The following is a 72089-nucleotide window of genomic DNA, read 5'->3' on the forward strand; positions in this document are numbered from 1 at the left end:
CTCACTGAGAATGTTTTTTCATGGTTTTTCTCACTGTTTGATGGATGTCAACATAAGTTCACATCAACAATTGCTGGATGTAGACATCTGGTTATTCGATGTTTCTTGATTTACATAAACGGAGGGGAGAGGATTTCCGAGAAATTGATTTACATAAACGAAGGGGAGAGGATTTCTGAGAAATTGATTTACATAATCGACTGGGAACAAGAAACATGTGGGGATTTCATTTTTAAATATGGCTTCTCAGGTCTTTAGGTCTGAGAGATAAAATTAATATTCTATCGAAGCCATAATAGTGTAAGTAGGAACACCTTAGATATTTTTCAGAAATTCAAGACAGATTAAATATATTTTATGCGGGAAATAGTTTCCTGGGAATTTCAAATGTGACAGCGCAGGGATGCCAAAACAAAGAAACATGTTGAAATTATTTTTAGGGGATTATTTGGGCGAAACAGTTTGAGACATTTTAGAAGATTATTTGGGCCATTCTCGACTGTGTTCCGTATAATACACAACTACCATTTTAACAATGTTGTAAGGTCCTCTTACCCCAACCCCAAAGAGCCCCAAGGGCCCCCAAATATAATTTGATGGAGTGGTAGAAACTTTTTTCCACAAAAGATATTTTTCAACTAAAAGTAAGGAGCTGCTACATTAGATCAAAGATGAGCAGAAATAAAGTTGAATAATTGTTCAAACGTAAATTTCTGTAAACTTACTTCTATTGTTGATACTCTTATGCCGCAATTCACTTGAAAACCTCATGTACTAAACAGACACACTCTTTTTGGCTAAAATAAATGTCTGTTATCAGTTTTTTCACTCCATTAACGGTACCTTTTAATGGGGTTGGCTCAAAGATTCCTAAATTAGATTTTTATTCTTTAAATGTGAAGGGGAGGGAAAAATTATTAATTACATATACATAAGATGGGACAATACAGATTCGGTATACTATTGAATTTTAATATTAAATATAAGTTTCAAAAATTATGCTCTAGTTAGGTTAATGTATTTCACTTCCTTGACGAAAATAACATCTTGATTAATATCTTCGGTAAAAGTTACGACTCGCTCCATCTCGACAGGTACACTGTTGGTTTTCTTTTCTTCTTGAATTGCTGGGGTTCTTAACACAACAGTCCTCTCCGACTCTAATGGGTCCAAGAGTGATTTTAAGCCACGTCGAATAGCTGGGATATCAGCCATGGTGACAATAAGCCGTTCTTTACTCTTTAATTAACGATTATGGATAAATCAATGAATTCAAAGAATTGATATTTGAAAAAAAAACAATTCACAAATCGTTTGTTAAATAATTGGAATCTCAAACGAACAAAAATTACAAAAAAAGAATATTGTGTACGCAAAATTTGCTCGCTTTCATTTCAAATTTGATATTGTCGAGGATTGAAAAAAGACACAGAATAGTTGCCTTACTCCTTTCTAAACAATTTTAAAGGTCATTTCTCATTCTTGTGAAAACTTTTTAAATGCTGCTTAACTTAGTGTTTTAATTATTTAATTTTTCCTTACCGATGATAAAGCCTTTCGGCTTTATCAAGCCAAAATCATAATCGAAATATGATGCAATTCGAACGCTACAGTATTTTACTAAATTTATTTTGATATAATTTGATTTTTCAACAATTTTACATTCCATACAGTCTCAACTTGAATATTTAACTGGGTCAAAGGCGAATGGTATCCAATTTGCTTGTTATAGCATTCCATAAAATTTATCTCGACACCATTTTTTTTTCCTTAAAAATTTATATGGGATACTTGAAATATCCCTGGGAGATGGGGGATTCGACTTCTCCTCTGTAAGTAGGTATCATTACCTTATCTCTTTCGAATACCCCTAGAATCATAAGGTTTTCAAACTATGTTAGCAAGAAATCTAAAGAGGTAAAAGGAAAATATAAGCTAGAACTACGTTTTCTATGCAAATACATCCCCGCTAGCAGGGGAATCCAAAACTGGACTTTTGTCTAACCAAAATTTCACATTTGAGTCAAATAAATGTATTTTCCATAATTTCTTTACAAAATAAAACTAGAGTTTACGGTCAAAAACCTTTATTAGTTCAGATTTTACGGAGTTTCACGTTTGAGCCAGAGAAATATATTTTCCATAATTTTCTTACAAAAAAAACTAGTTTACGGTCAAAAACGTTTATTAGTTCAGATTTAAGGGAAATAGTTTATTTTCGAACGAAAACTGGACTTTTTTTCTAACCAAAGTCCCACATTTGAGCCAGAGAAATGTATTTTCCATAATTTTCTTTAAAAAAAACTAGAGTTTACGGTCAAGAACATTTATTAGTTCAGATTTTCCGAAAACAGTTTATTTTCGAATCAAAACTGGACTTTTTTCTAGCCAAAGTTTTACATTTGAGTCAAAGAAACGTATTTTCCATAATTTTCTTACAAAAAACTAGAGTTTGCGGTTGAAACCTTTATTAGTTCAGATTTTACGGAAATAGTTTAATGTCGAACCAAAACTGGACTTTTTTCTAACCAAAGTTTCACATTTCAGTCAAAAAATGTATTTTCCATAATTTTCTTACAAAAAACTAGAGTTTACGGTCAAAACCTTTATTAGTTCAGATTTTACCGAAAAGTTTATTGTCGAACCAAAACTAGACTTTTTTCTTCTAACCAAAGTTTCAAATTTGAGTCAAAGAAATATATTTTCCATAATTTTATTACAAAAACCGAGAGTTTACGGTCAAAAACATTTATTAGTTCAGATTTTACGGAAATAGTTTATTTTCGAACCAAAACTGGACTTTTTTTCTAACCAAGTTTCACATTTGAGTCAAAGAAATGTATTTTCCATAATTTTCTTACAAAAAACTAGAGTTTACGGTCAAAAACCTTTATTAGTTCAGATGTTACGGAAATAGTTTAGTTTTCGAAAAAAACACACAAAAACACACACAAACAAAAACACACACACACACACACAAAGACACAAAATTCACACACAAAAACGCACACACACAAACAAAAGCACGCACACAAAAACACAAAAACAAAAACACACACACACACAGACACAAAAAAAACACACACAAAAAACAAAAACACAGAAATACACACACACATAAAAACACAAACACACAAACAAAAACAAACACACACAAACAAAAGCACGAACACAAAAACAGACACACACAAAAACAGACAAAACAAAACACACACACACACACACACAAAAACACACACGCACAAAAACACACATATAAAAAACACACACACACAAACACACAACACACATGAAAATTTACACAAAAACAACACACATGCACACATGCACACAGAAAAAAACAAACACAAACAAAAAAAAAAAAAAAAAAAAACACACACAAAAACAAAAAAAACAAAAAAAAAGACAAACACACGCAAAAACACACACACAAAAACACACGCACAAACAAAAGCACGCACACAAAAACAGACACAAAAAACACACACACACACAAAACACACACAAAAACGCATACGCACAAAAACACACACACACACACACACACAAAAACACACACACACACAAAAAAAAAACACACACACAAAAACACACACAAACACAAACAAAAACACACATACACAAAACAAAAACAAAAAAACGACACACACACACAAAAAAAAAAACACAAACACACAAACACACAAACACGCAAAAACACGCACACACACACAAACAAAAGTATGCACATAAAAACAAACACACAAAAAACATACACACAAAAACACCCACACACACATAAACACACACACACACAAAAACAGACACCCAAAAACACACACACACACAAAACACACACACATAAAAACATGCAAAAACACAAAAAAACACACAAACACCTACCCACATTTGCGAGAAATAAACCCGAAAAGCATAGGAATCCTATTTTTACCATTTAGAAAAAAATAAAAAAAACTATCATTATTCTTTAGGGCCAACAGCTGCATCAAATCCAATGATTTAAAATCTAGATCTCAAAATAGCCAGCCATAAATATGCTATAACAAAAAGCTAACCAAACACTAAACTTCAGGGTTATATATATATAGGAAAGGCTACATTAGTTTTCTTGTCAAAGGGTGTACATATCTACACAATGAATCTATCCCCTTAAAGTTCACGGGGGGAAACAGTTTGTTTTCACCTTACAACGAAGCTATTCGGATCGAGGCATTGCCCCTCCTCCCCCTCTTCCCATATAAACACTGAGTACTCAAAATGGAAGATAAATTTTCTATATTAAAATATTTATCGTAACTGTCACCTCTCCCCCTTGGAATTCTTAAGATTTACTGTATCGCTAATTCGACTGGAAAAAAGTGTCTTTTTCGTGAAAACTTCTTAAATGCTGCTTAACTTAGTGTTTTAATTATTTCATTTTTCCTTACCGATGATAAAGCCTTTCGGTTGTGGAATTGAAATATGATGCAATTCGAATACACATAAAATCGTAAGGTCTTCAATCTATGTTAGCAAGAAATCTAAAGTGGTAAAAGAAAAATATAGCCTAGAACAACGTTTTTTATGCAATTACATCCCCCCTAGCAGGGGAATCTTCCACCAAAAATTTAATTTTATGCTAATAACCTTTTGAAAATCGAATTCACGTTTGAGCTTGGTATTGAGTTATTGTTTGAAATTAATTCATATAAACTATATCATTAGCTTAGAGCAGATCTTCATTGAAGGAAATTAAATGTTCTAGTGTCTTTTTAAGTACTCGAAAGATTGGAGGTTACCCCTTACTTAAACCTCGTTTTTTATACACTAATTTTTGACTTTTTGTCATAATTCTTCAAAAGCTACTTCCAAAGGCCGTCGAATTTGAACGAGAAGCATTTTTAAAAGTTTTTAATACTATAGCGTAAAGAGAGAGAGGGCTGAGAAAGGGGCAGTCCTCCTAAAATACAGAATAATTACTTTTTGTTTTTAATTTCTATGTTGATCATTACTTACAGTTGAAAAAAAATGCTGTTGTTTTGAAAATTTAGATGATCAGAAATAGAGTTCTAAAATGATTTAAACTTAAAACGGTGTCTCGATTAACGTTTAGGCTTCGGATCTTTCTTTATTGACAAACCAGGAAAAGAAGAGAGCAAACGAAGCAACTAATCTTTGTGTTTTATTAAATTAAAAAACAGATTTTTGTAAGTGAAAGTATGGAGCAACATTTTAAAAAAAAATGATACTATCAAACAAAAAATCTTACAATGTTTGAGTTACTCATAGCAATTCTTTGTTTAACGAATCTTCACTTCAATACAGACTGCTCTAACAAACAATAAACATGAACTTATATTGCAAAAGAAAGTAACGGTCCAACAACTAGATTAGTCTATGTTATTAAACAATTTGAAAAACATGCAAATGTCCCCCTCACTATCATATAGAACTCTTCAGGATGAAACCATTATAATAATCAGATAAAATATTATCTTTAATTCCCAGCGCAACTTATTTTTCGATCCAAAACTAAGAGCCTGAGAAAATTTGTCTGATTTTCGAAAAAAAGGGGGAAAGACATCATTAAGATAATAGAATTTTAATGAAAATCATAGCATTGAATTCAACATATCTAAGAACCCTACTGTAGAGGTTTCAAACTCTTATCAGTAAAAATAAGGGATTTTGCATTTTTGACAGAATGGGGGGATTTTGGTACGGGGAATTAATTTTACATGAGGAGGGGGGTTTCCAAGGGTGTAATTTTCAGGGGGAATTTTCAAGGGTGAATTTTACCAATTTTTCCCAAGGAGACGGAACGGACAGAGTTCGAACTTTAACGTAAAATTCCATATTATTACATAGAAATATCAGGAGGGAATTTTACCAATTTTTCCCAAGGAGACAGAACGGACAGAATTCGAACTTTAACGTAAAATTCCATGTTATTACATAGAAATATCAGGGGCGAATTTTACCAATTTTTCCCAAGGAGACGGAACGGACAGAATTCGAACTTTAACGTAAAATTCCATATTATTACAAGGAAATAGCAAAATCATATGTTAGATTAGGTTAGGTAAGGCTAGATTAGCTTACTTGTGCGCACCTAAAATTTTTAGGTTAACTTACACTAGGTTAAGTGGCCCGCCATTGTAAGATTTTTTGTTTCATACTATAATTTTTTTAAATGTTGCTCCTTACTTTCACTTACAAAAATCTGTTTTTTTAATTTAATAAAACACAAAGATTAGTTGCTTCGTTGGCTCTCTTCTTTGCCTGGTTTGTCAATAAAGAAAGATCAGAAGCCTAAACGTTAATCAGACACCGTTTTAAGTTTAAATCATTGTAGAACTCTATTTCTGATCATCTAAGTTTTAAAAACAACAGCATTTTTTTCAACTGTAAGTAATGATCAACATAGAAATTAAAAACAAAAAGTAATTATTCTGTATTTTAGGGGAACTGCCCCTTTCTCAACCCTCGCTCTTTATGCTATAGTATTAAATACTTTTTAAAAAATGCTTCTCGTTCAAATTCGACGGCCTTTGGAAGTAGCTTTTGAAAAATTGTGACAAAAAGTCAAAAATTAGTGTATAAAAAACGAGGTTTAAGTAATGGATAACCTCCAATCTTTCGAGTACTTAAAAAAGGCCCTAGAACATTTAATTTCCTTCTATGAAGATCTGCTCTAAGCTAATGATATAGTTTATATGAGTTAATTTCAAACAATAACTCAATACCAAGCTCAAACGCGAATTCAATTTTCAAAAGGTTATTAGCATAAAATAAAATTTTTGGTGGAAGATTCCTTTGCTAGTGGGGATGTAATTGCATATAAACGTTGTTCTAGCTTATATTTTGCTTTTACCACTTTAGATTTCTTGCTAACATAGTTTGAAGACCTTATGATTTTATGTGTATTCGAATTGCATCATATTTCGATTCCACAACCGAAAGGATTTATCATCGGTAAGGAAAAATTAAATAATTAAAACACTAAGTTAAGATTTACATCCTTTGTCCTCTTGGGCCAATGGTGAGCCAGTCCTCATGGCGCAGGACTGAAAAGCTATGTTTTGATAGTGGAGCAGATTTGCTTTTTGAGATTATTCGTAAGTCAGATTTGGAGGGATTCGTAGGTCAGATTTGGTATTATTCGTATATCAGATTGGGGAGGATTCAGACGAAATTCTTATATTCTTGTCACCGTTATTGTCATTGAAGTGACCCATTGCTGTGCACCTAAGTATGTAAGTTCAATAAATCTATTGTCCTTTTTATCTGTGTTTATTTCGTTTTATATGTCTGCATCTAGTCTGATAATAGGTAATTAGTTCGTATGTCTCCAATGTAAATGCTTCTAAGGGAATCGGATTCCCAGACAACTCGAAAAAAGAGGTAACATTTACATGGCTGTGCATTTCATTTTCACCCAATAGTTGAGCGTGGTGCAGGCCTTGTTGCCACAATCTCCAGTGCTATGAGTGGCACTATTGGAGAATTTTCTATCACCACAAATATCAATTTTTTCTATTGCTACAAATGGCGCGAGTCGGAAATTGGAGGAAAACTGCGAACTAATTAGGCTATCAAAACTTTATAATTTAAATTTAATTATTGGAGATACAGACATATAAGTAAATTGATTAGGCCTATAACCACTAGGCTACGACAGGAAACCCCTTAATCTCATAGGAGATAACAGCCTACCCCAAAATAGGTTAAGTAAAATAATAAATTTATTCTAAGTTGATATAAACGCAAAAAAAAATGGAAGAACTTAGTGAGTTATTAATAGTGCAAAAGTTAGCCGCAAAAAATATAGAGATAGCAAAACCTATACCAGAGTACAATGGTCAATCGGATATTGACGAATTTAATATCCAATTGACCCAGTTTGAACAACTAATACAAACAGACGTTGGAGCGCTTAAAGATATGCTACTACTACGATTAAAAGGCAAGGACTTAACCTTTCTAAAACATATCGAACATACCATAGGCAATAACGCCAACTTGCCAATAAATACGGTTGATAACTTGTTAAAAGCATTTAAAGATAGGTTTATAGACACCAGTTCCATAAATAAATTAAAACACGGAGTAGTGAGCTTTGACTTTTCACAAAATATAAGAGAATATCTTGATAATATACGCATTTCTGTAGAGGCAAAATACGGAAGTGGTTCAGGGCAACTGTATGAAAAAGTCATAATAAATAACATTTTGCAAGGGCTGCCCCCAAAACTATATAGAGTGGTAATATCCAAAAATATTCAGACGTTGGATCTCGCAGTTCAGGAGGTAAAGCGATTGATCGAAGTGGATACGATGGTCGCTAATCATTGTAAAGCAAAAATAAATAGCCTAGGCGATTCAAACGCGAACCTAATCTTCAAGGGTGATCAGGCATCCCCCAATTTCTTTTCAAGGGATAAGTCCCTAGTGCCACAAAGAAATAAAACGCCAGAACCCGCTAGGCAGAAAACAGTACGTTTTCAGCCTATTAAACAATCTAATTATGGAAATAACCCTACAATAATAAGGTGCTAAAATTGTAATCGTGCTGGCCATATCGCCAGAGAGTGCCACTATGTCCCCAATCGCATACCAAGAATTGCTATCGGTAATACGCAAAATTACGGCAACCATTTGTTCGGAAGAACAAATTTTAGGCAGAAAACAGTACGTTTTCAGCCTATTAAACAATCTAATTATGGAAATAACCCTACAATAATAAGGTGCTATAATTGTAATCGTGTTGGCCATATCGCCAGAGAGTGCCACTATGTCCCCAATCGCATACCAAGAATTGCTATCGGTAATACGCAAAATTACGGCAACCATTTGTTCGGAAGAACAAATTTTAGCACCGGTCGTGCAATAGGCTATAGCCAGGGGGGATTGCACCAATCAGCACCTTATAATGCGTACCAACCAAATTTGTATAACCCTCCCCCCAACAGACAAATTGATTACCGATTTGAAAACCCAAATATTCGCCAAAGCCAATATAATGCAAGAAAGCCATATAGAAATCACGAAAATTTGCCGATGGGAAATGCAAATTTTGCAAGCCAAAGGAATTGGCGGTCAACGCCAGCAAGCGGCACTGACACGAGACATCCACGTTACCATAATAATACATGGCGAAAACAGACAGACGTAAATCAATTAAATATGCCTACGGAACCTAATACGTCTGAATATCTATTACAGGCACCGACAAATGAAATAAATCTTAAGGGAAACGTTTCAGGTCCCTCAGAAATATAAATTGGACCCAGAGGGTGCCAGAAATATTTAATAGGTCCAAAACAATATTGGTGCCTTCTTGTAGTGATATCAATAACAAATTACCTATATTTAATGATTTTTGTGTAGAAAATTTTTATTTTAAGGCTTTGATTGACTCAGGTGCAACAATTAGTATCATAAACTCTTGCGTATTTAATATGTTGTCTCTGCAAATTGGGCGACAGAGGAACCCTAATAATCCCAATTTAACGAGCGTGACAGGTCATAAATTAAATGCAAAAGGTTCAATTTGCCTAAACGTAAAAAGAGACAATAGAACCTTTATGACAAATTTTATTATATGCGATAACTTTCCATATGAAGCTATTATAGGCGCAAATTTTCTAAGGTCTAATAGAATACTATTAGACGTAGCCAATGAGAGGCTTGTCTACCCAGCTAGGGTAGAGGAAGAAATATCTACCTTAAGAAATCATAACAGAGGTTACAAAGATAACGTAACAGTAAACAGAATTTCTAGTGGTATAATGTCGAAGCATTATGATCCTCTTGTCTCACAAACACATTGCATGACTGTAAATGTGTTCAATTACCCTAAGAGATACTGCAGATTTTAAATAAATTTAAATAATCCAAGTATTAACTCTACGAAAATAAAATAGGAGATATGCGACAGAACTGATGCAATGAAATTAAGAAAATAGCGGACTTATGGGAAAAGATAGTACAACCCAACTTGACGCCACAAGATGGCGCAATGGCGCAGCACACCGCCAGTATGAATCTAATAAACAATGAAAATGAAAAGAAATATTACGGATTCGCGATAAGGAAAACAAAAGTCCCTCCCAAAACCATGAAAAAATTCAAATATCACAGATAATAGAACCAGTGATTAGCAAATCAGAAATATGGTTTGCGACACCGTCTGTAATACCCGAAAATCTGCTATGCGAGGAACAGATTATATCTTATGACAAAGGAGAAGGTTTCATTTGGGTAACTAATAATCACGAAAATGATACAATTACAATTAAAAAGGGGACATGTCTAGTTCAAATCCAGGTTTTAACGGAGAATGATTTAAATTGATGGGAACTCAATTCTCAAAATTCTAAAAGAAACCTAGTTAACGGTATTAAAACTTCAAATAACAAATATCCTTTAACTAAATCGCAATTTTTAAAAAAAATTAATATGGATCATATTACGGACTTGGAACTTAAGAAAAAATTATGCGAATTATTATGGAATTTTAAGGATGTATTCTCTGCATCTGAAGATGACATCGGGCTTATACCATATTATGAACATTCAATTTTAACGACTGGTAATTCCGTAGCAAAACAGCCATATCGTGTGCCATATAAGCACAAAGAGTGGTTAAAAAATAAAATCCATGAATAAGAAAAAAACGAAATTATACGCCCAATTATAAGTCCGTATAGTGCACCAGTGATCTTAGTACCAAAAAAGAATGGAGATCTTAGACTTGTAGTAGATTATAGAGCCCTCAACAAGCAGGTTGTTAGCGATAAATTTCCTCTACCAAGAATAGATGAAATTCTTGACTCAGTTTCAAGCAAAAACAAAATATTTACTTCTTTGGACCTCACCCAAGGCTACCACCAAGTGAAAATAGCCAAAAAGGATGGCCATAAAACTGCATTTTCAGCATCTCAATATGATTCATATGAGTACTTAAGAGTACTATTCGGGATTAAAACAAGTTCAAGCACAGTATGTAGAGCCCTAGTGTACCTTTTAAGAACATTAAAGAATATGATTCATTTTGTTGATGATATTATAAGTGTGGGGGAAAAAACTGAGCAGCACTTAGCAACATTAGCTAAGGCGTTCGAGAGGTTCAGACAAGGCAATTTAAAATGCCAGCCTGAGAAAGTAAATTTATTTCAACCTAACATTACATTTTTAGGAGTAGTAGTAACCCAGGAAGAGATATCCCCAGACCCTGATAAAATAAAATGTGTTGAAAACCTCAAGCCCCCCAGAACTATGAAAGAATTAAGGGGAATTTTAGGACTTACTGGCTACTTTAGAAAATTCGTACGCAATTATGCCCAAATTGCAAAACCCCTCACGAAATTAACTAAAGGGAACTCCCATAATATTACCTGGTCCCAGGAAGCTCAAACGTCCTTAGACCGTCTCAAAAAGGCACTCACTTCTGAACCAATATTGTCACTCTCTAATTTCGAAAACAGAAGATTTGTGGTTACAACAGATGCTAGTTCAAAAGGCATTGGCACAATTCTTTCGCAAATAATCCCAGTAGAAAACCCTAATCCTCTAGAGGGAACGGAAAACAAATAGAAAAAGTTATATGCTATTCGAGTAAAACTTTATCAAAAGGCGAAAGTAGTTATTCCGCCACAAATTTAGAATTATTATCTATTATCCACCACTTGGACAAATTTAGACATTATTTAATTGGTAGAAAATTTATACTACGATCTGACCATGAAAGCTTGCAGTACCTGCGCACATTTAAAAAACCCACGGGCATTCTAGCTAGATGGATTATGAAAATCCAAGACCTAGATTACAAATTTGAACATTTAAAAGGCAAAAAAAAATGCAGCTTGTGACTTTTTGAATAGATACCTAGAAAATAGTCCGTCGGAAACTAAAGAAAATGCAGCTAATGCTATTAATGCTAAAAGCAAACACAAATGTAAGAAAAACAAAGTCAAAGACACAGTAAAAGAAAATAAGATTAACTATTGTCTCTTGTCCTTGGAAAATATAAAAAGAAAGCAAAAAAAGGACGAAATGTGTGTAGCACTAATTGATTATTTTGTGAATGATGAGGCGTTACCGGATAAATTCAAAACTCTTAGAAAAGAGATAGATAATTTTTACTATGATCTGGATGAAGAAATACTGTGTAGAATTGTGACTGGTGACACAAATAGAAACCAAACCTCGATAATACCTGTGTTACCACAAAACTTAATAAGGCCTGCATTTGAATATTTTCATTCAGACACAGGTGGACATTTAGGGGTAATGAAAACGATCCATAAATTGAAACATTATTTTTACGTACAATCTGCACTGACAAAACTTAAAGAATTTGTAAGTACATGCGAAGCATGTAACTTGAGAAAAATCCCCCCAGCTTATCCAAATCCTCCAATGGGAAGGGTCCCGATAGCAAATTACCCCTTCGATATTATCTCATTTGACCTATACGGGACAAGTGGACGCTTACCTGTTTCTAGCAGAGGCCATACTTGTATTCTTTCGGTTATAGATCATTTTTCCGGATTTACCTTTGCAAAAGCATTAAAAAATCAAGGTGTTTATGCCACAAGTAAGGCGTTAGCAAAAATTGTTTTTACAATTTGGCATTCCTAATAAAATTTTGAGTGACAACGGGAGCAATTTTGTTTCAAAAGTAACAAAAGATTTAATGAGTTTTCTTAATATAGAGAAAACGGTGACAGCACCGTACCACCCACAAGCTGATGGTAAAATAGAAAACAGACATAAAATATTTTCGAACGTATTAAGTATTTATACGAAAGACAATAGGAGCGACTGGGATAAATTCTTACCTTATTTAACTAACGTAATCAACACTGCTTATTCCGAAACAACCAAAGACAATCCATTTTATTTGCTTTTTGGTCGTGATTTTAAAATCCCGTATAATGAGATTATTGAATCTCGGCAGTATTATAACAACTCAGAAGATTATAAACATGAATTCATAAATAGGATGAGAAAAACTTATAAAATAGTTAGGCAAGAGCTGGAAAAATGTAAAATAAACCAAGAGCTAAGAAACCAACCCAAAGTCAAGGGTAGTATAGATTTCAAAGTAGGAGACTTCGTTTACCTAAAGAACGAGGAACAAAAGGAAGGAAAAAAACTTTCCAACAAATATTCTGGACCGTACAGAATAGTCAAAAAGTACGATAACGAATATACTTTTAAAATGGAAAACCCCGATAGAGGAAGAACTTACAAAGCGCATTTTAGCCGAATAAAAAGAGCCAAATTTTCAGAGAGATGGATACCACATCCCTACTTCACTAATTCGTCAGATGCGGATAATAAGCCCCCTAGATCAATATTGGCAGAGCTCAAACCCTTTAATTTCAAACAAGATTATTTTGAAGGTGACAATGATGAGGAAAATTTTGAAGAATTTTGAGCTATGAAAAACCTAGTTATCCCAGAGAAAAAATCCCTAATACCAGTAAGAATAAAAACGCCAAAAAGTCCAAAAAGTATATTCATCGGCGAGCGCAGGATATTTAGATTATACAGTATCTCCAAAAACCCAATTTTTCCCCGATAGAATTTCGACCCCATGTCCCCCCAAAATATTTCCAGACGATATGGTTTCCCCTGCAACACCGATAGAAAGGCCCCTGTCCTTACAGGAAGAATTAAACAGAGCGGTAGAAACCCCCGGCATTACGGTAAAGAAAACTCCCCCCAAAGATTTAACTAAAACAAACCTACGAGAGGCTATGGATTTAATAAAGTTTCCCATAAAAACAAGTCAAAGTACATTACCCAAGAAAAAAACTCCCAAGGATGACCAGCAAGGTCAAAATCAGGATATAACTGTGTCCAAGGTCAAACCTAAACAGTTGACTTCACGGAGGGACTCCCGGGTGCAAAAAATTCCCCATGCCCCTGAAGACATGGCCTTCAAACAATGGAGGAACCCCGCAAAACTCTTGATTCCTCCCAAAGCTCTCAAGAATCTTTCAAATCTCCCGAGTTCAGGACTCAAGACGAGGACTTAGGGAACAAACCTTCTACTTCCAGGGGAGTAGAAATTTACGAAGGAAGGGCAGGTGATACTTCAAAAAGTGGCACCTCTAAAAGTTCCAATCCAGATTCGTCGTAAACCAGTTCCGAAGAGTCTGACGGCGAATCAGATCATATAGTAGTTAAAGAAATAGGGAAATCAAAACCGAATTCAGCGGCTGCACACGCGAAGGAAACAAGATTAAAACCGCGAGAATTTTGGAAAAAACAATACAAAAAGTTTGACCTTATTTCGTTAGAAAAACCGAAAAAGAAAAAACCGCAAGAAACAGAGGAGAAATAACGACACAGTCAGGTAGAACGGTTAAAAAACCTGACAGATGGAAATATCCCTAATTAATGTAAAGACAAATTTCAAATATAATAAATTTAATACCATAGTAAATTTAACAGTATGCAAGTAAAGCTAACCAAGTCAATATTAATGAAAAAAAATAATACGAGTGATGTCAAAACACTGGGGATCAGAGAGAAAGGTTGGAACAGAAAATAACCAAAGGTAGGAAGATCGTGGTCGACTGAAAACGACAACTGGCGTTGGACCACGTCTTGTGGGAAGCCCGGGGAGGAAGCCAAGTCCCATGATTGTTTTTTGTAGTTTTTTTTTTGTGTAAACGACCGTAGGAAGGGATATTTCTCAGTCCTTCAAGTGTAAGAAATTAGTATTTTTATGCCAATCAGGGTTAGTCAAAACAATACTTAAAGGTTGAATAGAAACTTCTGAGAGCTAGTTAAGTTTTCGTTTTTTGGATCTGAATGCTTTGAAAGAAAAACAGAGAGTTTGCTTTCTTATAGCTCCGAGGCGAAAAAAAAAGAAAAGCTTTTTAGTTTCATTAGTTTATATCTATGACGTATACAATAACAGAGAGATCACTGTTCTATAGTTCTGTGACAAAATGTTCTTTAATGTCATTAGTTTATCTATGACATTTATTGTGCTCTAATTTTTGTGACATATTTTCGCAAGTCAGTCGTGTTATATCTTATCTATACTGACTCAGGTCCCCTCGAATTTTCTATGAAAAATCGACCAATGTCCTAACTAAGATGGATATTATCCAAAAAAAGAAATTATCAGTACATAAGCGTCTATTTATATGAAATATTTTGTCTAAGTGCAGATTGTAATTATTTTAGACCTACACATATAAAAAGGATACCAGTGTAATTACATGCTGCACGCTTGCTTATTCATGTGTTTCTTACTCGAGAAATATAATGTTTCTTACTCGAGAAATATAATGAAAAATTAAATTTATAACGATTACTAGCTACGCTTTAAAGTTATATCTCAACCAGTCATAAGGGTATATCACGACCAGAATAAAGCTCAAAAGTGATGCTTAAACTTTGAAATCATTTGATTGGTTGAAGTTAGCGGAAGAAAACCCCATATACATCAAATGTTAACTAAGTATGACTCACTACGGTACAAATTATAAGCTGGAGAATGTATAAAGGCAGTCCTAATGTATGGGCCATCAGTCAATATTAGGGGCAAAAAATACTTTTAAACGGAGGGATACAAAAAATCCGATCCGAACTTTATCTATAGTTGGCTATTGGTACGTTTATATGTAGAATTTCACGGCGGATGTGGAATTATATCTCAATAATAATATGTAAAATTTTAAAACCATTTGATCAGTTAAGATATATATATTGAAACCCTGTGTATGTCCAATGGCGACTAGGTAAAACCCACAAGGAATTCCCTATTAAGGTGAAGGTGTTTTTCGCTTAACGGATTCTAATAAGACTTGAATATCATATTTATTTATATAGTGCTGAAGGGTTGGATCGAGCAACAGCCTCCTAAAAAGATGTTGGTGTCAATTTTTCTTTGTACTTACATTTTGTAACAAGCATTTACCGAACTAAAAACGAACAGATCTGAAAATTCCACTTCTAATTAACTTATCTGTAAAATAAATGTCCTGAACCGACGTTGAATTGCCATTACGGAAAAATTCCAAGACTAACAAAGCGAAAACCAAAAAGAGACCACGGAGACACAAATGAAATGCAGAGGCCAAACTCAAAGCCCAATTAGAACGTCTAAGACAAGAAATAGGGAAGACATTAAAAAACGAGTGGGTATTGAGGTCATCACTCGTCCTTGTTATGTCTTGTTCCATCATTGTAGTATCGTTTACGTAACACCGTGTGGTTATGACGCTGCAACATGTGTTTCTTAAACAGCACGGCCTTGCGTGAACAATGCAGGCATGAAATATGTCGTGAAATTAGACCTAAAAAATTAACCACGTAACATAAACTTTATTTCAATGATTACCTTAAATATAATGTAAAATTAACTAAGCGCTAAAAGAAGTAAAAATTAAGCGTATGTATTAGTATATTTTAGACAGTAGAACAAGAGACCACACTTAAGGTGAAGGACTAATATCTGATGATGTCGTTAGGCTATAACAACTTAGAAGAAACTTCTATGTATTGATTTTCCCAATGGGAACTATATTGTTTTATTATAACCCGATTAATGCGTGAATTATTGTATGAGTATTTACTTCAAAGAACGTGTGATTCTGCCTCACTATTTTTATTACAGGAAGTAAATGGCGAATTGGTTATCGAGCATTACAATGAGCTGCCCAGTACAGATACAACCAAGTAGCATCTATTTTCATCATATCTCAACCAACGAAGAGTACTCACCATAGACTGCAGGCAATTTTCATCCCAACTTCGTCTACGAAAACAACAGTTACCTTTGATCGTTGTTTCTTCAAACATGAACCATATTACGTATCAGGTAACACTACATTTGAATCTCAGGATCAAACGCTTTAACGAACTATGTAATCACATAAAATGCTGAGAAACCCATCGGTCAATACAAGATATAAATACATAGATATCGCCTTTGATACTCACTATGGACCCCAGAATCATTTGACAGTATAGTGATGATATTTGAAGCTAAAGGGTATTTTACAATATTTGAAGTTAAAAAATATTTAAAGACATTCGAAGATATTTGAAGTTAAAGTTAAAGACAATTTGAAGTTTAATTCTGAGAACCCCATCAAGTAGTAAAAGATAAACGATATTTAACGATATTTGAAGTTAAATGATATTTGAAGATGTTTGAAGTTGAACTTAAAGACAATATGTTTAAAGAGTCACTATAGTATGATGACAACCCGTTTCAAATCAAAACTTCAATTACCCCGTTATTAACCTAGGAATCACCGCAAAGGCTAATCGACGCAAGATATAAGCTAACAATTTTAAAAAAGGCACAAATGAACAATTTGACGCCAAAATACATTCTTTGTGTGCCTCAAGGTGTCCTAAAAAAGGATATCCTGAGAAGAAATACGCCAGCACCTGTAGTGGGACACATCATTTCTCAGTTGACTCTTAGAGAAAACTTGTCGTGTAAAGACAACCAGGCTCGAACTGTTCCATGAAGAAACCATAACGTAAATGCTTCAAAGTTTTTGCCAAGACAAAAAGAGTGAAAGACAATAATTACAACAGAAGGATTGAGTACAATAAAGACTCGAAGCTGATGATTATATGTGAATATGTATATGCTAATTCCTATTTACTTTAATAATTCCAGAATCTCAATAGTGAAGGTGTATTAAAGTTACCAGTGAAAATGGTAAATACAATATTGTGTGTTTTAAATCATTTTTGTATTTAGTGTTAGATATCTAGATAGTTATGAGGTAGCGTTGTCAAGCTATTCATTTATTGTAGCATAGATAGAAATTAGTGTGCCATATAGACAAAAAAAAGTTAATTAAAAAAAAAACTAATATAAAGGTAGAATAGCCCTAAATTTGTTGGAAATACAAGATTAATCAGAGCTAGATATAGAAAAAAAAATTATTAGTTTAGTAATAAACCTAGAACTATGAATAATCTTAGCCCATGAAATGAATTTTAGAAAGGGATGTAAAACAAAATAAGAAAAATAATAGAAAAACATTTTAGCGCCCCTAACGAGCATTTACTTATGACGGGACATCATTAATTGATGGGAAGGGTGATATGTACCATGAGTAAGATGCGATGTATTTAAAATACCAAAATAAAGTTCCTTCTTTCTAAAGATAATTCCGATTTTCTATAATTAAGTTAAACCTAGTTTCAAAAATGAAGTCCTTAATCAGCAAAGAAAAAAAGTGCAGTCACCTCAGACAAAGAACAACACTATCCAGGCTTAAGATTTCGCTAAGAGAGTGAGAAATAAAAAATATGCTACGTACGATATTTCTAAGGAAGTTTACATGGCAGAAAACCGTGTGAACGCCTGAATCATCAGAAATATCTAAAAGGAATTATTGGACGAAAGATTTAAATCCTTGGTCCTCTTGGGCCAATGGTGAGCCAGTTCTTATGGCGCAGGACTGAAGAGCTATGTTTGGTAGTGGGGTAAAAGTGCTTTTTTAGATTATTCGTAAGTCAGATTTGGGGGGATTCGTAAGTCAGATTTGGTATTATTCGTATATCAGATTGGGGAGGATTCAGACGAAATTCTTATATTCTTGTCACCGTTATTGTCATCGAAGTGACACATTGCTGTGCCCCTAAGTATGTAAGTTCAATAAGTCTATTGTCCTTTTTATCTGTTTGTTTCATTTTCTATGTCTGAATCCAGTCTAATGATAGATAATTAGTTCGTACGTCTCCAAGGTAAACGCTCCTAGAGGAAATCGGATTACCAGACAACCCGGGAAAAAGAGGTCACGTTTACATAGCTGTACATTTCATTTTCATCCAATAATTGAGCCTGGCGCAGGCCTTGTTTGCACAATCTACAGTGCTATGAGTGGCACTATTGGAGAATTTTCTATCACCACAAATATCAATCTTTTCGATCGCTACACTCAGTATTTTTAAAAGTAACTCATAAAACCCTTAAATAGCAACTTTGGTTGAAATCCGACATTATTTGGAAAATATTTATTTACATTGTTTTGATTTTGGAGGGTCATTTAAGACCCCTCATCCAATATCAGCTGCCTAAACTAAAATTGCTTGTAAGTGACATATATAAAAAAATTGCCTCGTGAACTGATATAAAGATGTTCCTGCTTTCTCAGTTATGATGAATGCCATGTTGAAAAAACGATTTATCAACCATTCCTTCATTATAGATATGACTTTTTGGGTTGAACTAAATAAACTGTCAATGAATAACTGGAACCCAAAACGAACAGAAACTAAAAGGAATAATCAAGTCAAACTTAAAATGAAGAGAAATCACTCAAAAATGAGTAGGACAGTCCCACTCTAAAACTTCTAAGTGCCCAAGTGCAATTTGCGCTTTACTGAAAACAAATGTATTTTAGGAACTCGCTTATTTATAGTTATAGTATAGAAAAATCGTTGAAGCTTCCAGTACAAAGCGGCACTGTAGTAGACAATCGACGATCATTGGTTACTTCCAGTAATCTTGATTATTATGTTGAACTTTTTCTTTTTTTGTTATTATTTTGTCCAGTAAGAACCACGCTGTTCGAATTATATACTGCTTTGAATGAAATAAAAATGACACTCAAGTCATTTAGAGGGATTGAATAGAAGAGGAGGGGCTGGGGGATTGTCACTCAATTCTTTGAATATCTTGATTAGCCTTGAGACCCATGTTTTTTATGTGATGATGTTGATGGTATGACAAACAAAAATACACCCCTCTAAAGACAAACTATCATCATTAAAGCGCAATTGACACCCACAATGACACAAAGGCCAGAGGGTTTTTGCCCTTTCGGTTTTCTTTGGCTAACATAGCTCTTAATTTTTCTTTGAAAACTTCCTTTTACGAAAAGTTTAAAAACTAATTTCTGGTTGTTTTAATTAACTTTGTTTTTCTTTATTGGTCAATAAAAAAATAATCGTAAAGTTCCTTTAGTTTTTCTTATTAAGAATTAAGATTTCGGCTTGATTTTTCTCTTTTGGAAGAAAATTGCAACGAACTTTAATAACAGTTTGATCGGTATTGACGGTATTGATCTCCCTTTCATGGACCTTCAGCCAGAAAGTACAATGGAGGGTATGCTGTCACACACTCTTCAAGCTTCACCGTCAGTAACCTGGACAAAGAATCTAAAACATGAGATAGCCTATTTTAAATCTAAATTTTCCAGAAAAATTTATTAGAATGTTAAAATCAGAACGGAACGCATATTTTGGTGTACATAATTGTAGGGCGCTGGGCTTGAGCCACTAGGATACTCTCTATACACTACAATAAGACATATTACGCCTACTTCAACTCAAACATGACCAAGAATAACTCTGGGAGTGGTGTTAAATCATAACGAAACTGCTCCAGACATAAACACGATAAGTCCCAGTTCCTCACAACATGTCATCGAACTTAAGAAATAACATTTTCTAACAAATTTAATTCTATAAAATCAATCGTAAACAAGTGAACAACCTCAAACCAGACTCATATCACAGCACCAACCAAAGTGTTTCTCCCAAGGCTTTCTAGTTATCTCCCTCAATCATAGCCACTATGTTACTGGTGATTTGTCTTCGCCTTTTATAAGAGCACACGACTAGTGTCGTCTTCTACCTAGCAGTCTTCAAGCTCAACCGGCGAAGCATCTAAAAAAAAAAATATTCCATAAAGAAAAATACTTACATGAATGGAAATGGGAATACAGAACTACTCACATCAAATCAGACGTTTGGAGCCGTCCAGATGCAAAGTATAGAAAAGTTAGACTGATTCAAAGCTAAAACAAATTTTAAATTCAATCAGGGTTGCCAGCTGGACACATTTTATGTTAAAAGGACACATTCTTGTGTGCCAGGACACAATGACATAAAAGGGCAAAAACGTGACATATTTTAGAAATTTGGGACATAATAGGGCAAAAAGGGCAAAAACATTATTTTTAAATGTATGACATAGAAAGAAACGTTTCTCAACTGGATATATATTTTGCTTTAAAAAAAAGTCACATTTCCCCAAAGTAGTGCTTTTTCTCGTTTTTTTTTCTGAGCTTCCAGATTTTGCCAAATATGTCGTAAGGATTTTCTCAAAGTAAGGGATTTGCATGTTTATATGAGTTTCGTGCTTTCACACTATGTCATTTTGGATGAATGTTTTATTATAGATTTTTTTCGTTTTCATTATATTTGATGCTAACTGGCCGCTTTCGAAGAGATTTACAAAGCGTCTTTTGGTCAATGATACAACTGTAAAACAAATTATCTCTAGTTTTGAGATTTCAAGATAGACACATTTTAACTAAAAATTACACATTTTTGAATAATCAGGGGACACACTCATAGATCAAGAGGTCAGCAATCCTGCATTCAATATGCAACAGAAGTAAAATATGGCTCTTATACCTAATGTTTTGCGTAATTTGAATTAGTCATACAAATTTAATGCTTCGAGGCTTGATAATTCTCATAAGTGGAGTCAGCTTTCAGTTTTTAGCATAAATAAGCATAGTTCTTTTTCACATACATTTTTGAAACATTTCAACGAATTTGTTAGCAACAAAACAGAAAAGTAGCGACCCATATAAGTAACTGAAACACGCTGTAAGGAAAGCCATACGTCGTGCACACTACGCCTTTATTAAGGAAAAATACAGGCAGTGCGCTAAAGCTTTCAAAAAAGGTGATTGTGGTGGGATTGGCCCAAAAGGAGGATCTCAAGGCAAGCTTCCTCCCTGACGAACAAGGCAATCAGACACAACCCACAGATGGAATCCGTCATCGAGCTGTATCATCCTTCCTGACCCAACAGTACTATCTAGTTTCTCCATAATTATTACAAATCAGAAACCATCCTCTTTCGCTCGATATCTTAAATCAAAAAAAGCTCCTGGCACTGATGGAATTCAGCTGAACATCTGAAAGTCAATTGCGAACTCTTAGTTAACATATATAAATAAAATCCCAACAGCTGCCTGGGAAATAGGTCACTTCTTCTAACTATGATTAGAAGGAAAAAAACAAGTCTTTTCAACAGAAAGTAAGGAGCAATATTAAAACTTAAAACGAACAAAAATTATTACGTATATGAGGGGGTTCACTCCCTCGTTAACACTTCGCTCTTTACGCAAGAGTTTTTATTAGTACTTTCAAAAGAGCTATTTATTCCAATTAAACGGCCTTTATGATTCAGAGGTCATTCTTAAAGAATTGGAACACAATTTGAACTTTAGCGTAAGGAGCGAGGTATTGACGAGGGGGCAAACCCCTTCATATACGTAATAATTTCTGTTCCTTTTAAGTTGTAATGTTGCTCCTTACTTTCAGTTGAAAAAACTTGTTTTTTCTTTTTATTTAATCCTACATGAGCTACTCTAATTGCTTGTCATGTGTGAAGCCAAACAGGTTAGGTGTTATTTCGATATGTCCTTTTTGTTACCCATGGATGTGTCAAGTCTTTGTCTTCAAGTATAGACTGTAGCATATTCGTTAAGGAAGTGGCTCTTTCCTAGCAATAGAGACTTTACTATAATGGCTAATTTGATGGTTCTTTAAACTCAAGTAGAGAATAGTATAACGTTTAAGTGGCTCTTCGGTCTCAAGTGGAGAACGTAGCGCAGTGGCTTGCATTGAAATATTTTATTCTTGTCAAATTAAATAACTTTCGAATTGCCAAACTTCCACTAATTTAAAAAAATGCGAGCAAGATATTTAGTTATTGAGACAGAAAGATTCGTTTTAGACAAATACAAATTGCAGGAAAAAAACATTTATTTGTGAGAGGACAGTAGAAAAACCAAGAAAAAAGAAGAAATGAGACAAAATGATGAAAGCGGTAACTTTGAAAAGAACTGTTAGAAGATAAAACTAGAGTAGGAGAAACACCTTCCGATTCTTTTGAGAAGTGATAGTGATAGTCACAAAAGATTAAAATAAGTTACGAAGTAGAATGGAAAGATCACCTCTTCATACAAGCTCCAAGATAATGCAGCCATGAGCGTCCGGCGCAGCATTCTGGGAACAAATCCTTGGAAAAAACCGAATAGTCCATATTCCTTATAAAAATAAGATTTATATCAATAAAAGAAAGGAAAAAAAAATTATTCTCTAGACAATTTAGAACCAATAATAATTAAATAATAATACTTATTTATTATCCACATGCATCAAAAGACAAATAGGAGAGCAAAATGTGAAAGAAAGAGAAAACTGAAAAGAACACAAAACAAGAGAAATCTTCAAAAACATTAATAAGACAAACAGGTCAAACCGCGATGATGCTAGAAGAACCGATATAGCCCCCCCCCCCCCACTTGATCATGAAAATATCTTTTTAGTATTTTTCATTTTCTTTTGAATTGAAAAAAATCCCCCTCTAAATTTAAAAAATTTTCGCCCCCTTCCCCCTGAATTTCCATCGACATCCCCGGTCTTTCTTTTAAATAAAATGGACTAACCGAGCCATTTACCTTTTCCCCTTTTTTAATCTGATACCAAAGGGTAAGACGAAGGAGGTAATTACAATAACAGAAATAGAACGATTGAATATGCGGTATAATTTTTTTCTCAGATATAGGATAAATGCCAGAGAAAGAAAAAAAAATGCGAAAAGGAAAAATAAAATAAAGAAAAAAAATGTTTGGGAAGACAGAATAAAGTTTACTGAGGACAATATGATTTTATTTACTTACGCTGGCAAGAACTGTAGAGCAACCAATCCGAATTTAAATACGCTCAAGAGGCTCTTTTATATCTTTTTAGTTTTAAGTTTTTGTTTATAGAACTTCTAAGTTTTTAAGTTTTTTAAGTTTTACGTTTAAGTTTAATTTTTAAGGCATCGTTTGATGGAGTTTTAAATTTTGGAGATTATTTGTTTAAGTTTTATTTTAGTTTTTAAAGTTTTAATTTTTTCTAAGTCTAATTTTAAGACATTTTTCTGATTAGCTTTGGTTTTTAGCTTTGGTTTTAGTATTAATTTTTTAAGTTTTATTTTAGTTTAAGTTTTTAAAGTTTTTTAAGTTGTAGTTTTTTAAGTTTTACGTTTTAATTTTAGTTTTTAAGACATTTTTTGATGAGCTTTAGTTCTTAGTTCTTAAACTAAGTTTTTAAGTTTGGCTGTTTAGGTTTTATTTTAGTTTTTATACCTTTAAGTTTTTTGCTTGTTTTAAGAATAGTTTCTAAGACATTTCTTTGATGAGCTTTAATTTTTAGTTGTTTTTTTTTAAGGCTATCAAACTAAGTCTACCTTAAGGACAGAGAAATTTGGAGAGCTTAGAGGTCTCGTAGAAGAATAAAAGTTGAAAGAAAGATACTCAGATTTAGCAATATAAAACAGAAGAAAAATTTCGTAGAAAGAAGTACAAGTACAAGGATCTCCAGCTTCCACAAGCCTTACCTTCATATGTGACTATCTAGCTATTGAGCGCAGAGCCACAAGCTGAAAATTTTACATTTCTTCATGGAATAAGAAGCTTTTTAAAGTACTAAAGAACGTTAGCCTAATGACCAAGAGACTGAAGAGGCCCCCCCCTCATATACGAAGTAATATCTGTTCGTTTGAAGTTTTAATGTTTGTCCTTACTTTCAGTCGAAAAAACTTGTTTGTTTAATTTAATCAAACTAAGAACTGCCGAGAAGTCTGATAAATTGACCTGAAAGCATTAAGAGACGAACTAAGCAGGTCGGAAGTGGAGGATAAAATTGTCAAAAATCTGGAAGATGCAGATAGACGGCATAACAGTAGAATATTGTATTGGCATGTTAATAAATAGAGAGAAAGTAGTCAATCTGGACTTGTCCCAATTAAAGACATGAACAGGACCACGATTAGTGGAAAGGAAAGAGTTAAAGAGAGACTGGCAGAACACTTTGAGAATTTGCTAAACCATGCTAGAGTTACAAAAAAATATACAGAGGAGAATGAAAAAGTGCACTCTTAAAAAGAGCACTATAAATTCCAACTTTCAATCAAATAAGCCCTATCCAAAGTTTACAAGACCACCCATTATATAAAAGCCTTTTATGCCTTCGGGGCATAGATTACAACCTTTGCCTCAAGGTTCTGAGGGGCTAGTTCGATCCCGAAGGCCTTTTTATGTGATCTTTAGACTATTTTGAACAAAAATCCTATTTCAAAATTTCTATCGGATACATTTGGGGAAAAGAAGACATGGGAGGGGGGCTAGTTGCCCTCCTATCACTTTTGACCTATCACTTTAAAAAGGATAAAAAGGACACTAAAACTTCTGACTTCCAATTGAACGAGCAACATCCGAAGTTAAAACGACAACCATTTCCATAAAAACCTTAAATTTTAGCAATGGGCAACTAGTATAAGTTATAACCCTTGCCATGAGGGCCGTGGGGGGTTGGTGTCATCCCCAAAGACATAATTACTAAACCTTTCAAATATGCTTAACAAAATGACTATCTCAAATTTTTTATTGGATATGTTTGGGGAAATGTAGGGGGAGAGCGGGGCGGGAGGCTGGATGCCCTCCGATCTCTTTCGACAATTAAAAGCGAACTAGAACGTTCAATTTACAACTCAATGAGCCCCTTCCGAAGTTTTTACGACAACTCTTTCAATACGATGTGCCCTGGTCTGAAAAAAAAACAAATGATACACTGTGCCCACGTCACTCTTTACTTAGGCAGCGCTATTGCGCTGCATATGATAATGATTTATGTTCGTTTTTTACGTACTTTATTTCTCCTTATCTTAGGCTTAATATAAGCTCTTGACTTTTCTTTGAAAAACATCTTTTGTGTAAAAAGTTTTGTTTTATTAATGATACAAGAAATTATTGGAACTAAAGCATTTCTTTCGTGTCTATATGAGACATAAATGAGATATCTGCTAAGATTAATGATGTCTATTAATTAGGTTAATAATTGATTTGATTGGTAATGAGAAGAATTCGATCAATTATAAATGATACTAGAAGGATAATTTTTTTTTCCTTAGTGAGAAATCTGAATATGAATTTATGCTTTAATTCTACCAGTGAAAAATTTACTGACATCTTTCATAAGCCAATTATCAACTGCACTCCAAAGAATCTTTCAGGAATGGGCAATATTTGCCCAATTTTTTTATGATTATTCTATACTACATAAGAAGGACAAACAATCCTTATCAAACTGAACCAAATTTAAATCAACAAGCGACAGATAAACTACACATATTCTACAATGATTTGATTAAAAAAAAAACTTGAATATCTTTAAACAAGGACAGAGGGCGAAAGTTCAATAACAGTGGCGTCAATTCTCGGTAATTAGGGGGGGGGAGAAATATCTTTAAAAATCTAGCAAGGATAGGCTAGTCAATTTTGCTGATGTTTGAATTTTCGTAGAGAAAATGTCAAATAAATGCCATTTCTCAATGAAAATTTCGAAGTGAGGGTATTTTGAAAATGTAAGTGGTTGACAAATCTTGAACGGAAGGGGGCAGGGGTCCATTATCATAAAAACAATAAAATTACTTCTAATATCATTGTTCAACAATAAAAACGATTACCTTATATATAACTGGGATAGCAAGCTTCATGCTAGGATATTTTTTAGGTTCCAACTGTAAATAGGTTTTAAGTACATCTGGAGGATGCGTGATAGTTGAAGCGGTAAGTCCTGCAACCATTCCACACAAAAAGTTCCCAGATATATTTTTCGAAGTACTGTGGCTTTCACCTGCAAAACAATATTTTCGAAAATGGAATGTTGGATGCCAAACCAGGTAGTAACATACCAAATTTAATAGCTGAATAGATGCTAGACAATATACAAGCAGCAAAGGCAGATAATGGAAGAAGGAGCAAAAAATAAAATGTCGGGAGGCAAACCCTTGTAGTAAGACCACGGATTTAATACCTGAATAGATACTAGACAATATCCAAGCTGCAAAGGCAGATAATGGAAGAAAGATCAGAAAGTAAAATGTCGGGAGGCAAACCCTTGTAGTAAGACCACGGATTTAATACCTGAATAGATTCTAGACAATATACAAGAAGCAAAGGCAGATAATGGAAGAAGGAGCAGAAATTAAAATGTCGGGAGGCAAACCCTTGTAGTAAGACCATGGATTTAATACCTGAATAGATGCTAGACAATATGGAAGAAGAAAAGGCAGATCATGGAAGAAGGAGCAGAAAATAAAATGTCGGAAGGCAAACCCTTGTAGTAAGAACATGGATTTAATACCTGAATAGATACTAGACAATATACAAGATGCAAAGGCAGATAATGGAAGAAGGAGCAAAAAATAAAATGTCGGGAGGCAAACCCTTGTAGTAAGACCACGGATTTAATACCTGAATAGATACTAGACAATATAGAAGAAGCAAAGGCAGATAATGGAAGAAGGAGCAAAAAATAAAATGTCGGAAGTCAAACCCTTGTAGTAAGATCACGGATTTAATACCTGTATAGATGCTAGACAATATACAAGAAGCAAAGGCAGATAATGGAAGAAAGATCAGAAAATAAAATGTCGGGAGGCCAACCGTTGTTGTAAGATCATGGATTTTATACCAGAAAATATGCTAGACAATTTAGCATATTCATATTCATATAAGTGAAGAAGTAGCAAAAAGCTATCTGACGGGAGTCAAACAATTTGATTAATACAATTTAGTTAAATAGATTATAGAGGAATGACAATAAACATGCTTCTCAGTCCTATACGGTACGAAGGATCAAAAAATAAAAAGTCGGAAGTCAAACCATTGTAGTAAGACCATAGATTTATTACCTGTATAGATGCTAGACAATATACAAGCTGCACAGGCAGATAATGGAAGAAGGATCAAAAAATAAATTGTCGGAAGGCAAACCCTTGTTGTACGATCATGGATATAATACCAGAATAGATTCTAGACAATATACAATAAGCACAGGAATATAATGGAATAAGTAGCAAAAAACAAAATGTCGGTAGTCAAACCCTTGTATTAAGAACATTGATTTAATACCTGAAAAGATGATATACAATATACAAGCTGCTCAGGCAGATCATGGAAGAAGGATCATAAAGTAAAATGTCGGAAGGCAAACCCTTGTAGTAAGATCATGGATTTAATACCTGTATAGATTCTAGACAATATACAAGATGCAAAGGCAGATAATGGAAGAAGGAGCAGAAAGTAAAATGTCGGGAGGCAAACCCTTGTAGTAAGACCATGGATTTAATACCTGAATAGATACTAGACAATATAGAAGAAGCAAAGGCAGATAATGGAAGAAGGAGCAGAAAGTAAAATGTCGGAAGTCAAACCCTTGTAGTAAGACCATGGATTTAATACCTGTATAGATACTTGACAACATACAAGAAGCAAAGGACAGATAATGGAAGAAGGAGCAGAAAGTATAAATGTCGGGAGGCAAACCCTTATAGTAAGAGCAAGGATTTAATAACTGAATAGATACTAGACAATATACAAGAGGCAAAGGCAGATAATGGAAGAAGGAGCAGAAAGTAAAATGTCGGGAGGCAAACCCTTGTAGTACAGACCATGGATTTAATACCTGAATAGATACTAGACAATATAGAAGAAGCAAAGGCAGATAATGGAAGAAGGAGCAGAAAATAAAATGTCGGGAGTCAAACCCTTGTAGAAGACCATAGATTTAATACCTGTATAGATACTTGACAACATACAAGAAGCAAAGGAAGATAATGGAAGAAGGAGCAGAGTTAAATGTCGGGAGGCAAACCCTTGTAGTAAGAGCAAGGATTTAATAAATGAATAGATACTAGACAATATAGAAGAGGCAAAGGCAGATAATGGAAGATGGAGCAGAAAGTAAAATGTTGAGAGGCAAACCCTTGTAGTATAGATAGTATAGATACCAGATAATATAGAAGAAGCGACGGCATGAATTAGAAGAAGGCAAGCCCTTGTAGCAAGATCATAGATTTAATCCCTTGGTAGATACCGGATAATACAGAAAAAACAGCGCTATTTATTAGCTTCTGTCAAAGAGTAATTTCGGGTGGCAAAGCCTTGTATCAAGATCATACATTTAATCCCTTAGCAGATACCGCATAATATAGAATAAAGAAAGGCAGAAGATGAAAGCAGCAGAAAATGAAATGTTGGGTGGCAAACTCTTATAGTAAGATCATAGATTTACTACCTGAATAGACACCAGATAATATAGAGGAAGCGATGGCAGAAAATCGAAGCAAGAGCAGAAAATAAAATGTCGGGTGGCAAACCCTTGTAGTAAGATCTTGGATTTAATACCTGAATAGATACCAGATAATATAGAAGAAGCGATGGCAGAAAATCGAAGAAGGGGCATAAAATATAATGTCGGGTGGCAAACCCTTGTAATAAGATCAAAGATTTAATCCCTTAGTAGATATCGGATAATATAGAAGACACAAAGGCAGAAGATGGAAGCAGCAGGAAATGAAATGTTGGGTGGCAAACTCTTGTAGTAAGGTCACAGATTTAACAGCTGAACAGACATCAGATAATATAGAAGAAGCGGTGGCAGAAAATCGAAGAAGGAGCAGAAGATAAAATGTCGGGTGGCAAACCCTTGTAGTAAGATCTTGGATTTAATACCTGAATAGATACCAGATAACACAGAAGAAGCGATGGCAGGAAATGGAAGAAGGCGATGAAAAATAAAATGTCGGGTGGCAAACCCTTGTAGTAAGATCATACATTTAATGCCTGAAAAGATGTCAGATAATAAAGAAGAAGCAAAGGCAGAAAACAGAAGAAGGAGAAGAAACTAAAATTTCGAGTGGCAAACCCTTGTAGTAAGATTGTAGATGAAATAACTAAATAGACATCAGATAACATAGAAGAATCAAAACCAAGTAAGCATTAGGCATATATGCTAACAATAAACCATGCAAAAGAGCAGTAATAAATGAATCAAAATTGAACGCTGAAAGAATTGTAAATCTGAACAGACCTAAATCTAGGTTTTGACATTAAAGAAATTTTCCTTTAGTAGCCGGATTTCGTCTAGTCCGACGAAGAGAAGTCTCCGTGTTGCCAGATATTCAAAAGATTATTTTTCCGACTGGCAAAGTTTGGTGAAGATAAATAAAATTTCCCCTTAAAGCAGTGGTAAAAATATTTTGCTGATATCATTGTTTATAAATGTATTTAGTGCTTTTTTTATATTTCAATATTCTAGCATTTTTCTTTTGTATTTAGCATTCAACCAGACACAATCTTAATCCAAATAGCGGCGTCGCTTGGTCATTATCGCCTAACAAAATTGACTACCTTATATTAGAAATTGCACATGAGGACAAAGAACATAGAATAAACAAAAAAAACAAAAAAACAAAGAAGAAAGAATAACGACCACTTGTAGAAATACGAGCTGGTATTCTTTTTTTTTTTTTTTTTTTTTTTTTTTTTTTTTTTTTTTTTTTTGGTATGTTGCACAACTGGTCTCTGGTCCGTAATCAACTAGCTGAAAATCCTTCAATATAAACTATAGTGGTTGCAGAATCAATTTGTGAGGCGTTTAGGCTACGTAACGTTCCCGTATATATTTAAACTAGATTTTATCATTGGTGCCTTCAAAACCCTTAAAGACTGATGAAAATCAAAACTCCTCCAGATATACCTACTTATCGTATTTTGATTTCGGATTTTAGATCACTATATTCCCCACGCAGTTAACAAGCTCTGAAATGCACGGACACAGAATGTAATGGAGGTTCAAAGGCATTCCAAAATTATCTATTAAAAAAAAAAAAAAAAAAAATCCACTTAATTTATACTACAAGTTTCTTTGACCTGTTGCCATACATAGTTCAAATGTTTTTAACCTGGTAAATTTAATCAGGGGTGGTGACCTGGGTTTTATGACTTTTCTTTCAAATAAATATATTCCTAATTTTCATTCGATCTCATTTTTCCATCCGATTGTAAAGAGGAGAATTATCTGTTGTGTATTATAGACATTCGCTTGTCTTGTCAGTGATCATAGTAATTGCAGTTCTGAAGTGTTTAAAATATGAGTTACATTAACATTTTTTTTTTATTTGTTCTTTTTTTTTCTTTCTTACTTGTGTGTTAGTTATTGTTTTTAGACGACTTATTTAAAAAAAAAATTATTTCTTTTTTCTTAAAGTTTTTTTTCCGTTGAAAAAGGCTCCCGGACGTGGAGCCGAAATATTCAGATTTTTTTTATTTAAAGTTTCGTTGTTGTTTTTTTTTTTGTACTTTTGTTCCAAGGCTTCATTTACATTAAATCTGTTTTTTTTTTTTCTCTTAATTTTTTTTGTATACCTTATGTAACCATTTTAGGGATTAACATTCGATCATTTAGGACCTTTCTCTATAACAGTCCCTGAATGATCCATGCATGATACACTGGAACCTCCAATCATCAACATTTAAATCCTTTATACTTTGATTTTAACAAGGAGCAAAATGTTCATTTTTCAACTCAAATGGACTTATGAAACCTGTTTTAAAAGAGCAATTTCCATAAATTTTAGGTTCTTATCCTCGACAGAAGGACGCAATTCTGGCAAGGATTAAACAATATTCATGAAAAAGTAGGAAATACTTTTTTTTCAATTTATTTTTTTAGATTTTAATTTTTTTATACTTCTATATCCAGAATTTGAAATCACCGACATAAAAAGGCTTAATGTACCAAGGAGAGGGGAAAGAATGTCAAAACTGGCTAAGTTGAAGCTTAAAGAACCAATATATGTCTTAAAGAGTTAAGAAAATTTCAATTTTTAACGAAGAATATCTCCATAAGGAGGTATACGAATTTTGTGGGTACCAAATTTAAAAAAAACAAGAAATGTGGATGAAAAATAAGCCAAAAAAGAAGATAAAAGCATATGGCAAGAAACAGCTTAAGAATACCATGTATGGAGAATATCAAAACCAATTTGTGGAATACTCCCTTGTTTTACCTTGATTTTGAATTTGTTTACTGCAATATTAGACTTAGGTTTGTTATAGATAACAACGAAATCCTTAATTACTAACTATGGTGAACATGAATCTTTATTTGTGAAATATTTACCAACTATATTTTAATTTCAGATTTCTGTATTGCATCAAAGCAATACAGCCTCGGGTTTGCAACCAACAATCCCAGCAAATCGTTTTATTTAATTGATTTTTTTAGCTACTTAAAACTTTTTCATACGCTGACCACTGGTCTGCGTAATGCAGATATCGATCGCTGATTTTTTGCCTTCGGCCGAGAGTGTAATGCGTGGTTGGGGGAAAATTATTCGACGCTTCCCGCTTTCGTTTCATTATTATTTTTTCTTTACTCTCTTTCAGTCATATTGCGATCCTAGATATTTCTAAAGATAATTTACAAAAATTTAGGACCATTTGTTAAATAATTCCTGAATGGTCATCGAGATTCAATATGTCAAAGGCATATTAAATGTTTATATATGCAATATGCAAGTGGGTTGGGGTAGCTAGAAGATGTTCCAACCATATAAAATATGCTTCCACTTTCGTAAAAATGAATCTATGAACTCTCTGCTTTTAAGAGGTTACTTGTAGAATTTTGACCCCTTCCCAAGGTGATTCACGGACAACCATTCTAATGGTTTGACCCAGGGCTAAATGAATCTGCTGAGTTAAAAAGGTGGTTGGTTGCCCTCTGATCGGTTTTGGTCCTGAAAAAGAGCTATAATTGATTTGCGATCAGAACAGCACTTCCTTTTCTTTTTATTCAGATTATTATGGAGACACTTTCACATAATTCCTTCACCTGAATTGCTTCAGCGGATTGTTTCAAGTGATTTCGAACTAGGAGCTGTTTATCAAACAGTTCGTGGTAACGAACTGTAAGTAAGGAGCGACCCGGCTCAATAGTAACCGAAACTCTAAAAAACGGATCTTTGCTACCAATAGATCAGATTTTAATGCTGATTTGAGAGTTTCATTAAGTTTAGTTTTACCCATCAAAAGTTACGCGCCTGAGAAAATTTGCCTGATTTTCGAAAAAAGGGGGAAACACCCCTAAAAGTTATAGAGCCTTAATGAAAATCCCATCATCAGATTGAGCATATCAAAGAAACCTATTGTAGAGGTTTAAACTCGTACCTGCAAAAATGTGGGATTTTGTATTTTTTGCAAGAAGAAAGATCACGGATGCGTGTTTATTTGTTTTTTTTTTTTTTTTTTTTTATTCCAGGGGTGATCGTGTCAACCCAGTCGTTCTAGAATATCGTGAGAGGGATCACTCGAACGGAAATTAAAAGTTCTAGTGCCCTTTCTAAGTGACCAAAAAAATGGAGGGCCACTAGGCCCCCATTCATTTACGGAATAATTTCTGTTCATTTTAAGTTTTAATGTTGCTCCTTACTTTCAGTTAAAAAAAAGTTGTTTTTTTTTATTTAATTACTAATCAGAGACACTGCACCACCACAGGTCAGAATGTTTCATCAATTTTATACAATCCTCTCTTCTGTTCAGGACGACCGTAAAAAAAATAATAAGAATTAGACCCATCTTGTCCAACAGACAACACTTATCTTGTCCAGATTTTAAACAGTCCGTATGGACCCGAAATCGTTCAAATTCATTTATATTCTTACACTCTACATAATTTTTTGGCTATATTCCAGTGAACTCCATTTTAAGTTAGTACATTGAATAGGATTAGTACATTATGGCCAGTCATTAAAAATTTGAGAAACAAAAAAACAGTGGAACCAGCCAAAATACTCCAACACAAAACATCTATATACCAAAAGCAAGGCTCTTAAAGGCATTGTATAATACGTAGTAGATTCCAGAATACGGTATATCTCGAAGTAACGTTGGTAAAAGTCCATATGTAAAGCCTCTTAGACCTTCGTGTCGGTAAATCTGACCAAGACCACCTAATATGCTGGAGTATGTAAATTTCCCACTCTGAAAAAAGAACAAACATGTACTTAAAGGGACTTGATATGATACAGCACACCAGCGTTGCCAAAGCGGTGCAATTGTATCATTTTTGGTACAAATGAAAAGTGCTGGTACAACGCAGTATATTTGGAAAGTTTCTGGTTACAATCAAATGTTCCATTACACTTTGGTTTTCGTTTCTCCTTCCTGATTCAGATATCTATTCATGCTTTAGTTTCTTAAAATTTTTTGTCTTCTTACGGCAAATTTTTAACCTGCTATTCAGATGGTACGAATTAATCTCTTGCGGTGTAATTTTTTTCATTTTGTTTTCATTTAGTTTCACAGTTTGGCGGTATATTTTATTTCAAAGCCTTGACAACGCTGATGCATAGACTACTACTTCACTTACTTATACTTGCAGAAGGAACAGGTGTTTTGCCTCACTTTAGCATCTGAAATTACGAGGTTCTGCACTTTACACATTTGGAGAAAAACAACAACGTAGTGCTTCTGATCTCACCAAGATGAAGATGATGTATTAGAACTTTGTTAGATATATTTTCGTCTTAATTAATGAGATTGAAATATATTTTGCATATCCCTCTATGAACTCATACTGTCAATTTAATTGAAAAAAAATACAGCTACATGATCCTTGGCCATTCAAAGCTGGATGGCACTTTTTTCTTAGACTTTAATAACTTTATTTTCAAGCTAAGAGCTGGGGTCTAGTGTTTATCTGCAAAGCTTGACCCGAAAAAAAGTAAAATAAATTAAATGGGATCTCTAAAGAAGGCAAAAACCAGCTGATTATATATATATTTTTTTAAGCATAACGGCAAGAATGTGACATAAGCACACTAATCAAAAACGTCACTTAAATCTGATTGACGTTTTCGACAAATACTGAAGAGGCAAGATTGCCACACATCTTTCGAAGTCAAATATTTCTAAAGCCCAGCTCTCAAGCCTAATTACGCAAGCTATTTTACCAATCATAATTGCAATTAAAGTGTACACGATGTCTTACTATGGAAGGCTGGGTATTTGCAATTTTATTCTTTTTATGTAGGCTAATACAAAATTAGTCGATTGTTTTTGGCAATTCGTTTTTAAACATTCAAATTAATCATTTAATCGCAGGCAGTTATGTTTCTCATAAGTTTTTTTTTCCTACTTAGGAATACAGTTTCAAATACAATTCTAATTTGAAGACTTTCATAGAGACAGATGAGAATAGCTTACAACTCTTTAACATTACAATTGAAGAAAAGTCGTTTGTTTTACATAGATTTTTGTGATAAGCACATTATTTAAATAGCAGATTTATTTATTTTTTTATATTAGCACACCTATTTTTATAAGCATGAATTCTATATATAGAGGAGTCGAAACGTGAGATGTTCCCAAGTCTTATTTTAATCTTACCAAGTCTTATCTAATCCTCTCATAAAATATTATTTACTTTTGAGTAGACCTGCTCAAAAGGTGGCAAAATATTGACTATCAGAACATCCGTACCTGAGCAAAAGAGTCAGTACGAGTACAATAAAAGAGCATCACTTAAAAATAAGTAAAATGTAATAAAAATATATGAATAATTGGTAAAATTTTTCATTAAGACAGTGAAAAAAATATATACAATATTTAACCTGAAATGTTTAACATTTATGTTTAGAAGCCTTTATCAAGGAAAAAGAGTTAGACTAAAAATCTAAAAGAAACAAGAAAATAATACAAAGAGTGGAAAAACGAGAGAGGAAAAACACTATACAACAAAAAAATGTAAAAAAAACAAAAAAAAACTAGACTAAAACGAAAAAAACAAAAAAACTAGATAAGACTTTCCGAGAAATTTCCCAGAAGGACTTCAGGGAATTTCGTTTTTGGACAGGTGTGCCAGATAGAATTCATAATGCGGCGCCGCTAGATCGATTTTGATTAACAAAATTAACCGTCGTCTGTCCGAACTTAGCTTGACAGTGCATTGAAAGTTTTGAAATAAAACTGAAAGTTAATACAGTGCGAGTCAGACATGCCAGCTGGAATTCAAACACTGCCAAAAAATATTTATGAGCCGGAACTTACATAAATTCTGAATAAGCAAGCTACGTATATTTTTCTTCAAAATCCAGGTTTTCCGTCACTAAATGAAAAAAAAATTCGTGATGGAGGGAAATAGAGAGTACCCTTCTTTTTCGGGTCATTTAAAATTTCGTATTTCCGGACGACAAAATTGGCGTTTAACGTGAATAAACCTTACTGTTTATGTACTACTGAAAATGTAGCGGTATTTGCTTTTAAATAGCTATTCATTCAATCGACTATTTCCAAAAATTTCTCAAAAGACCAGAAAATGTTACTTTCAATCTAATACAAAAAACATAATTACTATCGCGACATCACTTGGTCACTTCTGTTTAATAACATTTACCGTCTTCCGTCACATCTTAGCTGCAACTATTTCCGAGGAAAGATAAACTACAATTTTATTCTGTCTTTGGCTGTAAAGAAACAATTGACTTTCCTGGCTCAAGTTTCGATCCAACCATTAATAAAAACAAAATCTAAAGCATGTAAGTTGAATAGACTAACTGTGGAGACAACCACCATGACTGCGCTAAGGATCGGGAGATCTGAGGGTTCAAGGACCATCTTAAGAGTGTGCGTTGAGTACTTGACGCTGCATATTCTTTTGATCACTAATAAAGGGGGCAGACACAATAACAGGTTTTCTTAAAATACATTTTTCACGCTTAGTTTAAAAGTGATGCAATTAAGAAGAAAAGAGAACAGTGCATAGTTTCTAAATAATCATATCTAAATTACAGCGAAGAGTACAAATAGCTCAAGAGCGAAAACTAAGGATCAACAGCCTTTTTTTGTAAGCTCTAAGAGCATAAACATGGACCATCCACTATAATTGCAAGGGTGGTCGTTAAGTATGAAAGGGTAGCAATTACTTTAAACATGTGAAAGGAGGCAGGTTAAAACGCATCATGTGTTGAGTCACAAACGTAGGACAGAGACACTAATACTGTACATTCTACGATATGTCTGTTATACAGTGTAACATATAAGAGAAGAGAAACAACATAGCAGAGCGTTTTAATGATACTGAATTACTTATTTATGAATTATTTCCTAATATTCTAAAAGTTTGAATTAGGGAAAATATTTCCAAATTTTTTTCAAATATTCCAAATATTTGAATTAAGAAAAGTATTTCCAAATTATTCCCAAATATTCAAAATATTTGAATTAAGGAAGGTATTTCCAAATTAAGAAATTATATTTGGAAATTATTTCCAAATATTTGAATTAAGGAAAGTAAGCAGACGTAATATTTGGAACAGCAACAAGGGGCTGCTAGGTATACCCAGCCCTAACCCTAATGAGTAGTATCTTAGACTAAAATTATCCTAATTTCTTTTGAATTCGGCAATTATTTAGGCATTAAATCTTCAACAATAAATACACTTGGAGGAGAACTAGGTTAACACATGAAAACTAACCTCTAACCTTGTTTTCATCACAGTAAAAGGCATAACGGCCAGGCCAGCTGTGGTTCTTGAAAATGCACTTGCTAAAAATGATAGTACTTTTGAGTTTCGGTCGGGATTGAATGAGCCCTCAATAATTTCTAAAGATGTAAAATATATGGCTATTCCGGGTACACTTCTTAGTAATGTCTAAAAATGAAGGAGAAAATATATAGAATATAAATTAACAAGGGTCCAATTCAAGTGTATTTTTTCAAAAAGTAGCCTATTTGAATTTTAAGCATTATGAAAACCCTCTTTTTGCTAAAGAGTCAGAGAGGCTTTATCTAAGACCGGATTTTAAAACGTACAAAATTAACGAAAGACGTTGGGAGGCTGCTGATTCCCAAGCCTCCTACTATCTGATGGTATTATGTTTAATTCTTTCCTATGAAGGTCGTCACTACTAAAACCACTAAGCCTACCTTTGAAAGCCTTTGTTTAAACAGCTACTGATAGAGATTTTATATCCAAGCAGCCAAGGCAGCAAGAACCATGCCACCTCACCTTGCATAAGTCCAAACTATGTCATTATTTGTTTACTTGGCGACTACGTAACAGTATATCACCTGTAAATAGCACTTTAAAATTTTTCTTTGTAGCGCTTTTTTCCAAAATAACAAATACCAGCTGAAAAAGAGGCCTGTTCAAAGATGGCAGCAAAAGAAGCCTTCATTTCTTTCTGACAATTATCACCGTCCACCGTCACCATCTCACAGGCAGCTTAAGACTTAGGGCCTGATATGCCAATTTTCAACCATGTACCTAGGTTTACTCCCTAGAATCGCGGCTGTTCAACTTCCTTTTGAAAGAATCAATAGACGAGCTTTTATGGATAACCTTCATTGAGAGACTATTCCCAATAGAGGTACAGCCTCTTGCGAAGCTTTTCTCCAAATTCTCCAAGCAGAGCTTCTCCTCTTGTAGGTAATGTGACTGTATTATGCTTCTATGTGTTTGCCGTGTTGTCTTGGAAAACAGTGTTACAAGTGGAGATAGCTAATCGCATGAGGGATAGGGAATATACTCGTAAAAAACTGTCATTGACACCACATCAAATTTCTCACTTGGAGGTCTTAAGGGTACCCGATCAGTAACACAACTCACCCTTACGGCCATATTTTGAATTCTCTGGAGTCGCCCACCTAGTTAACTTTACTGCAACCTAGTAAAGAGCTAACCATAGCCCACAGTAACCAAAAGTTTAAAAATGCGTTTATAAAAAAAATGTCTAGTGAGAAAAAAATTGCCATTTGTAGCTGATTCAGGAGCGGTAATTATACTTCCATTAATCTAGACAGCAAAATGTTATTTTGAAAACAAATTTACAGGAATTTTGAAAGAGTACCCCTTCAAAAACGACATCAGATCAAAACGAAAAGCACACCGTTAGAACCTTGTTTAGAACAGTTACAACCCCCATTCACCTTGAAAAACAAGGAAAATCCCTTTTTGCAAGGGTAGCACTGATACGTCCTCTTTTTGTCTTTTTTTTCGGGGCACTAGAACATCATGGAGAGCTGTTTAAGGACTCGTTTGAAAGCTAATTTTTACATCTAATCACTTTTTATGAATTTGACCAGATGATTCCATTATAAAGAGGCATATAGCACCAAAAAGTGCGCTTTGGGTGCCATTTCCAGAATAGAAAGGCTGAGAAGAATCAAGATGGTACTATCATAATCTTCATGGTTTAAGACAGGACTTGTGAGATTTTAGAATCGCCCCTCTTTTATATTCCTCCCTTCCCAACCTCCCTTAATATTATTCGTTTATTCATGTCTTATTCATTATTCGTAGTAGCCATCTAGTTCTAGCAGAACTAGATGGCTACTGGAACATGATAGAGAGCTGCTTAAGGGCTCATTTAAAAGCTAATTTTTATATCTAACCGCTTTTGTAAAGTAAAATTGATAAAACCATCATAAAGTGCCATGCAGCACCCAAAATTGCACTTTGGTCTGCTTTCCCTTTTTAATGAAAATACCACAAAAGGGCCTTTTCCAAAAAAAAAGACTCCAAAAGAAGAATTTTCAAAATCTAGGCTGGGGCAAAACAAGGGGGCACGCCCCTTATTAATTGCGAAAAATGGAACTAGCACACAGGAAACATTGTAGATGGGTGTTTAAAGGCTCAATTCAAAAGTATGGATCATTCCGGCGTGCAGTTTGTGGATGTAAAAGTGGACAGAGCATTAAAAAGCCGCATGGACTAGTGATAAAGTTTTAAGGTCTAAGTTACCTTAGTTACGTTATATTTCTAGCATGTAATTAATCCGTTAATTAAAAAATCAAATGATATAAAGAAAATCTTATTTAGAAGACACTTTGGTCTAGTGGTGACGCCTCTGTGCTGTTGTTTTTGTAAAAAAAATGTTCGAATATAGGATAGAGCATCTTTTCTTTTAATGCGAATTCTCTTTCAAGCGTTGATTCATTTCCAATCATCAGTCCTGCTGAAATGTTGAAGTCAAAGAAGCAAAAATAATGGAAACACAAATTTTATAAATTATTCTAAATATATATTTTAAATTATTTTAATAATCTCATAGAAAATGGTCGCTGGCCCAGGATAGAGTGACGTGGACGTCAACAGTTGCAACCTTATTCGCCTCACGGCGTGGGAGGACCTAAGTCTAAGTAAGTAAGATAATTAAATTTTTATTTGCGACTCCTCGAAGATGCCAAGGAAAATTCCCCATGGCTTCTTTTTGTGACAAATTCCATACTTTTAAGGTAAAATTTAGGAAAGATACGAAGTTAAGCCTATATTTAATGCCCTATTTTAGTAAAACTCCTGTTATTTCCATTAATCTCTTTGCCTCAGTTATAAAAAAATCTTTTTGTTAGGTTTATCGTCATTATTTTTAAAACCTAAAAAAAATTGCGAAAATTTTTTTTTTTTTAATAATATTTTTCTGATGCAAGTAAAGGCCGAAGTTGAAACTTAAAACGAACAAAAATTTATGTCTCGCACTTTATCCAACATATTTTGAAAAACCGCTTCAAACAAATTGGCTTGTGATATTTCCCTTTATTTCTAGAATTGTGAAAACTAGCGCTTTGCTGAAAACTAAGTTTCTTGAGTTTTCTATCGAGTTAAAATTGTATCGTAAAAGTTATTGACTTCATGGCCGATAAAGGACTATTGAGAGCCTTATGAACTACTATTTTATTTTCTGCAGTCCACTTAAGGGTTTTCCTGTTTATGTTTCTGTTCTGTTACGTCGATTTTGTGTTTTCAGCAAAGCGCTTGTTTTTCAGGATTCTAAGTATACAGGAAAATATCATGAGCCAGTTTGTTTGAAACAATTTTTTCAATAATATGTTATACAAACCACGAAGTAGTAATTTTTGTTCATAAGTTTCAACTTTGCTCTTTACCTTCATCAAAAACACCTCTTTTTTTAAGTAATCTTATTAAAAAGTGGGCATCCATATCCGGCAAAAGGCATAATGCATCACTTTTACAGACGAACAATGGAGCTGAATAGTAACAGAATAAACATTTAACACTAAAATATTAGCATTTAAACAATTTAGACGTTTTACAAAAACTGATGCATTCAATAATGTCTTGTTTACTGGATTTTCCAGCACCAGTCACCCCTTCTTTCTGAAAAAATTGAAGAAACAAAAAGACAGAAGAAATGAAAATAATTTTCATGGAAACAATGAAAATACTTTAGCAAAGAGCTCCATTAAGCCGTCTTCAGCGCTGAAAAAAAATACATTTACTATAAAACAAAAGGTTACACTTAGCCAGCGTGGCCTCACAACTTATTTACCTGCTTCCGCAGATACTTGTAGCAACTAAGGCAATATGATTCTTTTCTGACATTTTCGGCACCAGAGAGATAACTCGTTCTTGGAAACATGGGGCATATTGCAACAACCGAGAAGTAGGTATTGTTTTTCTTTTTGGATCTTTTCAGCTCCGAGCACATCCTCTTCCTTATATACTGCAGCAGCTCAATTGAATAACAATAGGTCCATTTTCTGACATTATCAGCTACGTAGACACCTTCTTCTTTGTGACTTAAGAAACATGAGAAAAACCAACTCAATAACAACCAACAACCAACTCAACTGGATCACGTTTAGGACAATTTCAGCACCAGACTTATCCCCTTCGATAGAAAAAAACAAAGTTTTTCTGATGCGGAATTCAAGCGAAATTGAAAAAAATAATAATACAAGAGTGAAACTAACTGAGATTAATAAAGGGCGAAATTGGAATTGCTTTTCATTTGGTTTATTTGCCTAGCATAAAACTGATGCAAATAAACCGACTGATGATACCTCCCTCTATTTGTAGGTTTACACAGCGATATCGCTTCACTGAAACACAAGACCTACGCATAAGAAAAAAAAAATGTTGTTTACGATAACCGAAAAGCCATTACGTAGCCTGAAGAAAATAAAATACTAATCTATAACTAATAATAATCTACAAGGCTCTCCATAGCCATTACATCGAGTGATGATATCAACAACTTTTAGTATAGGATTAAAACTCAAGCAATAAAATATTCTCATAAAACTCAAGCAAAAAAAATGTTATTTCAGGAACTGAAGAACCGTTAAACCGAAAGAGATTAACAGACTTAAAATGCAACACATTGCTTTCGCCAGCCATAACAACAATACCTAGTAACATAAAATTTTAACTATAAAAAAAAACCTTTAATATTACTTGAAATATAACTAACAAACCATAATTTAATTCGATGAGATCCAGTTGTTTCTTTTTACAGAACGAATAATTTCAAGTTATGATGCAAATTCAGAAGAAACGTCTATAAAATTAATACTACCAAGATGTTTTCAATTTAAACTTGTCTATAATCATGAAATATTCATTTCTGACCAAACAGCAAACAATTCATTCAATTGGATTTCAGTCCCGTGCAGTTTTCAGAAGTTGTCTCAAATTAAGTAAATTACATACAAACATTCAAAATGTTGGTTTTTCATATCGTAAAATAACATCCAAGTGTGCTTATGTTTCTGCTGTACAAAACATCTTATATTGTTTATCATAATGCGCTAGTTTTACATAATCCTACAGATAAGCTCCAGGAAAATATCCATTGGTCGATTTATTAGGATTTTTTCTATAGATTAATTTGAAAAAAGCTTTTTTCCACAAAATTAGATTCCAAAGTAAGGTGAATAGCTATATGAAACCTAAGACAAGCGCGAATAAAGTCAATAATTCAAATGTAAAAGAATATGAATCACTATCAATAAAGAAGTGAAACTCAAAACGAAGAGAAATAATCAAGTTAAATTTAAAACGAACAAAAACCACAGCAAACAGGAGTATGGTTAACGCCCCTGTGCACTGTAAAGACCAGAATATCATTTACATTGAACTGAAAACAATTCTTATTTCGAGCCTTACCTTAGACCTTAGATCCGCCTGTGCCTCCAGAGGCACCCAGGGCATCAAGAAGGAGCCGCCAATCCTCCCGCAGGTTTGCTGCTGCAAGTACGTCCTCCCAGTGAGGTTGGATTGACGTGTGCAGGTTACGGAGATCCGTCTGGTACGTGTGACGCAGGGTGTTTCTGGGTCTGCCCCTGCGGCGTGGACCCGATGGCTGCAAATGGAGCACTGCATTTGGTAGTCGGAGATTGTCCATACGCAGTAGTGGCCAAGGTATCTCCATCGGCGGACTCTTATTATATATGTTGCAAGAGGCTGGCCAATCTTGTCACGGATGGATTGGTTTATTATTCTCTGCTGCCAACGGATGTTGAGAATTCTTCTGAGACATGTGTTTTCCAAAGCAAGTATTCATCTCTCTTGTTCCTGGTTCAGGTGCCAGATTTCGGCTACGTAAAGCAGCACTGGCATAACAATGCTATTGAAGAGTCGTAGCTTTAGCCGTATAGAGAAGCTTTGGGACCGCCATATTTTCCGTAATCTATTGAAGGCCCCATTGGCTTGGCCGATTCTTGTGAGCGCTTCTTTTGGGGTCAATCCGGTACTTTCTATTATGCTTCTCAAGTATTTGAAATGAACGACTTGCTCTATATGTTGGTCTCCACTAGTGACGCTAGGGGGTGAATCTGTGGTAGCCATACATTTTGCTTTCTGATTATTTATTTTCCGTTCGACCAGGCCACCTCTCTCCCTCACTTTATCAAGGAGTTTTTGGATTCTTTGCCTACATGATTTCAGGACGGCAATGTCGTCAGCGAAATCTACATCATTGAAGCGTGTTTCTGGATTCAGCTTGATTCCGTCTGTGCTTGTACTTCGCAGTATGTAATCAATGACGATTACGAAAAGTAGCGATGACAAGACGCAACCTTGCTTAACTCCTTACTGAATGCGGAAGAAACGAGTTTGGCCATCTGGTGTCTTTACACGAGCAGCGACTTTTTATTTGTCATAGCATTAAACAAACAAAAAATCATCATATTAAATAAGATTACTGAAAAGATTTAATGAAATGCAGTTTGATAGTTTAATACATATTGACATTCATTTCCGAGAGTCTGAGCAATTTTGTATTTATTAACGGTGTATAAGACAGAACGTATATTATTTCCAGTAAAGCATGAATGACGTTCTGGTCTTTAAAAGACGTAGGGAGCATTAGCCCCCTCCTGTTTGCTGTAGTTTTTGTGTAGTTTCTGCACACTATCAAGTAAAATTGCAGAAATCCAACAGTCCTTTTCATCAAAACAGTCCTTCTCCTGATGAGTTTGACCTTGGACCCGCACGTCGCTAAGTCCAGTCCTGCGTGATTACAATACCAATTGGTATATCTTATAGGATAAAATACATTCTTTTCAAAACCGTTTTTACTGATCAAAGATAGGTTATATTTGTTAATGCTAATACTAACAGGAGTAGTTCCTCGCCATAGGGATGATATGCCTTCCTTTTTAACCAAACCTCTAAACACTTCAAACAAGCTTCGAGGTTCATGTTTCCCAGGATCTTGCAACCTTGTTTTCAAAACATCAAATGGTTGAAGCATCAAAGTTGAGAGGCTACCAGATATACATCCGGATAAAATTGGATTGGCTATATTTCCCTGAAATCAATTACAAATCAACTGATATCTTATGACAGTAATCAAGAGCATTCTAAGAGATATAGTATACAAAAATAAATAAGTTGATATTAGTCATAATTGAACAAGGGTCCAACATTTGAATGAATGTGAAGGGGGGGGGGGGTATCCCAAGATTTTCCTGATGGGAAACACAAAATTACAATTTTTGCCATGTTTTTCTTGAAGGTGAATTTCTTGATAATTGAAACATATCTGGCGGGAGGAGGAGTATCCTCAATCATCCCCTGAGTGTATCTGCAATTACAGTTATTTCATATTCAAGCTCACATTGACGCACTTTGTCCAATGCTTAGTAGGGCGGAGGTCAGACTTTTCAAGGGAAAGGGAAGGGGAAATTAAAAATGGAAAAATATAAGAGGTTTTTGTATTTTAAGCAATTTATTAAGCTTGAAGCTGCCAAACAAAAATTATGAGCCTGAGAAATCTCGTCTATTTTCAAAAAACAGTTTAAACACCAAAACCTAAAATTCTGAGGTAGATAGGTGATTTAGCATTACTGAAAAACTAAATATTGGACATGCCAATTTCCAAGGCCATAAAGCCGCGCAGTAGTGAATTTTTTACTAAATATGCCTAAGGCCCATGCAAAACAAACAGTCAATAAAGAAAACTATTTCTAGCTTCATTTAACAAAGGTGGTTAATTTAAGGCTTCAATTAAGTAAGGTACAGTGGTGTATAATTGCACATCAGCTACAATGGGGCAGGGTCAGTGGATATTTCTGTGGGTAAGGAAGGGGGGCATAAAGCCTCTAGATGTGTATTTTAATGCCCAGATTTGCAGTGAGTCTTCAGAAAGATATACAATAGAGGGTGGAGCTTGAGTCTGTCCCCCTCTTATGGCAGAAATATTTCAACTTTCAGATAAAATTTTACATTCATATTCTTACCTGCATAAAAGAGAGAAAGGTAGAGTTCAAAGAAATTCTTTGAAAACTGCAGGAATATTGACCATAGAGTTGAATGATTATCATTCTTGGTGCATTGTTATATGAGTATTAAAATTGAATATATAAAAACAAGTTTGAAAGAGGGAGCAACATCCTTTCTCACATTGAAAAGACTCTAGGATCAAACACTTCATGATAAAAAAAAATGCAAGTAAAAAGCAACCCTTGCAAGCCAATATAAACCAAAACTCTAAAAAACAAAGTTTTGGTTACAATATATACTACAACAAAATTTATCCTTTATGCTGATTCTAAATATGGAAAATTAACTTATTTTAAAATTCATCAGCAAAAACAACTTTCATAATAGACAAAATAATCACAGTAGCTTCCACAATTTTTGCTTAAAATTTGCACAATTTTAAAAAGAGGGTTCTAAATATCTCCAAAATAGGTCCCATCTTCATGAAAATATACAATTAAACTCAACATATATGAGAACCCCAAAGCCACTATATAAAAATACAAAATTAATTTGTTTTCAAGAGAAAGGTGGTCGAACTTACATATATATATATATATATATATATATATATATATATATATATATATATATATATATATATATATATATATATATATATATATATATATATATATATATATATATATATATATATATATATATATATATATATATATATATATATATATATATATATATATATATATATATATATATATATATATATATATATATATATATATATTTCTCCTAAAGAGGGATTATATTAAACTAGCATTTGTACATTTTTGAAAGTGTTCATCTAAACAAAAATTTATAGATCCATTGTCTTTTTGAGCAACGAATTGGATTACACCACAGAAAAGAGCTGAATCCTAGCACCCCTATGCCTTCCCAAGGCCAGAACAAAATTTTGCACTGAAAGATCACGAATAAATGTACATTGTCAGTTTATTATAAGTATACTGATATTTAGTAATCAAAATGTTTATATTATTTGATTTATTAAAGTTACAAAAGTAAAAACATTTATATTTTTTCAGTAAAGTGCAAATTTTGTTCTGGCCTTGGGAAGCCATAAGGGTTTTGCGCCCAACTTAAGTTAATTTCTGCTCGTTTTGACTTTGACTCGGTTATTTATTGTAATTTCTGTTCGTTTTGGGTTTCATTTATTTATCGATGCTGATTTGTGGTAGTTTCAAGCTTGGTGGATTATTTTGATTTTATTTTTGCTCTTTTTTTGTTTAATGGAGTTCTTTACTTTTCTTTGAGAAACTTATTTTGAAGAAAAAAATTTTTTCAATTAATTTCTGTTCGTTTTATATTGACATAGTCTTTTCAGGGAAAAAGATAATAATACTTTAAATCTTTTCGTTTCATAAGATTTTATAGTTTGGCCTGCTATTTGTATGCTGGAGAAAAATTTTCAAAACTTTTTAACAACATACACCCTTTTAAAAATCTGGGCACATATAGTAGTGTTTAATTTTGTTTCATAACTCCTCTAGTTGACCTGAAATGGAAAAATTGATACAATTCGCAAAAAAATCTGTTTACTTTCTTTGATAGCTTGGATAAACTTACGCTATTTTGATTTGGTTAAATTTTAAGAGCAGAAGTAGCCCCGAAAGTTTGGACATAATACCCTCAGTCTTTCTTGGGATACTGCTGAGATGCCTTATTGGGAATTAGCACTATCACAGTGCATTTTGATTTAATCTTAAGGTAACATTTAGTTTTTAAACATTATGGGCAAATGGGAGGGTGGGAGTGGAAGGGGGAGTAGTTGCCCTCCAATTACTTTCTAATATTAAAAAAGGCATCAGCCCTTTCTATTTTCAATCGAATGAGCCCTTTTCGAAATTCCCACGACAACTCCTTCGATACGAAGTGCCCTGGTACAAACAACAACAACAACAAAAAATAACAAATTATACCCGCTTCGATTTTTACTATAAAAATGTCAAGGCTTCCAATCACTTTTGACTATTAAAAACGGCACTAGGCCTTTCGATTTCCAATCGAAGAAGGACTTTTGGAAGCGACAACGCTTTCTATAAGCAGCTTATATGCCCCCAGGGCATAAATTACAACCCTTACCCTAAGGTCATTCTCAAAGACCTGATTTCCAGAACTTTCCACTACGTTGAACAAAATGACTGAAAATTTTGATTGGATGTGTTTGGAGGAATGGTGGACGTGAGAGGGAGGTTAGTTACACTCCAATCACTTTCGACTACTACAAAGGGCACTAGCCCTCTCAACTTCGAATTGAATGAGCCCCTTTTGAAGTTTTACAACAACTCTATCTATAAAATCTGATATGCCCCCAGGCCTTAAACTACAACCTTTGCCCTTGGGGCTCTCGGGGGTTTGTCATCCTTAAATACATAATTTCCAGAACTTTCAACCATGTTGAACAAAATGGCTATCTCTAAACTTTGATTGAATGTTTTTGGGGAAATGGTGGTTGTAAGAGGGGGGTTAATTACTCTCCGCTCACTTTCGACTATTAAAAAGGACAATTTCAATTTCCAATCAAATGAGATCTTTTTGAAATTTCTATAACAACTTTCAATATAAACTTTAACGCCTCCAGGGCATAACTTACAACCCTTGCACTGAGGGCTCTAAGGGGGTTATCATCCTAACAGACCTAATTTCCAGAACTTTCAACAACGTTGAACAAAATGAATATCTCAAAATTTTGATTGGATATATCTAGGGAAATGGTTGGCGTAAAAGGGGCGTTAGTCTCTATACAATCGCTTTCAATTATTAAAAAGGGCCCTAGCCCTTTCAATTTCCAATTGAATGAGCCCTTTTGAAGTTTCTACGACAACACTTTCAATAAAAACTTTATGTGCCCCCAGGGCATAACTTACGACCCTTGCCCTGACGGCTGTAGGGGGAGGGGTTGTCATCCTTAAAGACCAAAACAATTTCCAAAACATTCAACTACGTTGAATAAAATGGTTATCTAAAAATTTTGATTGGATGTGTTTGGGGAAAAAGTGGGCGTGAGAGGGGGGGGTAGTTGCCCTCAAATCACTTTCGACTATTAAAAAGGGTACTACCCCTTTGAAGTTGAAATCGAATAAGCCCTTTTACAAGTTTCTACAACAAAGATTTCAGTAAAAACCTTATCTCTATGCGTATCTATGTGTATTATCTCTATGTGTTTCGTCTGTGTGTGTGTCGTCTCTGTGTGTTTGTCATCTCTGTGTTTGTGTCATCTCTGTGTTTGTGTCGTCTTTGTGTGTGTGTTGTCTCTGTGTGTGTGTCGTCTCTGCTTGTGTCTCGTCTCTGTGTTTGTGTCATCTTTCTGTGTTTGTAGTCTCTGTGTGTGTGTCGTCTCTGTGTGTGTGTCGTCTCTGTGTGTTTGTCGTCTCTGTGTGTTTGTCACCTGTGTGTGTGTGTCGTCTCTGTTGTCTCTATGTGTGTGTCGTCTCTGTGTGTGTGTCGCCTCTGGTTTATGTTAGGTTAGCTTAGGGGGGTTAGTTGCCCTCAAATCACTTTCGACTATTAAAAAGGATACTAGCCCTTTGAATTTCAAATCGAATGAGCCCCTTTTCAAGTTTCTATGACAAAGATTGCAATAAAACCTTATATGCCCCCAGGGCATAAATTAAAACCCTTGCCCTGAGGGGTGTGGGTGAGTGTCCTCCTCAAAAACATATTTTCTCTCAGGAAATCAACTACGTTGAACAAAATGGCTATCTCAAAATTTTGATTGGGTGTCTTTGGGGAAATTATGGGCGGGGGAGGGGGCTAGTTGCCCTCCAATCACTTTCAACTATTAAAAAGGGCACTAGCCCTTTCAACTTCCAATCGAATGAGTCTGTTTTGAAGTTTCTACGACAAAGTCTTGTATAAAAAACGTGTATGCCCCCAGGGCATAACTGACAACCCTTGCTCTAAGGGTTGTGAGGGGAGTGTCCTCGTCAAAAACATATTTTCTATCTGGAAATTAACTACACTGAACAAAATGGCTATCTCAAAATTTTGATTGGATGTATTTGGGGGAATGATGGGCGTGGGGGAGGGGGGCTAGTTGCCTTCCAATTACTTTCGACTATTAAAAAGGGTAGTAGCCCTTTGAATTTCCATGGAATGAGCCTGTTTTGAAGTTTCTACGACAACACCTTCTATAAAAACCTTATAGATAAATAGATAGATCGTGTATTTCCAAAGCCCAAGAGCCATATACACACAAAAATTTATGAAAAATAAAAAAATCACAACAGAACAAATTACAAAACACACATTAACATGAAGAAAAAAATACCTCATGCTAATTTATCGAGAAAATAAATGTAATTCCATATAATTAGTAATAATCAACTGTAAAAACTTTTCCTTCTTTCTAATCCCTTCTCAATGTACACACCAATACGAAATATTGTGGTTAGATTACTACTTTGTAAAATGCCCCCAGGGCGTAACTTAAAACCCTTGCCCTGTGGGTTGTGGGGGAGTGTCCTCCTCAAAAACACTAATAACTACGCTGAACAAAATTGCTATCTCAAAATTTTGATTGGATGTGTTGGGGAATGATGGGCGGGGGGGTAGTTGCCCTCCAATCACTCGACTATTAAAAGGGCACTAGCCACTCCAATTTCGAAATCAACTCGAATTCAATCCGGAAATCAACTACGCTGAACAAAATGGCTATCTCTAAATTTTGATTGGATGTGTTTCGGGAAATGGTGGGCGTGGAAGGGATGTTAGTCGCCTTCCAATTACTTTTGACTATTAAAAAGGGCACAAGCCACTCCAATTATGATGTATGGGGGAATGATGGGCGTGGGGGGGGCTAGTTGCCCTCCAATCACTTTCGACTACTAAAAAGGGTAATAGCCCTTTAAATTTCCAATCGAATGAGCCTGTTTTGAAGTTTCTACAACAACACCTTCTATAAAAACTTTATATGCCCCCAGGGCATAACCTAAAACCCTTGCCCTGAGGGTTGTGGGGGAGTGTCCTCCTCGAAAATATATTTTCTATATGGAAATCAACTACGCTGAACAAAAATGCTATCTCAAAATTTTGATTGGATGCGTTTGGGGGAATGATGGGCGTGGGGGGGGGGGGGCGAGTTGTCCTTCAATAATTTTTGAATATTAAAAAGGGCACTAGCCACTTTAATTTCCAATCAAATGAGCCCTTTTCGAAGTTTCTATGACAACTCCTTTGATACAAAGTGCCCGGGTATGGAGAACCAAAAAACAACACATTGTGCCCACATCGTTCTTTATTTAGGTTTGTTCTTCACTGGCTGAGACTGGTCTACTTTCATTGATTTTATCTCACCTATTTCCCTCAGCCCATTTGTCCTAATAATGAAAAAATTGAGCCAGTAATACAAAAGCATAAAATAACCCCTCCCATTCTTTTAGGACCATTGGTTTGATACAATAACCCCTAGAGAAAAAAACAAGAAAACTTCCAGCCATGATCTTTCCATGTGGGAAAAATGCCACATTTTTGTAGGTATTTATTAATTATTTATTCCAAAATGCAATAAGCTTTACCAAGCTTGTCACAAACGTTATAACAATTTATGACAATGCTGAAGCACACTCTGAAAACATACAGGTCACAAAAACAACTAATACAAAAAAAATAAATAAAAAAAAAATATTCTCAAAATGGATCATGATAAGACCTAATATGGAAATCTATAGAGGCTTAACTGCTTTTGAAAGACTGTACTGTGATTGTTGCAACTGTTTATCAGATAAGATAAGATATATAAGATATTTATTTTGAGAAATTACTATCACAAGCCCTGAAGGGCCAAATTCGAATTTCGAAGTCCATGAAAAAACAAAAATGAACAAGAAAATCATAACAAAAGCACAACAACTAAAAAATTGGCAAACAATGCAAAATTTCAACTAGTTGAAAAGATAAAAACTGATAAAACTAAGAAAAATAAATAATATATACATTAAAAAATGTTCAAAAAACAACATAAAAAGGAGGTAGGGAATAAAAAAGAAAAACGAGCTGTTTCTTTTATCTGTAGGAGATAAGATTAGATAAGATTTATGTAAAAATTAACAACATTTTATTATATCAGTAAAAAAAGCGATAAAATTTTTTTTATATTACAAGGTAGTACAAAGAATGGGACACAAGGTAGGGATAGGCTTGGACACAGTTTGTGGAGGACGATTTCTGTAAGGTACATGGTATTCAGGGAAAAGGTTCGCAGTATGGGGTTCAGAAGGGCCAACTTACCAAAACGGAGTCACAAATTATTTCTTCTTTGCTTGAGGGTCTCTAGTTTCGAAATATTTAACAAATGCAAATATGGTACCTTGCTCTCTTTAAAAATAATTCTTAGAGCTCTCTTTTGGACATTTTCAATCTTCTTTGTTGCTTCATTTGAGAGGCCAGGATACCACACAGGACAAGCATACTCTAATATGGGATGCACAAAAGAAATGTATACTAGTATTAAATGTGATTGGGGGCAACTAAATTTATCAATATTTTGGAGGATGCCCATTGGGTTGCTAAAAATGTTTTTATGACATATCTCTAAAACGGTCAAGTCATCAACAAATTTACACCTATTGTCATACAGGGTTGAAAGGGTGTTAATCATAAGAGAAAAAAGGAGATGGCCTAGAATAGTCCCCTGAGGAGTGCCATTAAATATTGGGAGATGACCTGAGAATAAATATGGGGAGATGATCTGAGAAAACTGCTTGAGATCTGTTTCTGATGGAAATGCATTCTGAGTCTTCCATACTTGGCTAGATACAGAGTTTTGGCCTAATCTTTTCTGGGGACATGGTGGGTATATTTTGTGTTGGTATCAACAAGTACTACTGTATTCTGTAAAAGTGAAGATGTGAGTTGGAGTGTTCTTATCAATGTTCACAACAATAAGGAATATATTTATTGGGTCAGCTCTATCATGTCGGAACTGAAGGGATATGAGTGTGGAAACTCCAATGTAGTGTTCTCTAATATACTGAATCTAATAGTGTAATTTTCAATAATATCACAATCCAATTTAGGGATGTTTTCCACATTTTTCAAAGACAATACACATTTACTTACGCCTACAGGAACAAACAGACAGAATGCCAAGTAGAAATATGTATTTTTATTAAGGAATTTTATTTCCCTGGTCAGTAGAAATATGCATAGATGGTGTCCTAGCCTAGGTAAATTTGGTGCAGGAAACAAAAACAGTAATGGTTACAGACAGCTGCAATTTTGTAGGTATAACAATGATACAGTATTTGGTCATAAACTGATACAGTATTTGGTCATAAAATGGCCCATAAGCTAAGTTGAAATGGTATTCACATGATGGTAAGACAGCTAACATTAAGCAATTATGTTATAGTAAACCAAAGACTGACAGGATTAATACAAGGTACTAGGACATATAGGAGTGCTGTTATTGGTGTTAAAAGTAAATATTGGCATCTAGTAGTGTCTAAAGATAATCTAAAGCTGATATTTTGGAAGGGTAACTACCTTCCAGGAAGCTATGATGTTGATACATTCCAGGATAAGAATTTGAGAGAAACTTTCCAGGATCAGTTGAAGACTAAAGTGGAGAGTCTAAATTTGGCAATGGAGAATATGGGTGGAATAATTTTAGGACAATAGTTTGTAGAGATGCAGATGGTGTCTTAAAGAAGAAAGTTAGGAATGCAGCTAGTGAAAAACTAGTGAAAACGCTTCAGTTTAACAGAGAGAATGGGCTTGTACAAGAATTATTTGAGTGATAGATCATGAGCAAATAAAAGAAATAAAAAGAAAGTGGAGAAAGCATTAAAATATGAATTAAGGAGGTGTGAAATGCTGTGTAGCATCTTTATTAATGATGCTCCTTCTACTATCAGCAATAAACTAATGCTTTATGTCAGTTTCTCAAAACTTCTTGTGCCAGCCTCTTCATGTGAAGATTACACACCTTTCACAGAATAATCTTGACCTACATGGTCAATAGGCTGAGGCTTGGTTTCTTGAATTTCATGTTGCCAAGTGCAATTTCATTCACTTTAGCAAAAAACAATCCTTGTTGCTTTTATTTTCTTTCTGGCTATAGAATATCTTCTGTACATGATGACCAAGACCTTGTCATCAATATTGACAATGAATTAAAATCTACTTCCAATTTTAACAATTTTACTATTGGTGCTAGTGCAACTCTGGGGTTGATCAAGCACACCCTTTCCACTTGCTCCCAAAAATTCATTAGTTTTCAGTGCAAAGGACTATTCTGTCCCAAGCTTGATGTTGGACTGTCTCTTGCCTTCCTTTATTTTAAGAAAGACATTGAGGTTCGGGAAGAAGTGCCAATAAAATAGTATATGGCATGCAAAACTAAACCTCTCAACAGTCTACCCAAACTGGAGCCTGCACTCAGTTCTTTTTTTTTAGAATTGTCAATGACTAAAACAAACTCTCTGAAGATATAGTTCCTCCTGACTCTCTTGGTATTTTCAAAAAAAGGGTGGATACTGAGTGGTCCTTGAAGGGAAAACTTGACTGTGAGGCTATTGGTCATACAACTGCACCTGGTCACTTAACAACATGAAAACAGCTTATCAAATAAGGAAAAATCCTTAGATAATACAAAGCTGCAATTTAAGGTAAATCCAAAGAAACTATACATGTCCAGGTTGTAAAAATATATGGCACATCTGCAATAATTCAGGAAAAATTAAGGCATTAAACTTAAAATTCCTGGAAACGTTGAACTTAATCTAAAGGCACTATGTGTATCCAAGTTGTCAAAAGAGTATATCTGCAATGTGGTCCAGCAAAATGGTATAAATTAACATTACCTGAACCTGTGATGGAAAATTGAATAGGGATATCAAATAGGTTCTAAATTTTGACTTGAGGGAACCAAGGGAAGCTCGTCAAGGGACAAATTTAAAACAAATTTGGTAGTATTGGTTCTTAAAGTGAAATATATTTTTTATGTTGATCTGATTAAAAATTTCAGGCTGTCAAGACACCTCAATAGTTTGAGAACCAAGAAACACATCAAGTGGAAACAAATCTAGTTGCATTTAATGCAACTAATCTTGGTGTCCTAATTTCTTTCTTAAGAACAAATCAGAATTTTGTACTAAAAAAATTTCAAAATGTATTTATTTAAACAAACAAGCAGTTGAAACAAAAAATAACCCAATAAGATTCTTATAATCAAATGGTTGATTAGTATTTGTGTACACTCAAGTTGTAACATAATGGAGGCCAAATTGGCTTCAGCCCTATAAAAGCCTGAAAGTTATGCAGATTTAATCCCATTTATTTAAATTATATTCCAATACCAATCTATCCAAAATTTTAATATAATGCAACTATTTTAGGAAAATTTTGTCTAAGATATGAATAGCAAGCCAAAATCTTGATTCTTCAGGAGAAACAAGAATACTTTTCAAAAAAGGTAAAGAGCTACATTAAACCAAGACAAGCAGAAATAAATTTATTAATATTTTAAGCTAAAACCAGACATAAATCATTTAAAATAACTAAAATGAAACCCAAACAAACAGAAATTACCCTAAATAATCAAATCAAACTTAAAACATTACCTTAACAGATCCAGCATGGACCTTATTTTGCTCCAAACTGCAAATTAAGGTAATCTTAACCCTTGACCTTCTACATCACATGTAGTAGAAGGAAGTGATGCAGCTAAAACCACATATTTAATTGGAAATATTCAATGTGCTGAAGAAGAAAATAATATAACTGAAGATAGTTTTATACAAAGTCATTCCTGGCAAAGCCACATCCAGTATCAAAAATACAAGTGATGAACTTAAAGGCATTTTTGCAAAAGTAACAAAAGCTATAAACTACATAAAAACAGTTTATTATAAGAAAGATTATTTAGAAAGCTGTGTGACAATATAGGAGCTACTTACACTTCCCTTCTGTAATATTGAGAAGAACCCTGGCTATCTTGTGCCAAAGTGATTTAGAGGATAGATGAACTCAGAGCATAAATTGCAACTTTTATAAAAAAAAAATGAAAATGAGGACACAAATACAATTAGGGATAGTAATTTAACAATTAAGCAGATGTGTCTGGTGTGTATTTTAGAAAAAATTAAGATTTTTGAGTAATTTGATGTAAGGGCCAAAGATGCATCTGTTGATTCAAAAAGGTAATGAAAAAGCATTCATAAGAAACAGAGCTACATAGGGCAAATTTGGAAAACAATAAGTTTATATACTTCCACTTTTAACTTTGCATGCCCAAGATAATACAGAAACAAACAAAAATCTATTTGTTGAACACTTGGATGCTTTGTTAGTTAATTTATCAAATCATTTTCATGATCTCAATTTTACAAAATATGCATTAACAATTAAGCAGATATGTCTAGTGAATATTTTAGAAAAAATTAATTTTTTTTGAATAAGTTGATGTAAGGACCAAAGATGCATCTGTTGATTCAAAAAGGTAATGCAAAAGCATTCATAAAAAGCAGAGCTACATAGGGCAAATTTGGAAAAGAGTAAGTTTATATGCTTCCACTTTTAACTTTGCATGTCCTAGATAATAAAGAAGCAAACAAAAATCTATTTGTTGAACACTTGGATGCTTTGTTAGTTAATTTATCAAATCATTTTCATGATCTCAATTTTACAAAATATGCATTAACAATTAAGCAGACATGTCTAGTGGATATTTTAGAAAAAAATAAGTTTTTTGAATAAGTTGATGTAAGGGCCAAAGATGCATCTGTTGATTCAGAAAGGTAATGCAAAAGCATTCATAAAAAACAGAGCTACATAGGGCAAATTTGGAAAAGAGTAAGTTTATATGCTTCCACTTTTAACTTTGCATGTCCTAGATAATACAGAAGCAAACAAAAATCTATTTGTTGAACACTTGGATGCTTTGTTAGTTAATTTATAAATCATTTTGATGATCTCAATTTTACAAAATATGCATTAACAATTAAGCAGACCTGTCTAGTGAATATTTTTCAAAAATTAAGTTTTTTTGAATAAGTTGATGTAAGGGCCAAAGATGCATCTGTTGATTCAAAAAGGTAATGCAAAAGCATTCATAAAAAAACAGAGCTACATAGGGCAAATTTGGAAAAGAGTAAGTTTATATGCTTCTGTAAGTTTATATCCTTCTGTAATATTGAGAAGAACCCTGGCTATCTTGTGCCAAAGTGATTTAGAGGATAGATGAACTCAGAGCATAAATTGCAACTTTTATAAAAAAAAAATGAAAATGAGGACACAAATACAATTAGGGATAGTAATTTAACAATTAAGCAGATGTGTCTGGTGTGTATTTTAGAAAAAATTAAGATTTTTGAGTAATTTGATGTAAGGGCCAAAGATGCATCTGTTGATTCAAAAAGGTAATGCATACATAGGGCAAATTTGCCTACATAGGGCAAATTTGGAAAAGAGTAAGTTTATATGCTTCCACTTTTAACTTTGCATGCCCTAGATAATACAGAAGCAAACAAAAATCTATTTGTTGAACACTTGGATGCTTTGTTAGTTAATTTACCAAATTATTTTCATGATCTCAATTTTACAAAATATGCATGGATACAGGACCTGTTTATCGACAAAAAAGATGACAAATTTAAATTAACAAGTAATGAGAAAGAAAACTTGATTTGATTAGCTTGTGATAATTCTTTAATATGAAATTTTTAGAGTGTATCTCTAATTAAATTTTGGCTAGATATTAAAAGTAAATATAATATTTTGTCAAATGAAGCTTTAAAAGCAGTGATGCCATTTGCAAAATTGTATGTATAGAAAACAGGATTTTCAGTATTAGCCAAAATGAAATGGAAATATTGTGTTTTCCTTGTTTGTAAGAGTTTGTCCAAATAAATTTTGTAGTACTATGCTAAAAATTTTCTTACCTCTATTATTTTCTAAAATGAAAGGGAAGCACCACATGAAGAAATTTTTTTAAGGGAGCCCTGGTAAAATACAGTTTGGACACCACTGAATTAAAATGTGTCAGTAATCTTGGTTATTGTGGTAATTTTGTTTTTCTTTTGATGTAGAGAACCAATATAAACACATATCTCAGAATAGAAATGGTTTTCTGTAAAGTGCAAATGATATTCTGGTGTTTAGAAGGCTTAGGGGGTTTTAGCCCTATGGTAAAAGGTAAATATATAGCAAATCATATTATTTAGTTAGTAATAAAGTGAATACACCATTCCATGCCTTTTTTACGCTGATTACAAATATAACAGTCATTTATTTCGTAAATGAATTTCAGCCCCCCCCCTATATATGCCAATTAAGGGTATACATTTCCACATTAGGGGGGGGGGCAAATTTAGTTTCTGATGTAAATGGGAGGTAAGTTTAAACTTTACTCCTACCCCCCCCCTAATGTAGAATTATATACCCTGAATTGGCATATATAGGGGGGGGGGCTGAAATTCATTTCCCATAGAAATGATAATTATATTCATAATCAGCATAAAAAAAGGCATCGAATGGTGTATTCACTTTATTCCTAACTCAATTGGACATAATATGATTTGGTATATATTTACCTGGTAAAATTCTAGTTCCAGGGCTTTCCTTCATCTTGAAAATAGTTGAGTTAGGTGAACAAAGCTCCATGGAATGGATCCAGAGCCTTAATAATCCCCTAGAAGATCTTTTTAAGTGCTTAACTCTCATTCCTACCCTCTCTAGAGGCCACTGACCTTTGGTAGCCTTTTATAATCTTTGAGTAAAAAGTGAACTTTGAAAAATACATGTAGGCAGCTGCTCAAATCAGGCATAAAAAAAGTGTTTTGAGCCTTTTATCTTTGCTTGATACTGGTTTACAAGGTTTTCAAATCTTGAATTTGGGGAAAACCCTTGATACAGCTTAAAATTATAAAATAATAAGAATTAAATTTTCAGAAACTAGATTAAATGAAAAAAATTAACAATCCAGAAGTAGCCTATGGTTAAATGTGATATACCAAAATTTAGATAGCCTATGCATGGACCTATCATATATACAATCTTCTAAGCTGTGGAAATAAGAAAACAGTAGAGACTGCAGCATTATAACAACTTCCCAGGATAAAGCCTATTTTAAGCCCTGAATTCACCCAGAAGTTTTGTTGACTTATCTCAACTATTTCTTAAGATAATAAGAAGCCACTAAACTATGAATTTACTTGTTTAACTTAAAAGCAATAAAATCATCGTAACTCAGATGTTTAACTTAGCCTAGGCTAAGTAAATAAGTGAACTCAACCCACCATAAACAAAAAATAGTGCAGAAAAAGAAAGTAGGCTAATTAAGAAATAAAACCGGTAAACGTTTTTATGGTAGATTCTCTTAATTTTCTGCACTCATATAGTAATCTGACTATGAAGAAGCAATTTCAAGGGTTTGGAGTTCCTGTAAGTGATTAGGAATGAATAAAAAACTCATGTAATAGCCTTTCAAAAAATGTCAGATAAAATAGTAGTTTTAGGTTACCTTCGCCAACCATTTATTATAAATCGTGTCGGTTTCATACCAAAATTGTACGGCAAAAGGTACCAAAAGAAGGTATCGGCTTTATCTAAGGAAGAGCTCTGAGTATAAAGTTGAAACTTACAGGGTTGTCGTGGGGGATTTTGAACTAACCAAAAGGCAGTATTTGCATGCTACTACAATTACTTCTACTGTTACGAATACTTTTAAAACTATTACTTCTACTGAAGCTAAGGGTTTGACGATGAAGTTTTCGGGGAATGTATAGGGGGACACTGAACAAAATCAAATACACTATGAGCATGTAGGCTGCCAAAAGGGTATATAAGAAATATCTCAGGAATAACTTATTAAGTATATTATAGTATTAAGTTTAAACTTTCAGGGCATGTTGATGTTGATATGGAACTAACCAAAAGGCACAGTGTGCATATTGCCAATATTACTACTGCTACGACTACTATTTCAGCTATGGCTTAGGATATTAAAGTGGAACTTTCAGGGAATATATGGAAGGTATATAGACCTTATTCGTTTTTCGGCATTAATTGCAGCGCTACGAGAAAATCAGCAATAGTGTTGGCAGGTGTCTTATGCAGGTATGGAACTTATCATGGGATTTTTTGAAATTCAGGAGGCACTGGTGGGTTCATTTTGTTGATAATCTTGTTATTAGCAAGGCTGTACACCACCTGCATTCTGGATTGAATTTTCCTGAGCTTGGGTAGTATGTTTAGCCTGTACTAGGCTATATCTTTGCCCAGCCAATCATGGACTCCAACTTGAAAATTACATTTATTTAGGTGCCAAAAAAGGCAAAGAAGTTAAGAAAAGTGACACAGAAAGATCCGCCATAGTCTCTACAATGATTTTAACATGTTTATTACCTAAGAACTTGGTTTGACTTTACAGTTTTTAAGGAAAATTTAACCCTTAGAAATTAACATTGTGAATCAGTACCAAAATTACTTAGGCTAGATTCTGCTACAAAGGTGATGATGATTTGATGGTTTTGGGGTCAGTGCCCTTCTAGAAATTCCTCTCTGTCCAGCCAGTTTAATATTTTGTGTTCCAACTGCACAGGCATCATGTGGTAATATTTTGGTAAATTTTTCCATTCATGGAATATTGAGATAGCTAAGAAATAGACCTACATCTCCATTTAGAATTTCATGCTGAATCCAAATATAATAATCTTTAACTAATAGTTTGCCGCAAAGGATCACATTTTATAAATTTAGGTCAAGGATATTGTCAGTTTGTTTCCTTGCTTATTTGCCATTAGATAAAATAATTGGATATTCAAAAATGGTATTTTCTGGTGCAAAGTGCTGGAAAATCTTCAAACTTCCTACTAAAATGTGTATTTTTTTCATTTGCATCTCAGATTTCTTTGTAGGACAGCAAATAATTTTAAAATAAATATTATGCCAACCTCCTTGGTGATGCCCCTGCCTCTGACTATGTCCCTGGGCCTTGCTATTACCAATAACTAGATTTTGAATATATGAATACAAAAAAATGATTTACTTATAGAATATAAGCTATTCGAAATTGATTTTGAAATTGATTTCAAATTAATTATTCAATTAATTAAGTTAATTTTATTTAATGAATTCAATGTGAAATTAAATTTGATTAATTGATTACCAGAATTGATTTTTGTTCCATGGACATATTGGATCCAATGAAAAGTACAAGTGAGTTGTGCAGAGCAAGCACATAATACTGAAAAATTCAGGTATGTTTGTGTTGCGACTGAGACTTTATGAGTTGACCGAGCTGAGACGGGTGCCAGTTGAGGGTTTGAGGAGCTCAGGATCCCCCTCCCTCAGTTTCTGTCTCTAGAGCAGAATGAAAATATGTTTTTTGGAACATTAATTAACTTTGGAGGGTTGCAGGGGACACCTTTGGCGCCCCCACAACTCAGTGCCGAGGGTAGCTGCCCTCTGGTCCCCCATAGGTCTGGCCTTGGTTTTGATCAGCTATCAGGGAGATTTAAGTCCAGTCCCAGCAAGTCAGCACATGGTCATAACCCTCGTCCTCTCCAAAAAACTGACCTTGATCCTCCTCTGTTTATCTCCTGCTTTTCCTTCAGCAGCAGGATAGCTGCATTTTTCTAACTTTTCCTCAGGCTACACCAAACACAAGAGTATAAATTTGTTTTTTAGCACTCTGGCCTCCGGTGTCTGATCTCAGATCTCCAAAAAAAGTTTGCTGTATGTCTGTCACACAAAAGCATCTCAGAGTTCCTAAAAACCTAATTTAAAGTTGTGGCATGTTTAGGGGGGCCTGGGGCCTGGCCCCCCTGAACTTTAACAAGAGTTTCCCTACCAGGCACCTCCAGTTTTATTTATTGTTTCTTAGTCTGGAGCTGGTGCCCCCCCCCTCAACCACTGATTTAAAGCAGCCCATAGCAGTTTTACTCTTCCAACACACTCAGAACTTTATAAAGTCATTTCATACCCAAACATCAGACTCAACTCTCCTCAGTTTAACTGGTTAGGCCTAGGTCTATTTTAAGAACACGTCAGTAAAAAATTTGTCAACTCTAATTTTCTCATATTTTTTAGGGCCAGTGGTGAAGAGATCTTGACATTGTCCCACTTATCTCAGACAATCTTATTGAAGATTATTACAAAGCTTCAAATTCAGCCAGCCAGCAACTCAAGAGAAGCTACAGCTTTTTGGTGGATCAATATATTGACCTGGAAACCGTGCATATTTTAGAAGTGGAAGGACTTTTTGGAAATAAAGGGTTAGTTATAAAAGGGAGTTGCTATCGCAGTTTTAAAAAGAGAAACAACCAACAGTCAATCAAAGTCTCTTTTATGTGACAGTCAGATTATCATCAGTGCTTGTTCATGCATTGTTGGAAGTGTTTTTTGAACTCACCTGGTGTCGCTCTTGAAAATTATCAGTTTGATGCAAAGTCTGAAGTACAAAGAAATCCCTGCCTCCCTGAGCTGCACCAAGATGCCTCAACAGTGGAATTACATGAGAAAGCAGGATCTTGAGCCACACAAAGTGATGGACATCAACATGTGACAAGTTCAGGAAGGAGGACTGTCAACTCCAATAACAGTGCAGCTGTATGACCCATGGGTCAGTAAAGATGAGTGTCTCAGTCTGAGATTGTGAGTTGTGCAACTTAGTTCTTCCCTTAGCACGGCTGTATCTGCATTTTCATGTAGTACAGAGTTTCTTTTACATAATCTGTTTTTATTTTTGTTAATGGTTTTTTATAAAGGTAAATCTGATTCACTAAAACAATTTTATTTTACTCTCAGAAACAATAACTTATGTTTAAAAATTATATTTTCAAATATAATATAATCCCAAGTCCAGGTAAGCTGTACCTGGACTTGGGATCCTGAGATGGCTCTCATGTGAACATTTTGATGATGACAAAAACCCTTTTCTCTGCTCTTCCTTTGGGCATCTTTCTTGGCTTTGAACTGTGGACTGCAGTAGCTGAGCTGTTCCATGTGTTAAGCATGCTGTGAGTTGCTGTTTTGACTTGCATCTCAGAAGTTTTGCTTCAGGACTACCAGGACACATGCCAAGGATTAAGACAACATATAACAAGTTCCAATAAAGCAAATGGGGTTGTAGTACAATTTTATCTACGGTTGTCCTGGGCGGTCCTGGTGGCAGCGGACTGGAGCGGCTCTTAGGGGGGGGGAGAGGGGTCATCACCCTCGTTCTGAAATCTGGTAAAGTTTGTCATAAATGCCATAAAATTTGAAATTTTCCCAATCCAAAGGGGGCAACAGCATTCTTGTAATGCCTTAAATTGCTTATTCCAGACTGTTTGAAAAGCCTGGAAATTATCATCAGTTGCGTAACTAAGGATGGGTTGGTACATTGCACCAGAGGAATTTTTATTTTATTGGTTTTGTAATAGAGACTTGAAAATGCATTTTCAACAGAAAAATTAAGCTATTTGGCACTGACAGGACAATTCATTAGCAATCTTCACCATCCAATGGTCATCAAAATAGTATAGTTGTCACATAAGATTAGGTCCTGTAGGCGGGAGTCATTAAGGAGCCAAATATTAATTACTTTTTAATAGAAAAAAAAATGTATTCTTTATTGGTAAATCAAAAAATGTAGTGCTTCATGCCATAAAATAATTTTATATCCTTGAATATTCACAAAATTAATTATGAGCAGAAAAAAAAAAATATAAAAAGACATTTCTTAACAGAAATTTTATTAAAACTTAGACTCTTTGCACAACACAAGTTTCAAGATAATTTAAGCATTAAAGATAGGTGTAAAAGAAGTAAATATATGGAATAGTACACTTTTTAGTTATACATGGTTCTAAAATTTCCGCTGCTTTGCGGCAGAAAGCACTGCTTTCAAACCATCTTCTCGCCCAAAATAGATATATTTACCACTTCAAACCTCAAAATTTTCTGCACAGATTTGACTTATTCTGCACATTTTCGTCTTCCCTTCCTAAGGTCCAAAGGAATTAGGATGACCTTGCCTATCATTAAAATTGCTCAATACGCGGACGTAATGTTTACTTCTTCCCCCCCCCTCCTTTCATCATAAATCCTGGATCCGTCACTACAATTAATGCCATTTTTTGCTTTCTTGACTACTATATTAGGTAGACTGACACCCCCCCCCCGACACGGAATCCTGGCTACGCTGCTGGCTCTCGCCTTTCCAGATGGATTCACGCCCTTTAAGTTTGCATCCCACGGCAGGCTAAATCTTGTATTGTTGTGTTCAGTAGCCCTTTAAAAAAGTATTTTATTGAAGATATTTTGAAAGACGGCATAGAAAGAGGAGAATATTCCCAGTCCAAGATTGTTCAGAATAGATTATTGGAATGCCCAGTGCTGTCAACATTGACCAACCATTTACAAGTAGATGATCCTACTTGTAGTAGTATAACCACTCTCAGTGCTGTAACCAGTGCATTGTTCAAGGCTGCTGAGTTTCCTGATTCTCCTGTCTATGAGTGTACATGTAGTGACATGTTGACAAATACTGATCCCAAACAGCAGCAAGTGATAGACTCATGAAGAGGATCAGCATCAGAAGACATAGACATTGAAAAAAAATTCGTGCAGACAGGCTGAAAGTGAAACGTTGTTCCATGCACATAAGTATAGACTTACCTCAAGCAAATTCGGTTTGGTGGTGAAAAGGGTCACTCCTTGGAGCAAAAAATCAGTTTCGTCTAACTTTGAAGATCTACATTTGGATAGAAACCCAGCTGTAAAGTGGGGCAGGACGCATGAAGCAACTGCTGTTCGAATTTACAAAAAAAAACGATGAAAAAAAGAGGCAGGGACGTTGTGGTTAATGACTTTGGGATTTTGATATCAGCTGAGTACTGGCGTGCCACGTCTCCTGACAGACGTGTGTTTGACACATGCGAGAGACCCACATGGCATTATTGAAGTCAAGTGACCATATATTCTATGAGACAAAACTGAGGAACAGTTTTTAGCTGAATGCCCATACCTCACATGCTTGAGAAAAGACCACCACTATTGTTATCAGATCCAAGGGCAACTTGGCATTACTAGACTATCATGGTGTGACTTTGTATTATGAACAAAAAATTTTATAATAATACAAAGGATACCTTTTGATAATTTTTTTTGGGAAAATGAAGTCAAAACTCTGACTGATTTCTATTTCCAACATTATCTGGAATACTTGTCTGAGCTTCTGTAATTTGAGGCCCTTTGATTAATGTGATACACCTTTTCAACGCAGCCAGAAACCATGAAAGAGAACCCCTCACAGCTACCAGTTACTTAAAAAAATTTCTTTGCAAAAACATTTGAGTTGAGTTTCGCGACGCTGATTGGTTGACGCTCAAGTTTCAGTAACGGTCCATGTTGCAGAAGCAACACTTTGGAAAAGTCGAAGTAATGTATTTTGAGTTCCTTTGATTTTTGTGATTCAGAGTTCCTTTGATTTATGTGATTATGAGTTCCTGCGAATAAAAGCATTCTTTTTTTAACCTATATATATATATATATATATATAAAAAAACTAACTAAAACCTGTCTTTCATCAAAAATTCGGCCACTAGTCAAATCCGTTTTCTTTAATTTGGCTGGGTACTTTATTTTCCATACAAATTGATAAACTATTCTTGCTATTTCCTTTAATGTTGTTTTATTTGGTAGAGAAACTGTTGCAGAATACCATATTATAGGGCATACAGAAATAATTACATACGGAGCCTTCTGGTGTATAGTTAGACTTCAGTTGTTTCCATAAGAAATTGCCTTTTTTACAATGCTTCTAGTTTCATTCTAATTTAATTTCTGAGTTTTCTTCCAACTGTTGTTGAAAACTGTTCCAAGTACTTTGGTTTCTTTTTTGGTTGGTACACCATGCACGAAATCTCTATCCTCACCTCTGAGGCTTGAAATCTCAGATTTTGATTTATTTATTTCTAACTTGAAAATCAAGGAGTCACAATTGTGCCTCTAAAGAGGAGACCCACCACAATGTTAAGTGATTTCTGGTCCTAGCGGCCGCAGAGAGACAGCAGTGATCGCATTTTGTAGCCCAAGCTCCAACTAAGTTACTTGCAAAATTTCACCTCCTTCGACTTTATCTTCATGGGTAAAAGTGGGCCGGAAGTTTCGACTCTCCGACCACAGCCCCCCTTTAACGTTTTATGACTGGGTTGAATTTTAGAGGTTCATCTTTTCTCGGGCTTTGTAGCTTATACATAAAATGTCAGGTCAATCCAATCACTCCTTCCCTATTTTCCAAAAACCAAATATAGCCATTTAAAGTTCATTTCTCTTCTTCTTTTTTATATAAGCCACGCCTACAAGCCACAGTTGGCACTCAATCCGGGTTAATGAGGACTCATTCGAAGCGGAATTCGACCTGTTAGGGCCTTTTGATATTTTCAGACCAAAAAAATTTTCCCCTGAATGATATTTACGAAAAACTTCGTTTGCCTATAAGAGCCCATGTTGATTTTTCCCACCACAACCCCCCTTTAACGTTGTCCGATCGGGTTAAAATTTAGAGGATAAGCTTCGCTGGGGTCTGGGAGCTTATCCTCAAAATTTCAGCTTAATCCGATCCTTCCTTCCCTATTTTTCAAAAACCAAATATCAAGTGGTGTGGGGATTTTCTTGCGTCAAAAATAGATACGAGAGACTAAAACAATATAACTAGTGTCTCTGTGGTACAATGGTCGCTGGTCCTGACTGTCAGGCGGAAGATCCGGGTTCGATTCCCTGTGAGAGAAAATTTTTTATATACTGAATTTAAAGTTTAAAAAAGAAACTCAGTTTCTTTTTTAAATCTATCGGCAATCTATTAAATCCTTCGGCTCAACAGGCGTCTCCAGAAGAACATCACAGTTGGCCTTCAGGTTACAGGTAAGTCTCCACTGCTTTGATAACATGCCGTATACCCACATTCTCGGAGAAAAGTTGAAAAAAGAAAATCTTACTGTGCATTTGATTTGAGTATTCAGGAATTAAAAGCATTAACACAAGAATCTTCAAAAGCGGGGGGTTTGGGAGGCGGCAGCCCCCCATCTTTAACTCCTGAAAAGATCAGCTAACAGTTAGTCAAGCAATAATAAGTAATAAACTGTACAAAAACGTGCAGAAAATATTTGCAAAAAAAACTACGTTTTCTAAAGAGTTAAAGAGGCTGAGTCACAAGTTCGAACCTTAAAACGTGCAGGGATTAGGTGGTGCAGTTGGGGGCTCCCACCCCCCAAACCCCCGCTTCCGTATATGAAAGGGGCTGTGCTCTCCTCAACGCCTCGCTCTTTACGCTAAAGTTTTTATTGTTTAAAAGAGTTGTGAGAAAGACAAAAATTATCGTAATGAGCAATGCGGTGTGGAGAGCACAGCCCCGTTCATATAAAGAAGCGGGGGTTTGGGGGGCGGCAGCCCCCCCACAGCACCTCCGAATCCCTGTACGGTTTACGGGTAGACCTTGTGACTCACCCGCGTTAAATCTTTAGAAAACGTAGTTTTTTTTTCGCATAATTTTACAATAAGATTTGGTTTTATTAGTTGCTTTTACAAAATCTTCTGTTTCTGTAAATACTGTTAGATAATAAAAAAAAACTTTGAACTTTTATTTGTGTATCCTCTATTTCAATTCCTTTTATTTAACCTTCAATATACTTAAGCATGTGATTGGCATATGCTACAAATAAAAGCAGATTCAAAGGAAAAAAATAACTTTTTCACTTGGTATTTCGTATTGACCTGAAGAGCTGATGATGGGGTTAATAAAGACTGTCATTATGGCACAAACAGTCCACATCTGATTGAGAACTGGAACAATGTTAACTGGGATTGTTTCTCTTAAGATCCCATAGCACTTATTTTGCATTATGAGTCTCTCAACATGTATTCGGAGGCGTGCAATCTTCTGTGTTTCAATCACATCAGAACCTGCAATTTCCCATCATTTTGAAGATACGGGGGACTATTTAGGCTTACGCAAGAAGGCAAGTCAGTCTGTATGTAGAAACCCTTATCAGCCATTATACTATCACCATCACCATATGGCATCTTCAGGATTCCACATCTTTTGGCAAGTTCTACATCAGAGATGAACCGGTCGTACAACTCAGATACAAACGTCACAATGCCGTTTGGGGCAATGCCAATGAGACCTTTTTTAGTCTGCTGAGTTTTGTATGACGAATAAGACACAGTTTTATTTAGGAATGACAAAGGAACTTAACACTGAATTTCAGTTGCATCGATCACAACACGAGTTGTGGGATATTCAGCTTTAAAGTCATATAGCATATTTCTGTCGACATATTGTCTTGACGGCCAGAGAACAAGTCTTCCCAACTGTATATATAAGAAATTGATCCAGCTCACAAGGATTTTGCTAACGGTCCCCTGACTAATTGAAAAACGGAGTGCCAGGTCTTGTTTGTATAATCCCACTTTTAGCCTGCAAATGACAAGAAGCAACTGATCACGACCAGAGAGCTTTCTGTTGCGTCTCTTAGCTGAACCTTCGGGATCTCTCACATGAGCTTCAGTGATTCTCACATTTTCACCCCAGTTGATGAATTCAAAAAAAAGACTCAAAGTCAGATGAACAGGTGAACCCAGTATAGAACTGCAGTAGTTTGTTATCCTTTTTCACGTTAGCATAAGTAAATGTACCATCTTTCAAAGCTTGATCAACGAGTTTGAACTTGGCAACGAGTTTGCTTTTTATGTCCATATTAATGTGCTGCAGTTTTTCCATCTCTTTCTTTTTATCTTGCAGTTCAATTTGCATATACCTTGCCTTTGCTTCTAGTTCTCTAACTCTTGATGATAAACTGACAGTCACATTATCGCTGGTACTGCTAACAGTCCCTGAGCTAGTTATTTCACCAATTTCGCAAGGTTCATTGCCTTCACCACTTCCAAAAAGTTCCTCGCTTGTTATAGTGTGCAGTAGCCCACTGGTAGACACAACTTCAACTTGATTAATCTCAGCACTGAGTTTTTCTGGCCTTTGTGATGTTTCTCACTAACTTGTCTTTTTTTAGGAGCTTTTCGCTTGAACAATGATTCATTTGTCCAAGGAACAATACTTGGGATAGATCTTGGTTTGAGATCTCTTCTTCCGGATGCAAAACCAGCACAGAAGTCCTCAGTGTTGGAATGTCTAGAACATACTCTAGTGTAGGCATCTGAGATTTGGAACAAGGGACCTTCATCTCTTCGAATATTCACAAGCCACTCCTTTCTCAGATCCTTATCACTTGGAAGCATGTGAAAGGAAACCTGAAATATAAGTCCACTATTAGAATGATATTTGTAGCAAGGGCTGATGAGCGGTCAGATTTTCCACAATCCTCAGGGCTTATCACTTCCCAAAATCTCTCAAGTAGCCTTTGTATCCCAAATCAGTTAATTAAAAATAGAACTGCAAGCTTGAATCCTCTCCAGGGGGAGGAAAACTAATTTTTGACCTGGAACATATTCTGCATTGAAGGGTAGGAAGTGATAGCCCCTAAGGATTGTGAAAACTCTGATTGGATCATTGACTCTTTATTGTAGTAGTGTCCGTGCTCTGCTCACCGACCATGCAAGTCCAGTGACAACCAAAAGGGTGAAGGGTAAAAAGTATGGATACCTCTGGGTTTTTCAGAAATATAATTTTTTTCATTCCGTTGAAAGGGGATTTTGATGACAGGGATTTGAAGGGGACTGTCTGGTGAGTCTACAAGGGTCAAATTTGTAGGGATTTCAAACTACCGTAAATAGGTGAATGCAGTGGCGTAACTAGGGGGGCAAGAAGGGGCAAATGCCCCCCTAAGGACTTTCGTCAGCACATTGCTCCTGAGGATTTTTTTGTTTTTTGTAATAAAGAGACTTTTAGGCTTTGTGGCACTGACAGGACAATTCATTAGCAATCTTTGCCATCTAGTGGTCGTCAAAATAGTATGATCGGCACCAAAGAATATAATCTCAATACAGCACAGGAGGTTTGGTGGGTAGATGAGAAGGGATTTATAAAATTAGGAAATTACAGCACAGCCAATTCAAGAAAATTTGGGAGGGGGACAAAAACTTCCCTTCGGTTTTCTTTTTTGATTTAGATACTAAAAACGTAATTTTTCAAAACCAAGTCACATCAGGTCCAAAATTATAAACATAACTTTTAAGAACTTTTTTAGAAAAAATGGAGAAATTTTTAGAGCAATTCACAGATCAATATGGATCTTAATTTGCTCTGAAGTGTAAATTTAGATCACTAATGTAAAGAATAAAAAGATACTTTCAAATTCTCCTCTTTTGATTTATAAGTAATATTTTAAGATAAAGGTAACAACTTCATCAGAACCCATCAGCATTCAATTAGATAGATGAGTGAATCAAACACTCAATTGTGGTACTCTTTTATCTTACAATGTCAACTGGGTAATTTAGAATAAGTTGTAACTCCCTCACATCAATCAAATAATCCCCTTCTCACAACAAATCCACAATAGGGTACAAGCACCAAAAATGATAACTATGGCTGCAACTGGCACTATTCCTTTTTAAAATGAACAGAGGTGGATTGAGATGCTTAACCCCAATGCTTTTCAATTCTATTTAATAGGGACCAAATTTGCTTACTATGAAAGGAAGGTAGATTTCAAATATCTCTAGCTAAGATACACAGTTGTTTAGTATTGAAACGCTAGTAAATTGCACAGAGTGAAATGATAAAAAGGATAAAGCTTCAAAGTGAAGTTACTATCAAAGTTAAATAGAGATGTGAATCAAAACAAGTAGCTCTGAATCATTCCATTCTGAAAAACAAAAAGTAAATCCATAATCCGGGGGGTTTTGGGGGGGGGGGGCAAGCCACCCCCCAAAAATGTGGAGAAACAAATATTCGATATACCATGCCCCTTGACCATCGGGATAGATACCTCTCTTGTCACCCCTCCCCAACAAAAATAATGGAGTTAATAATTTATGGGAAATTTAAAAATTAATTGATTTATTATAAACGACATTAAATTTATATTATAATTGTTAATACTTGGCAGTATAGGGAGGAGGGTAATCTACCATTGTTCCTTAAGGCTAAAGCTTCCATTCATTTTCAGGAACATTCAAGGGGAGAATTTATCTTTCAGTTTTCTTAAGAGGTTTTACACTGCTAACTGACAGAAATGTAAGTAAATTGTTGACACTTTTTGCTATCTTGAAAAGGGGTTAGGTTAGGAAAATGAAACTTTCAGTTATGAATCCAGGTACGAAGCCACACTTTTGGAAGGTATTACCAAGCTTCCACATTAAATATCTTATGATTTCTAAGTCTTAGAAACTTCCCTGCTTGACAGGTCTATGGTCTATACCATTTGAGATTTCAACAAAACAACATTTTACCTCAGGGACAGGTAGACTAAAGTATGTCATAGGAAGGTATTTTGAAGTACCTGCCTCCACTCCTTCCCCCTCTAGAGAGCAGTGATCTTTGATGACCTTTCAAAATCTTTGTGATCTGACACTGAAACCTTGCAAAACAAATCTTCTGCTTTAATTAAGTACAAGAAAACTATTTTCAGCTTCACAACTTTACTCAATTCAAATTCCTGAGGTTTCAACGATCTGCAAATATATGTACTAAATTTAGAAAAAAACCCATTGATATTGCTTAAAATTCTACTCAAATAATAAGAATTTCATTTTCAGAATTAAAACCACAGAAAAAGAAACTGATGACTGAAAATTAAGGTAATATGTTGTTTTGTCAAAATTTCAATAGGTATAACCTGCCAAGTAGGCAAATTTCTAAGACTTGGAAATCAGATGAGGTTTAACATTGAAGCTTAGTAATACCTTCTTAGATTGTGTTTTTGGTCTTGGATTCATTACTGAAGGTTTCATTTACTTAACCCCTTTCCAAGACACCAACAAGCAGTTAAACTAGAATTTTACCATTAATTTTTCTTGCGGATAAAAACTAGTGGATGTTGTTTCAGGGTGGCAGGGGAAAAAAGAAAAGACTAAGACCATAACATCCTTCCTTTATAAAGTACAATACACTGTAATTACTAGCATACCGTACCATAGTTTTTTCACCAAAATTGTAAAAAATAAACTCTCCTTTCGCCCCGTAATAGGGACTTTTTGCGCCCCCCCCCAATAACTTGCTGGTATAAAATTCTACTTGAGCTACTTTTGTCTATCGTGGAAAGTAGTTCGTTTCTGAACATGATAGTTTGAAGTATTGATGGATATACAGGCTGAAGTATTTACCAGGATTGTTTATCTGATTACCTACATTTACTCCTTCTCTCTCGAGAGGGTCCTTAAATGTGCCTACATGACAGTTATATGCTTATTGAATTTTAGAGAAGTCAATATTTTACCTTAATTTTTAGTTATCAGTTTCTTTTTCTCTGTCTTTAGTTCTGAAAATTCAATTTTTGTTATTTGATTATAATTTTAAGAAATTGTTTTTTTTTAAAAATTTACGAAATTTATTTGCATAACTTTAAGACCTTATAACTTGGGATTGAGCAAAGTTGTGAAGCTAAAAAAATCTTTTTTGTACTTGATTTAGTCAGAAGAACTATGTTGCAAGGTTTCACTTTTATAACACAGATTTTGAAAGGTCATCAAAGGTCAGGACCCTCTAGAGGGAGGAGTGGAGGTAGGTACTTCATAATACCTTCCCAGGACACATTTAAGCCTGTAGACCCAT

The 72089-nt window shown here is 34.6% G+C and overlaps 1 protein-coding gene across 1 annotated transcript; it reads right to left on the bottom strand.

Moving 5' to 3' along the window:
- Positions 1-20426: 20426 nt before the first annotated feature.
- On the bottom strand, positions 20427-58959 carry LOC148954334 (mitochondrial glycine transporter-like). Its single transcript, XM_089086262.1, has 7 exons — positions 58893-58959; positions 44265-44456; positions 37379-37555; positions 33719-33884; positions 26522-26691; positions 22962-23054; positions 20427-20652 (listed from the first exon to the last, which is right to left on the bottom strand). Exons 2-7 carry the CDS (start codon positions 44397-44399, stop codon positions 20617-20619), a joined length of 777 nt encoding a protein of 258 aa, XP_088942388.1. The 5' UTR covers positions 44400-44456; positions 58893-58959; the 3' UTR covers positions 20427-20616.
- Positions 58960-72089: the final 13130 nt, after the last annotated feature.

Source organism: Artemia sp. Qi Xiang Cuo, chromosome 3 (assembly GCF_049724085.1).
Source record: "Artemia sp. Qi Xiang Cuo chromosome 3, ASM4972408v1, whole genome shotgun sequence".
In the NCBI taxonomy this organism is placed as follows: domain Eukaryota; kingdom Metazoa; phylum Arthropoda; class Branchiopoda; order Anostraca; family Artemiidae; genus Artemia; species Artemia sp. Qi Xiang Cuo.

What these genes read in the sequence shown, in the direction of transcription:
- LOC148954334 (XM_089086262.1), bottom strand. Translation starts at nt 44,399, where the DNA reads ATGCTTCAACCATTTGATGTTTTGAAAACAAGGTTGCAAGATCCTGGG. An exon ending in TGATGAAAACAAGGTTAGAG is followed by an intron (nt 33,885 to 37,378) that starts GTTAGTTTTCAT and finishes TTCTTTTTTCAG; the next exon opens with AGTGGGAAATTTACATACTC. An exon ending in CTATCCCAGTTATATATAAG is followed by an intron (nt 23,055 to 26,521) that starts GTAATCGTTTTT and finishes TATTTTTATAAG; the next exon opens with GAATATGGACTATTCGGTTT.